This window comes from Cibotium barometz, chromosome 42 (genome assembly GCF_041138505.1).
Source record: "Cibotium barometz isolate CiBa-2024 chromosome 42, ASM4113850v1, whole genome shotgun sequence".
Lineage (NCBI taxonomy): Eukaryota > Viridiplantae > Streptophyta > Polypodiopsida > Cyatheales > Cibotiaceae > Cibotium > Cibotium barometz.
Genome location: NC_141087.1, coordinates 38,731,950 through 38,804,038, shown reverse-complemented (window position 1 = coordinate 38,804,038; position 72,089 = coordinate 38,731,950). Strand labels below are relative to the sequence as shown.

Genomic DNA, 72,089 nt, shown 5'->3' with positions numbered 1-72,089 from the left:
TAGTGTGATGGTTTTTTATGCCATAATGGTCATTACAATGCTTTTTAGTGCAATGGTTCTTTGAGAACAATAACCACCTTGAGAGCACCAAGCATGCATTACATCCACTCCTTATTCTTCCTCCTCCTATTCCCATTCTCTCATATAAAGTGCACAAGATGAGATAAAGTTGCATCAAAGGTATTAAACAAGCATAGCCTAAAGTCAAATAGTGTTAGTATACACTCAATGCCTGCCTCTCAACATGTATACACTCAATGCCTGCCACTCAACATGTATCTCACATCTATGTTTGGTGCACATTTGTAAAATCCCCCACTATAAGGAGAAGCCATTGGTGCACATTTGTAAAATCCCCCACTATGAGGAGAAGCCAGTGGTGCACACGTCTTTAGTGGGAAACCCGGCTTAGATACTGATGGGGTCGTTATTGTGACCATTGATGGTTAGAAGTTGGTTAATGGTGCAATCGTTAACTGGGACCTAGGGTTCCAAGCCCTTTAGGGGGATTCGGGGGCGTGAGCCCCTAGCCCAATAGTATGGAGAATATTCAAGGAATATTCCCTATGAGACCTCTAAGCTCATTATTAGTGGGCGGTGGATAGTTGGTCGCATTCTTATTACGCAAGTAGTGATCGCGTTCATACCATGTAATTGTCCGCATTCTATACGCATCTACCACACCACCTACAGCACTATATATGGACACAGTTATCACAAGGTAAGGTGTTCAATGCATACCCTCCACACTTAGTACTTCCTCTACCCAAAGTCTGTCTAGATTACCATCTAAGCTCTACTTGAGAGCGCACGGGTGGACAGCACCATCACATTGTACCTCTCTCATAATTTTTTTAATTTCTCGATCTTTTGCATTGTCTATTGCACTTTGTTTTGCTATCTATCTTTCTTTTGTGCTATATTCTTATAAATAGAACTTCCGCTTGTTGAACCTTTCAAGTCTTACCCAATGCTACTACATGCACACAAGCGCCATCCTTTCTTATAATAGGCTATTGTTGCCTTTTGTGGTTGGCCATGAAAGTTGACCTTTTTGTCGTGGCCTTGGGTAAGCTATAGAAGGTACATTGGCACATAAGCTAGGAGATGTTGGCTAAGGGCTCCATGTCTAATTCTCCTCTCAATTAGACCCTTTGGTTTCCATTTCTAAACTTTGGGTTTCCGTGTCCAATTCTCCTCTCAATTAGACCCTTTGGTTTCCATTTCTAAACTTTGGGTTTTCGTGTCCAATTCTCCTCTCAATTAGACCCTTGGGTTTCCATTTCTAAACTTTTTCCTCGTGTCTTTACCCCCATGACCACCAGAACATGGCCACCTCAACATCCACACCTCCCTTTGCCTTTATCCTATGAGCCTCCCATATGTGCCTTTAAAAAGCAAGCCAAGAACAATACGACACTTCCCATGGTATGCTTAGTGACACATCAATGCTAACACTCAAGTCCATTTTTTGTGTTATTGTAGCCATGTGCACAACTTTGAAGCTCTAAAGGAATCATTAACACTAAAGCCTAAGTCAATGATTTTTGTTTCCATGACCATGTACATAACTTTGAAGCCCTTAAGAACTCAGGTACTTTTTTAATGCTTAAAATAAGATTTAAGTGAGTGCTTGCTACTAGAAGGGTAAGAAATATGTGATGAATTGAGAGTTCCACTCCCATAAGTCCTAAGGACAACTCGAGTGTTCCTTTCAAAGGCCATTCCAAATAACTTGAGAGAAACTTGAGTTTTCCACTCCCAAAAGGGAACGTGCACATCCCATGCACTATTTTGCAAGCCCTAATAGCTACCAAAGCAAGAGCATTCATGCTGTAAGAGGTATAGTGACTCTTTCCACCTTCCTTTCCTCATAAGTCCAAATTCCTATTGGCTCCTTTTTACAAGGTAGCCCAAGCTTATGGAGGGAGTTGAAGGATTGGGAGACTAAGAGCATGCATGGAACAAATGGCACTAGACTCCTCAGATGAGTCCATAAGAGATGAACCTTCTTGCGAGGTCAACGAGCCAAATAACATCATGAAAGTGTCAGTGAGATGAACGAATTGGGTAACCACTTTGAAAGTGTCAGTGAGATGAACGAATTGGGTAACCACTTTGAAAGTGATGACACGAATGCAACACTTTTGGTGAGATACAATAAACGTCAAGGGACAATCATCTTAGATGGAGGTTCTGAAGTCATCATCCTCACCAAGGAATGTTGGGAAAGGTGGGGAGAGCCTACCCTAGATTGCATGAGTATAAAAGTATAGTTCACTGTGCTGATGGCGCCATTGCAAAGCCCATGGGATTTAAAAATCAAAACCTTTGGCACTGCAAAACCCATGGGACTTCTATGGGATTGGAAAATTGAAACTTTTGGCATGAGTTTATGTCACTCTTTTATGGTAATGAACTTTGCTCTCGGTAGCCTAACTCTTAAAACTTCATCCTAGGCAGACCCTATATGAGAAAAGTTAGATTGGACCATGTTTATGTCAAGAAAGGGGACCAAACCCTAAAGGTAAACCCACAAACATGGAGGACTCACTCCATGATCAGAGGTCCCCTTCATAGTTATAGCTACAAGTTATGATCATGGAAGACTCATCCCATGATTGGAGGTTCCTTTGCACTTACAACTACAAGATACACAATAGTCAATATGTGCTACATGTGTAATAAGAAGGGGAGAAAGCTCAAAATTTGTATCACTCTCAGAGCCAGAAGAGTTTGAGAACTGTATTATGGACATTCTTCCCAAAAATATTAGCACCAGATATGTCATAGTAGCGAATGGCAAAGAGATCACTTTAGTTTACACATGAGTGATGTAACAAAGTTGCATATGCTCAAGACCATTACAAATAAGGAACGCTCTAATTCTGGGGATTTTGAGGAACCCAAAACTAGAAAGAAATGAGAAGCTTTGATAGAACCGTATCTCCATGAATATGGCCCAAGTTGTAGACTTGGCAAAAGAAAACTAGCTAGTTAAGCAAGCCAAATTCAAGAAGAAGAGTGGGAAGTTAGACTTGCAGGAAGAAGATTGGCAAGTTATGCTTGACCACAAAGAGTGAAATTAGACCAAAACTAGCCCTAGTACCAAAGTTATCCAACTCTCTCATTCTCTCTCTTGCAGTATTTGCGAAACATTTTGTCAAAAAAAAATTGCTACTCTGATCATCTGGCTTTCTCACTCTCTCTCGGAGTACTCATGCAACATATTTAAAAAAACAATACATTAGATTTGAATAGGAGGAGGAGGAAGAATAAGGAGTAGATGTAATGCATGCTTGGTGCTCTCAAGGTAGGTTTATCCAATCATATGTATACATCAAAGTAAGGATGGTAAGCAACTCTCCCTTTAACTTTGATGTATATGCATGATTGGATTAAAAAAACCTTGAGAGCACCAAGCATGCATGACATCCACTTCTTATTCTCCCTCCTCCTCCGATTCATGTTCTCTAATATAAAGTGCACAAGATGAGATAAAGTTGCATTAAAGGTATTAAACAAGCATATCTTGAAGTCAAATAGTGTTACACTCAATGCCTGCCTCTCAACATGTATCTCACATCTATGTTTGGTGCACATTTGTAAAATTCCCCATTACGAGGAGAAGCCATTGGTGCACATATGTCTTTAGTGGGAAACCCGGCTTAGATGCTGATGGGGTCGTTCTTATGACCATTGATGGTTAGAAGCTGGTTAGTGGTGCAAGCGTTTGGTACCTAGAGTTTGGTACCTAGAGTTCCAGGGGGGCAGCAGTGGGAAAACCGGCTTAGATGCTGATGGGGTCGTTCTTATGACCATTGATGGTTAGAAGCTGGTTAGTGGTGCAAGCATTTGGTACCTAAAGTTCCAGGGGGGCAGCAGTGCGAGCCCCTGGCCCGCCCGACGGTATGGAGAATATTCAAGGAATATTCCCTAGGATACCTCTAAGCTCATTATTAGTGGGCTGTGGATAGTTGGCCGCATTCTTGATACGCATACAGTGACCACATAACGGTCCATTCTATACGCATCTACCACACCACCTACAAATCTATATATGGACACAATTATCACAAGTTAAGGTGTCCAATGCTTGTAAGTATCCATACTCTCCACACTTAGTACTTCCTCCATCCAAAGTCTATCTAGATCGCCATCTAAGCTCTACTTGAGAGCGCACGAGTGGACAATACCGTCACATTGTACCTCTCTCAGAATTTTTCTAAATTCTCTATCTTTTGCATTGTCTATTACACTTTGTTTTGCTATCTATCTTTCTATTGTGCTATATTCTTATAAATAGAACTTCCGCATGTTGAACCTTTCAAGCCTTACCCAATGCTGCTATGTACACACAAGCACCATCCTTTCTTAATAAACTATTGTTGCCTTTTGTGGCCATGAAAGTTGACCTTTTTTATCGTGGCCTTGGGTAAGCTACAGAAGGTACATTGGCACATAAGCTAGGAGATGTTGGCTAAGCAAGGCTCCATGTCTAATTCTCCTCTCAATTAGACCCTTTTGTTTCCATTTCTAAACTTTGGGTTTTCGTGTCTAATTCTCCTCTCAATTAGACCCTTGGGTTTCCATTTCTAAACTTTGTCCTCGTGTCTTCACCCATGACCACCTCAACATCCACACCTCCCTTTACCTTTATCCTATGAGCCTCCCATATGTGCCTTTATCTTGCAAGCCAAGAACAATATGACACTTCCCACATGCTTAGTGACATATCAATGCTAACACTCAAGTCCATTTTTTGTGTTATTGTAGCCATGTGCACAACTTTGAAGCTCTAAAGGAATTATTAACACTAAAGCCTAATTTAATGATTTTTGTTATCATGACCATGTACATAACTTTAAATCCTTGTTGCTAGTTTTTTAATGCTTAAAATTAGATTTTAGTGAGTGTTTGCTAGAAGCATAAGGAATAGGTGATGACTTAAGAGTTCCACTCCCATAATTGCCAAGGACAACTTGAGTGTTCCTCTCAAAGGCCATTCCAAATAACTTGAGAGAAACTTGAGTTTTCCACTCCCAAAAGGGAAGGTGCACATCCCATGCACTATTTTGCAAGCCCTCATAGCTACCAAAGCAAGAGCATTAACACTGTAAGAGATATAGCAGGATTCTCCACCTCCTTTCCTCATAAGTCCAAATTCCTATTGGCTCCTTTCTACAAGGTAGCCCAAGCCTATGGAGGGACTTGAAGGATTGGGAGACTAAGAGCATGAATGGAACAAATAGCACTAGACTCCTCAGATGAGTCCATGAGAGATGAACCTTCTCAGATGAGTCCATGAGAGATGAACCTTCTCGAGAGGTCAACTAGTCAAACACCATCATGAAAGTGTCAATGAAATGATTGATTCAAATGTTGTTGCATGCCTTAGGTTTTCAATAAGTTGTTTCACATTGGGAATAATCCTTTGGAAGGGAATTTTATGTGATGCACATACATACCATGAAAGAAGAGATCCTCTTCGAAAGAGGATGGATGAGAAATAATGGTTTGTGTTAGATCAATTAGGATAACATGTAGATTGTGACGCTTTACTAGGTAGGTGGATGGTCCTCATGACAAAGGAAGAAATCAAGCCCACTCCCAAGGGTGGTATGACATCCTTGCCTCAACTGCAAAAACCCTCTCCAGCACTAGGTGTCCAACCAATGATTAACCCTGTTAAGTTCTCATCCATTTACTCTATTGACCCTTCATAAGGAGCTCACCAATTGAACCCCTAAACATCACCAAGCAATTCAAAAGTGGGTACCTAAGTGCATAATTCAAGGAAAAGGGTACTAAGAGGATAATGGAACAACATCTAGATTCCAAAAATTTGTACCTAGCCTTAGTAAGGCCAAGAAGAAGAAGAGACCCACCAATAAGAACCCAAATCCACATAGAGAATTACTGCAAGCACAAGGGTATTATGAAGGAAACATGTAGCTATGGCTCCTTAAGGAAGTAGCCTAACATCACTAACCCAAAGCCACAGAGAAAATTACTGCACAAGTACAAGGGTATTATGAAGGAAACACATAGCTATAGCTCCTCAAGGAAGTAGCCTAACATCACTAACCCAAAGCCATAGAGAGAATTTCTACAAGCACAAGGGTATTATGAAGGAAACATGGAGCTATGGCTCCTCAAGGAAGTAGCCTAACATCGTTAACCTTCTCTTAATAATAACAAGGGTATTATGAGGCAATATGTAGCTATGGCTTCTCAAGGTAGTAGCCTAACATTGTTGACCTTCTCCTATCACTAAGAGAATGCAATCTCGAGTACAAGGGTATTATGAAGGAATTGCTGCAATCACAAGGGTATTATGAAGGCACGTTAATTCCATTTTGGATTAACAAGTATGCTCCTCCATTTGAGGACATTAATAAGTGTCATGCAAAGGCACTATAAAAGTTGTACATTATGAGATATTAGCCACCCAAGGCCTTAGTTAAGTAAGTTTTGGGCACCCCAATGTGAACAAGGGCCAATTGTATATAAGGCCCCAGTGCGAATAAGGACCAATTGTATATAAGGCGTTTTCTCATAATAATGAATGGACACAATCCCCCTTTGTGCTATTGAGAGCTCTTGTTTGTGTCTTGAGAGAGAGTATTCTAGCACTTGTGCCTCTTCTATGCTTGTATGTTGCATGCTTGTGTTGAAGAGTGAGAGAGAGCATTATAGCACTTGTGCCTCTTCTATGCTTGTATGTTGCATGCTTGTGTTGAAGAGTGAGAGAGAGTGATTGCCTTATGTGATGGTGTGAGTGACTCTATGGTGACAGCGTGGAGGTGAAGCTTGGAGGATTGGAGTTTCTCAAGTGAACTTGGAGGCCTCAAGGGACTCAAGTTTGAAGCATTGGTAAGTGTCTTACAATAGTTGTGTTCTATTGCTCTTCCCTTAGGTGAATGCATTGAGTTTCCTCTTGGAGGTGTGGTAGCCGATAACATTTTTGGCACCGCTTCTGCTGGGGAAACACCTTTGTTTCTTTCATCCTCTTTGAGTTTCAGCTTCCATTACATAAGATTCATGATTGTCTTTGCATTTTGGTACTGCATTGTATAGGAAATGAATGCATAAGATTTGAGTTAAAGTGAAAAATTGTGAGAAATTGGTTGTGTTTGTTGTGTATTTGTGTGGTGGAGTGGTCTTGGAAGAGAGATTCACTGTTTTTTCTAGTTAGTTTTGATGTTTGCATCACCAAAATCATTAACGTGAACGAGCAAGTTGGTATTCTATTTTTCTTTCTTTTCAAGAATTTACAAAAATTGAAAAAATACGGAGCCATTGATTGTACCTTGAGCTTGTATTACATTCATTAGGCATGGCACAATCATCTTGGAAGCAGTTGGATAAGGATTTTGCACCTTGAGCTTGTATTACATTCATTAGGCATGGTACAATCATCTTGGAAGCAGTTGGATAAGGATTTTCTACACCCAAAATCACCTTAGTTGATGCGAGAAGTTCCCACGTGAAACTGTAGGTCACAACATGAACCGTTTTTTGTAACTTCACGCCATGAAATGCTCCCGGCATCAACATCGCAACAATTAATGCCACAATTCATGGGATTACCTTGCCAAAAATAGGTAGCCTTATCCTGACACCTCTGACACACGGGGTCTGACAAAATTAAGAATCGTGAACATGCATAAAATCATTCATGATGTGAACTATTTCAGAGCTTTTCACGACGTGAAACATTTTCATTTCACCACGTGAACCATTTTAGAACCCTTCACGGTGTGCACCATTTTTAGTTCACGACGTGAACCAATTCCTTTTCACGACGTGAACCAATTTCTTTTCATAAGACATGAAACTGTTTCTCTTCATGGCGTGAACTTTTTATGCAATTTCATGCCTTAATCAAATCCAACTTACGAACCTAGTATTGTCGGATTAAGGCTAAGGAAGTCTTGAGAAAATTAAAAATCATAACAAGGTAACGTGGTATTTTGAGTCCAAAGCAAAAAATTTAAACACGTGAAAGTGCAAAAAATCATTCACGACGTGAACTGTTCTCAGACACTTCATGCCTTGAACTGTTCTCTACAACCTCATGGCCTCAGAAACAAGTCGACAAAATTTGACCAAAATTTAATTGGGGCAGCAAAATAGCTTATCAAATCATATTCACATGCACTTGAGGTATGGAAAGCTCATTGAAGACAACCTCACTCCTGATGACGATAGTGCATCGAATCACCGAGGATCTTCCTATCAAAAGAGTGTGGATTCAGGCCAATTGAGTGTCTTAAGGAATCTGACCAACTGTCTGAAACTAGTAGTGAAGAATCCATGGAAGAAGCGTTACGATACTTTGGGTTTGGGGAAGAGGAGAAACCACCCTCCCCTACCAGATCCAGTGGTATCATTGATATAGCCCAGGGATTTTTTGGTCTCCAAACCAGCAATGATGAAGAAGCGTAATTTGCAGGCATGGGTCCGTCAACCAGCGCGCTGGACTTGGTCCAAGGCAAGAAGTACCTATCCAAACTTCAAATTCGAGGCTCTCAAACACTGGCACCACCTGAATGAGAAGGGACAGGGAAAGTGCGGCAAGGACTGGTCAAATATTCTTCAGAGGAAGTAGAATTAGATCTGAAAAGGATCGAGGTAGAATGACAGCTATGAGAATTGAGCTTAAGGAAACAAGAGCTTGATACTCAAAGGGATAGAGCCGAACATAAGGAGATGGGAAGGCTAAACTTACTCCAATCACGAGGTAAAGAGTCGGAAATAGTCATGGGTAGAAGTGAGGGAGAAATTCCAAACTTAGAACCCATTAATGAGGAGCCTAGAGTGAAGGAAGGGTTTGTAACCCTAGATGAAGAGGATAGTCTACTAAGAGTAGCAGGTGAAGTGGAAGACCGTCTCTGTACACCAAAAAGGACATCAAGCAGATGATCAATCATCCCACGTTTTTACAAGACATGGAACTCTTAGTTCTGCAAAGGCATACAGAGACGGCTAATGATGAGCCATTCCAGAATGAAGTGGCCGGACCATCCCATAGATCGGAGATGCCTAGAAGAGCCAACATAGGAAGAGGATGAGGTCTAGGTAGGGGGGGAGAAATTCCTCAAAGACTAAGGGTGGATCCAACCATTAATCTTAATACAGCCACAAGGATGGATCTGTTGAATATGGCTGCAGAAATGGGCCGAGGAATGGTCAGGGAACTAGGAATGGTCAGGGAACTAGGCACTGCTCTCGAATCCCGACCCTCCCAAATGAAGCCTCACATCATTTCAAAGCTTGTTCAAAAATTCTCTGGGGATGGGGATCCTATTCAACATGTAGAGATTTTTGAGTCCACATGATGCGAAACCCCTGCAGGCTAGTCAGTGATGTAACAATGATTCATGCTTTCTCACGGGCCATAGAAGGAAAAGCCCATCAATGGTTCCGAACCCTCAAACCCGAGGATAAGGTTAACTTCACACGACTCAAGAATGTGTTTGTGCCCAGCTTTGCCAGAAGTGGCGATAGATGGAGTCCTGTGGCACAACTGCACAACATGAAATAAAAGGAAATGGAGTCGAGCAAGACTATGTGTCTTGGCTAAAGCAGTTAAATTCAAGGTGCAAACTACGGGAAAGGCTAACTGATGATGATTAATTATTGCCTTGCTTCCAGAGAGGAGTTAGAGACCACAAGATACATGATTATTTGGTACTACCGGCTATTTTGGATGCATGTTGTAAACTGGCAATTGAATATGAAGATAATATGCTAGAATTGCGACAATCGAAAGATGTTAGAATATCTTCGGTAGAAACAACTTCGCGTGTTTCGAGTCACCAAGAGATTGGAACTAGGAGCAAGCAAGTTAGAAACATGATGGTGAACGAACTCAATAATGCGATACTGGAAAAGTTGAAGGTAAAGGAGGGAAGAGAAACATCAAGGCATGGGCATACCCATCTTTACCCCCGTAGGGAATTGGTGTGGTGCTCTATGTGTAGATTGAATCACATTACCACCGAATGTCCACAGTTAAGAGCAAGGCCACTACTCTATTGTGCACACTATGTAAAATTAGGGAATCATGACACCTCCATGTGTAGATATCCAAGGTTCCAAACACTTGCACAGCTGTCGACACAACTAGAGCTCCATTAGCCTTACCAGCACCACCTGTGCAAATTACTGTAGCTGCACAACAACCAAACTCTTCCTATTTACCTAGGGGGATGTTTTGGGTACAGGTTACATCACCTCTACCGCCACCTGTTCTACCACCACAACCACCATAGGCTAAATTCAACCAAGTATTGATTGAAGAGCCATCAAAAGATATGGATATGGTGCGTGAAGTAGAACTCAGTGGAGAGTACTATGAGGAAGTTGCAGAGATCGCACCAGAATTCTATGTCCTATAGAATAACATGCTAGTACTTGTGTTTCAAACCACAGTACAATGGAAGGGTAAGGACATAAACTCAAACATGAGGAGAGGACCGCTACAATGTTTTGGTTGCGGTGGACCACATCAAATCGCTAAGTGTCCAAACAAGAATGTGGTTCATATGTACCAACCCCAACAATTGACTACTCCACCCAATGACATGCCAATACTTACTTATACTAAATGTGGCATTGATCATTTGATCAAGGAATGTCCATACCGTGCAAGTGGTTCAACTTCTACTTCTAACCAGGCCACTGTCGAGACCATTAGTGTGTAGCTTGGAAATATCATGCCATTTAATATCCTGAATGAGTCCAGGCCCAATTGGGGGACAAGGGGAAGAACCGAGTAGATGCAACCACTTCCAGAACTAGCTGGAGAAGGAGAGTGAAAAAAGTGGGTAAGGGTGACACTAGGGTCACAATCTAAGATGGATCCGAAGAAGATACAATTGATACCAGATTCACCCAATCAAGAGAAGAAGGGGATCAAGCAGTCAACCAAAAAGAGCTTGACCTAGAGATGCAAGGGGAAAGACCATCAATCCCTAAAGGAGTCGGTGAATACCCAAATGCCGAAGAGGAAATAAGGAATCTTGAATATTGCCAAGGCCTTAGTAGAAGAGTATCTATGACTGCATGAAGCCAAGGTAAGGGCTAACAGGGTGAGGGATACAATGTATCCAAGAAATGAACCAACAAGGGAAAGAGAATTGGATGTACCTCTACTCCAATTCCAGAAGAGACAGAAGAGGGATCTCAAGGAAACACAATGTTAAGAATGTTTGAGGAAGATGCATAGGATGAGTCCATCCATTCCTTCCCTAGGGATGGATATAAGACACACACACATGGAAGGAACCTGCAATTTCCAGAGAACCCAGAGACACAAGCAGCCTCGCGGCCGTAATGTCCACTTCTGTGCAAATGCCATTGGGGCAACTGCTACGCAGTTCACCAACATTATGGGCATACATAAAGGAATGGGTAGAAGGTGGACTAAGGCCAGCCGACACTACAAAGGATGTTCTGTCACCTCTGGCAGAAAGAACCTTAAAACACACAAGGGAAAGAACAACTAGAGTCATCAAGATACCGGTTAATCAATTGGGGCGTTATTATGAAAGTGACAACACTAATGCTACAATCCCAATTCATCATATAACAGGCACCAAGCACTGGCTATCCTGGATGGTGGGGCAGGGGTTAGCATCATCACAAAACAGTGTTGGGAAAACTGGGGAAACCCCGATCTAAAAAGAGCAGATCTTATCGTTAAAATGGCAGATGAAACATCTTCAAGGCCCATTGGGCTTTTAGATAATGTGAGACTCAAACTTTTTACATTTTGCTACCATCATACATTTGTAGTTATGGACTTTCTGCGCCAACCAGACTCATATGACATAATATTGGGGAGATCCTTCATGAAGGAATCCAAATTGGTGCGCATGATTGGGAATTAGATCATGTGTATGTGCGTAGGGATTCATAAATTTTAAAGATAGATTTGAGAACGCGGAGAGCACACCCCATGGAAAGGCAACTGTTTGGTAATGATTTGGTCACAACTGAGGGGACCACATCCGTATAAATATGCCAGCCGACGATGGAAATTTCCAAAGAGGAAATGGAAATGTATGCATCACTTCCTCCTCCGGATTTTAGTGAAAACTAGATGCATGTGCTAGCTACCATAAATGTGATGCAACCCCAAGGAACCCAATATGTGGAATCTGGAACTGTTTTGACCACCTTTGTTTGTATGGTCAATTTGTAAACCATTTATGAGGAATCAGAAGAAGAGGAGGTCTCTAGCATAGAAGGGACTGGATCACAAGGCCATACCAGTGCCTAACGCCTTAAAATATGGCGAAAGCAGAAATGATATATTGCTCGACGAAATGCCCTACTACGAAGAAAACCCACGGATGCCCAGTGTCTGAGATATCTCGAAACCACTAAGGTATACGATGAGTTTTCGAAGGATTCAGGTGAGGAATTGAGTAAGATATCACTTGAAGGGAAACATAAGTAGAGGAAGTCATCCTTCAAGAACCAAAAACGCCTGAGCTTACGAAAGTTGGGTGTCGAAAACAAAACCAAGCTTTGGCAGATGCTGAGCGAGAGGCCAGGAAAGTTATGGCTAAAACAAAAGTGAGAACGAGGATAAACCAAACTTGCTTTCAGTACTAGACCATTTCAAAACCTACACAGTTGACAAACGGAAAGTGGTTCGACTGATAGCAAAAAGAGTTAAGAAAGATGGGCTGTCCACATCATATGATGGCCTAGCTAAAGTCAATGAAGTTGATATTGTGGGACCAGGGGAGGAAGCCAAACCTGTTTATATCGCAAGGACTTGACTTCGGTTGAAGAAAATGAGCTCGTTACTCTCTTTAAGGAGTTTAAGGATTGTTTCGCCTGGAACTACAAGGAGATGAAGGGTGGTGCAACATACGATCCCAATCATGGAAGGATCAAGGCCAACCAAGCAGAAACCATACCGGATGAATCCTAAATATGTGGCAATTATAAAGGAGGAAATCGATAAACTCATTGCTGCGGATTTCATCTATGAGATAGAACATACAGATTAGTTGTCACCAATCGTAAAATAGTGACAAAAAAGAATGGGAAACTTAGGGTATGTGTCGATCTTAAAAAGGTCAATGAAGCTACTAGGAAAGACCATTATCCATTGCCTTATACGGAACATGTTTTGGAGAGAGTGGCTGGTGAAGAAGCTTACAGCTTCTTGGATGGATTTTTAGGCTAAAATCAAGTGTTTATAGCATCAGAAGACTAGCATAAGACAACCTTCAATACAATGTAGGGGACGCTTGCTTACAAAGTCGTGCCTTTCGGTCTCACCAATGCCCTAGCAACATTCCAACGATTAATATGCATAGCCTTTAAAGACTACTTGCACAAGTGGTTGGAGGTATTCATTGATGGTCTGTGTGCACACTCTCGATGGGCAGACCATCAAGCTTACTTAAGGAAGGTGTTTGAGCGATGTCGATTATATCGTATATCCCTAAACCCTTTAAAGTGCTAATTTTGGATTAAACACGGTGTGATATTAGGACACATTGTATCTAAGAATGGTATATCTATGGACGGCAGCAAGGTCAAGTTAATCTTGGAACTGCCACCACACCCACTAATTACAGAGGTGTGCAAAGATTTATTATTACTACCACTTCATAATCGTTTATGCTGAAATCGCTAGGCCATTGTACAAGCTACTAATTGTCTTTGAATGGACTGAGGAATGCCAGGAAGCATATGATCGATTGAAGCAGGCATTGGCTAGCGTGCCAATTCTGAGACCACCTAATTGGGACCTTATATTTCATGTGCATCGATGCTTTGAAATTTGCTATTGGATGTGTACTAGCATAGCTTGGTGAGTTCAAATTGGAGTACCCAGTCTGCTTCGCTACTCATCAATTGAATGATGCAAAGGTGAATTACATTACCACAGAGCGAGAAGGGTTGGCCATGGCTTATGCAGTCAAGAAGTATTTACATTACCTATTGGCCAACAAATTCGTGTTCGTCATTGGATCATCAGGCCTTATTATATTTGGTGAACAAGCCTTGCACCATAGAAAGAATCACACGTTGGTTGCTATCACTATTAGAATTTAACTTTACAGTTACAGTGAGAAAGGGGACACAGCATGTGCTGGCCGATTATATGTCAAGAATTCCAAATGGGAAATCGGCAACTGGTGTTGATGGATGACCTCCCTGATGCTTGTTTGTTCAAATTGGACATGGTGTCCGAATGGAGTGAGGAGATATTCGATTATCTAGCTTATGGTTTTCCGCAAGAAAGACCCTTGAACAAAGATAAAATGTGGCGGCTTATCAAGCTTGCTACATCTTATCAATTAATTGCGGGAGAACTATATAAGCTAGGTAAGGACAATGTCATAAGAAGATGTGTGAGAGAAGATGAGTTCGTCTCACGATACTAGATGAAGCACATTCAAGGATAGTCAGAGGACATTTTACAGGAGAGATCACGGTCGCAAGGTGCTTCAAGCAAGAAATGGTGGCCTACATTGTTCGAGGATGCTATAGAGTTTGTCAAAAGATGTAAGGAATGTCAACGATTTGCTATTTCGCAACAAAGGGACATGATGCCACTCACCCCTGTTATTGTAAGACAACCTTTCAAGAAATGAGGGATTGATTTTTTTGGACCTGTTAATCTAGCGGCGCATCCCATCATAAGCTTGATATGTAATCGTGGCCACCACGGACTATTTCACAAAATGGATAGAGGCCATAGCCTCGAAGCGAGCTGATGTGTGACCAACATAAAAATTCTTATTTGAGCAAATTATCTTGAGATTCGATTACCCATTAGAGTTAGTCAGTGTTCGCGGTTCACATTTCATTAATTAATGAGGTGATTGATCACTTACTTGCTAGATTCCTAGTAGTCCCTGGAAGTCATCACCTTATTATCCATAGGCTAATGGTCAAGCAGAGAGTACAAACAAGATTGTGTACTATCTTGACGAAAACATTGGAAGCAAGTCAAACGGACTGGGAGCATAAGCTAACAGCAACCTTATGGGCATACCGAACATCATATAAGGTAGCAACAATGAGATACACTCCCTTCCATATAGCTTATGGTGTTGAGACAGTAATGCCTATGGAATACCTAGTTCCAAGCTTAAGGATTGCAGTGCAAGAACGTCTGATGGAAAATGCATAAGAGCTGAAAGGCTAATCGATTTAGAGAAGCTTGATGAGACTAGATTGATTGCATCATATAGACTTATGGTCAAAAAACTACGAAGAAAACACTGGTTTAACTTAAAACAAAAAGAACTGTAAACGAGGGAACCTTGTCCTCATGTATGGTATAGGGAGCACCAGAAAAAAGAAACTCAAGTACATATGCCTAGGACCCTTCCGAGTGTCCAAGATCACACCTAAGGGGTCCGTTAGAATTGAGACAATTGAGGGTGTACAAATGGAGGGTTACGTCAATTGGAGCAAACTTTAAAAATATTTTGGACCATTGACCCAAGAGATGCTCTGGCAAGAACATCTTTTAAAACAACGAAAGGAGCTTGCAAAAGAAAAAATCTAGCAAGCTCAAGAAGAGGCTAAGGCAAGGGAGGCCAAAGCCAAACAGATACTCTAGAAGAGAATGTTACACGTGAACATGGCTTCACTAACTCTCCTAGACGAAGAGAAACTCTCTTAGACTAAGAGAAACAGATACTCTAGAAGAGAATGTTACACGTGAACATGGCTTCACTAACTCTCCTAGACGAAGAGAAACTAAACATTGAGCTAGCACGACTCAGGATGGGACTCTCTAACTACGGCTAAATGTCATGCAACGAGCATTGCATTGATAAATACGGGATCAAGTCATAACCTGATCTCATATGAGACATGGGTAGCCTTAGATAAACCGCACTTTGAGACCACCAATGCACAAGTACACAGTGTGCACTTGACAACTATGAAAGCTGAGGGATTTTTAAGTGTTAATGTTTCCATCAGAAATAATTCCTTGGTTGGGAAGGTGTATGTCATGCTTGATCTTAGGACGATTTTGGATTTGCGCTAGCAACTATATATCCAATGGGGAAGAGGATAGCACTGCTGAACGAGGGCAACAATGTCATTTTTGTACTCTTATGGAGCTCGATAAACATAGGGAAGCATGCCACAATTGAGGAGATAGAAACACCAAGCACGGTGATATCAACTCATGAAGCAAAAAAGGTAGCAATTCCGCAATCCCTATGCAAAAAGCTAACGAAGTCGTAGGGTACAACTTAGAAACTAGCTCTACAAGTAGGAGAAGGGGGCAATAGGAATCAACAAGAAGGGTTCAAAAGGGAGACAAGGGATAGAAATGGTCTTCACAGGTAAGTTGGTGATACTCTAAACAAAACAAAACTCCACAAAGCATTCATAAGCAATGGGTTTAAAAGGACTTGCTAATGGCACAAGGTTACTTCCAAGGCAATACGACAGTATGGGTGCCCAAACCCCACCAAGTGACCACCATTGCAAACACCTCTGAATGCAAAGGCATTCAGAGGGTAGTAAAGGCATTCAAAACCAACTCCCAACTAAAACCAATGCTAAGAGTGCACAAACATTAGTGTGAAGGAAGAAGCCAACCCAACAAGAGGGGTTAAATATAACCAAAACAACACCTATAACCACCTCAATCAAGGAGCTAGACAAGGACATAGAAAGGAGGAAAAAGAAGGTGCAACAAATGGACACTGATACAAGCCCCAATCCGCAGGACTCAGTAGAAACACTATTCAGTTGGGTGGAGGAAAGAATCAAGCACTCCCACATGAAGTTAAAACTCATGTAACAACACCTACAAAGAAGTGCCAAAGTACCACCTTGGTTTCCATGGCAATAAAAAGATGAAGGTATCGATTAGTCACAAAATGGATACAAGGTAAAACTGGGTATCATTCACTTCTTTAAATACATGTTTGAGTGTCTGAGCATGAAGAGAAATATAAGGTTTCAATCTTGTACACACATGATCCAAAAAGGTTCATGCCGTGAACCTTTTTGGTAGAAAAAGGTTCACGCCGTGAACTGGTACAAAAAGGTTCACGCCGTGAAATGGTCCAAAATGCTTCATGCCATGAAACGGTTACTTTTTATAGATTAATCATAGGAAGACACGTGGCATTCTTCATTAAGGCAGCCTCCCAATCTGATGGCTGCGTAATAAAATAAAAATTCTTTCATTTTTTCCTCATTTTGCAATCATCGATCATCGTGTGCACAAACGCAATTGAGCCTTCCTTGCGTCACCCTCCTCCTCACTTCTTCGAGTTCAATCGACACCTACGTGTTAAGGTGGGAGCTTGGGCCTTTCCTTGTTTTTTCTTTTCTTTCATATTTTTAAAATATTGATCGTAATCAATTAAATGCCTTGGACAAACAATGCCTTTGCATGTTGAGCAAAGTTCTTGCATTTCAACAATGTCTTAAATTATCGAAACACTATCATCATCATTAATTGCCTCGTGATAATCCTTATAGAAAACTCTGCTCTACGATCTGATCCAATAATGCATTCATCAAATTCATAAAAACGAAACCTAAATACTTCATGGACCAAAACCTGCAAACTCATGGGCCACGACCAAAACCTACAAACTCACAGCTATGGCCAAAACCTACAACCTCATGAAAATATATCTCATGGATTTCCATCTCATGCAAAAATCCGTCTCATGGATTTCCATCTCATGCAAAAATCCGTCTTACGGATTTCCATCTCACAAAACTAACTCTCACGGATTTCCATCTCACAAAACTAACTCTGACGGATTTTTGTCTCATGAAAATCCATCTCAAGGATTTCCATCTCATGGAAATCCATCTCACGGATTTCCAACTCACGGAAATCCATCTCACGGATTTCCAACTCACGGGCGGAAATACAACTCACTGAACTAACTCTCACGGGTTTACCCCAGTTCACGGGATTACCCCTCACGACCTGCACTTTCACGGCTTTAACACCTGCACTTTCACGGTACTTTATTTGACCTTGTTATATCACAGCTAACATACCTTGTTTATTGCTCACACCACTAACACCCTTCCCATATTAATTAACCTTCTTACCATTTAAACAAAGAAAGAAAAAAAGAGAGAGAGAAAAGACAACAACAAGGAGTGGCACATGCCCCACCAGTCTATGGACTAATCTTTTTTCCATGTACAAATGTCGACCTCAAACCCAGAAGCCACAGAGAGCCCCGGTAACATAGGCCAGTGCGGCATGATCCTCGATGAGCCATAAGAAAAGACCCACACACGGGGCTCAAAGATGAACTACTTGGGTCCATATGCCTAGGCTTTCGATGGTGCCATCATCAGCACAAGGAGATCCACACGGCACATGGAAAGGTGGCCTTGCAGTATCACAGCTCAGAGTGCCTCCAGATTCTGGAAGAGGCAGAAGTTAAAGACAAGCTAGAGAAGGTGGGTCTCGGGAGGATGACACAGGTTCTCCCCGAGAAACATAAACACAGAACTTTGTATAAAATATATAAAGACGTACGAGAAAGCCACTAAGAGGGGGATAGTAACAAAAGCATATGGCACCACGGAGAAAGTTCTGATCACAAAAGGGTTAATACGTGATGCTTTGTAGCTCCCACCACCAATCAAGATACATAGCCATGCCTTTAACAAGATGCCCCTAGATGCCATGTTGAAGAAGAGCTCCTATAACTCTAATGGAGTTGAATACGAGAACATCAGGGATGAAGTCACAAAAAAGGCATGCAGGGCTATGTCACTGATCATGCAAGAGATTCCAGTGGATAGGTATAACAGGATGCCGCTGAACAGAATTGCAAAGGTGCATGAAGAAAAGGAGGAGGATCGGGCATATTATGTCCAGAGGGAGATGGAGAACTACCTTAAGGCACATCAGTCAAAGATTTGCAACCCGTACACCTGATGACATAGGTACTGAACCATGTGGCTCGGAGGCCTCTTCCAAAACCAAAACTCGAAGAGAGAATGCAATTGGCATTCCTAACAGAGCAACTAGCGCTGATTGCTACAGAAATGCAAGAAGGACAAGCTGTCCTCATGGAAACTAAGGCAATAATGAAGGAGATCAAGAGAGGAAGGAAAAAGAAGACTGAAAGAAAGATGAGAGGTGTCATACCAGATGTGGCTAAATAAACACAAAGAATTGAAGCTGAGCTCGTACAGGAAATCAAGTCGTACCAGGACATACTAGGGCAGCAAGAAGCCACTGTCAGTGAGGCCACACAAGAAGAGAGGGCAGAAGCACAGCAAATGACTTCTCCTCAAAGCCTAGCTCAGTTAATCTTCAAAAACCTATCTCCCCTAAAGAATTCTACTATGTCAGACACACCTGCGAGGATGCAGCCAGAGCCTGAAGTAGAAGCAGTGCCAGCGGAAGAACCCCAAGAACTTGAAGAAGCAACATTGCTCCCATTGCCAGTCATCACAGGCACAACGCCATTGGATATAGGTAAAAGGCCAAGGACTAAAGATACACCCAGTCCAAGAAAAAGGAGGCCTCGTCTGGAGGACAAAGTGGTGATACCAGAGATGTCATTCCTACATAATCTGGACTATGAAAAATTCTTTCAAGAAACTACGGAAGGATTGGACGAGCTACTGAATCTATCGCATATGCAACACTGGAGGGGGCAGCGGCCACAAGTGCTTGATTATGGGAGTAGAAACCAACGAGTATGGCGGTGCCATCTCCTCATGACACATATGCTTCATGATCACAATGCCACACTCTGGAAGCAAGTTCAAGAGGCAAACGACCAAGTGTAGACCTTGCAAGAACATGTAAGAGCGGGGCGGAGGCCACCCATAAGGATTTGATCCTGAAGAGTTTAAAGCTAACTAAGGAGCAAGAGGCCAGGCACCAAGTGCTGGAAAATAATAATTTGGTTCTCAGCCAAACTATTATCAAAATAATTAAAGAGAATACGGATTTGAAAGCGCAGCTAGAGTAGGCTAAAGAACAACTTAAGAAGGAAGTCACCCATAACCAAGAGCCAGGAGCCACCCATGCCCAGCAAGTACAGGAGCTCAAGCACTTTGCCCTAGCCAAGGAAGAAGAGCTACAAGGCCAGATCCAAGCACTATCCTTTACTCTGAAAGAAGCAGAAAACAAAGTGACCCACTTGGAACAAGAAAGATAATAGAACAACAAGGCAAATGTGGAGAAGATTAGAGCACTTATTGACACCATTAGCACCAATCAAGCCAAGAATTAGCACCAATCAAGCTGAGATACAGAGAATGATGATTACATACCAAGAGGCAATGGCGCAAGTCACCCAACAGCTACAAGAAGACAGTTAAAGATTGGCTGTCGAAAGACTTCAGAGAATCACTGAGGCACAGGGAAGGGAGGCTACCGCCATACGAGCGCAAGAAGATACAACAAGGCACTTCAAGGAGCTGGATGCTACTAGGATGGTCAGAGGAAACATATATATCAAACCTCCTCATCACCAAAGACTCCCGTATCCAAGAATTGGAACGTCAACTGGCCATACAAGATCGAAGTCAATGATAAGAATCTATAGATGAAATGCGCCTACTCCTTGAGCGAGCCTTGGAGATAGGTTAGTTTTTGCTAGTAACTTCTCGGGCCCCTCCTCAAACTCTTACTCTTTTTTTGTCTACACTAACCCTCTCATTGCTTCAATATGATATAAATATGTCTGTGGACCTAAGCCTAGGAGAACTAACACTCATTAAGCACAGTACTGAACGTGATGTCAATCCCACTATCATTAAGGGATTTTTTCGAGAGATGCAGTATTAACTAATCCTCATGATATTTACTTTTATCCCTTGCACCCAATTGTGCTAAAGTCGGGTGCTCCAGAACTCTGAAATCCTAGATAATAGCGTCGAAAAATTAGACCTATTTATTCTAGATGATATTCTCGACACACCGGCCAACTACAAGGTTGTAGCCTAGAGTTATCAATGGATTATAAGCAATGGGTGGCTAGAAGTATACAATACTCACCAGCACTTAAACTTATGTGAATCTTCCTTATATCACCCTTTTGGCATTCTAAAACTATATCATAATATCTACAAACATTTAGAATCCATGTTAACCAACATCCTCTACACTTTTGATAAAACACATATTGAATATCCTAACATAAGTCCTGAGGATATAACTGAGCTTCAAGACTTTATAAAACTCCACAAACCTAGCCTTCCACCCCCAAGCTCAGGCCATGGTCAGGAAGAGTCATTAAGTTCATCATCTAACCCTACTTACCTCGTGTATTCTAATACGGCCAGTAAATTACTTAATCCATATCCTAAGGCTCCACCTACTGACAAGTCTCAAGCAAACTGTATTTTTTCTACTCTCCCTTCTTAACCTTTAGAATTTCCCACTAACACTCTCGCCCCCGAGGAGGTATCGGCACTTGATCCGTCTCCCCCACAACAAACTCAGGAGGTACGTCATACTCTCCCACAAGAAACTCAGGAGGTACGTCATACTCTCCCACAAGACACCATTGAATCTTTTACTGATGATACTATTCTAGAGTCCTTCTCTGGTGTAGAGTATGATGGATTCATAAGAGCTGGCAATCCACTGCTAAAGCCAAAACTGATGTTCAAGGTGTTAATGCAAATAAAACCATTTGAACCAACTCGGAGGATTTTACTAGAATGTTCCTCGGATGTCACACCAACAAAGCAACATTATGTACTGTACCCTCTCCGAGCACCATGCTCGAAATTAGAAGAACTGCTACCTTTGGTTGGAGAGGGCACCTTATGGTCTAACATGGCACGGCACACTAAGTTAGCAAATCCACAATTGGCTAACTTGTTGGAAATCAGAATGGTAACATTTATGATCAGTTTTTGCTTCTGTAGGTGGAGGAAGGCTCACCTAGTCCATACAAGAGGCAGGATGATGCACACTCACACATGCATGAGCATATGCATTTTGACTTGCATGTGCATTCACCCATTTGTAGTACACATGCACATCGTGCACATAAGCACAGTGCATGTACACTACTGCATGTACACACACATCGTACACACCTGCACATACGTGCACACACTCTTATCCATTTACACTACACATATTCGCCCTCAGTGCCTTGTATATACACATGCACTTGCACTTACATTCACACACTTACATGTGTACGTTATGCCCCCACTCACACATTAGCATGCGTACGTGCATACATAACCCTATGTGTGCACATTTATTCTTGCACGCATATATATATATATATATATATATATATATATATATATATATATATATATATGTATATTCACACATACACGTGCACACACTCTTACACACTTGCATGTGCATGCACGTGCATATGCACATACCTCGTATGTGTACCCACATTTACACCTGGATGTGTACATTCACTTGTACTCACACATGTACGCCCACCTTCATGTACATGCACCCCCATTTGCACCATGCATGTATACCCCACCTTTGCATGTGCACACACCTTTGCACATGTGCACATGCCCTTACACCCACATGTACATTCATACACTTACACCCTCGTGTGCACACATATATTCACTTGTAATGGCACATGTGCACCTCACACATTTGCACGCACATGTACTCGCACATGCACACAGTCTTACACAAGTACACATGCATTCACTCATGCATGTGCATGCACATTTTCACCTCTCACACACACACCCACACCCCACGTGCACGTATTGCATGTGCATGTACATTTGCACCCATGCATGTGTACACCTATTTCTATGTGCATGCACCACACCCCTTTACGCATGTACCCCCTGTGTGCGTAGGCACAATGCTGCCTGGCCTCCCATCCCCTTTACGCATGTACCCCCTGTGTGCGTAGGCACAATGCTACCTCGCCCCCCATCCCCTCGCCTGCCCTCTTTCAATTTTCTTCCCCTCCCCTCCCTAGCTTTTATTTTTTCCATTTATTTATAAGTAAATAAATCTAAGAAAAAAGAAAAAGCCACCCTCCCTTGCTTTTATTTTTTTCATTTAATTTATAAATAAATATAAAAAAACAAAGAAGCCTCCCTTGCTTTTATTTTTTCCCTATTTATTAAAACAAGTGTACCCCCTATTTTAAAAATTTCCCCCTTTGTTTTTTTTGAATTCTATCCCTTGCTTTTTAAAAATAAAAATTTCTATTACCAAACCACTCCCCTCTTCCTTGTTATTTTTCCTATATATATATATATATATATATAAGCAACTGCATGGCTTGCCCCCCCGCACCTGGTTGGCTCTTACCCACTTGCCAACACTTGCGCCTGTGGTACTGTCCTCCTTGACGAGACCTATGCCCATTGTTTACACATGCCACCTCCAATGGCTGTTTAAGGTCTATAGACCTTTGTGAACACCCTAATTGGTAATGCCCTCACACTTGAGGTCAAGAATATCAATACTGGTGGGGTGGCAGTGGTTGCCCATCCGCCAACCTCTCGCCTCACCAACTCACCTTTCTCTCAATACTAACTTAGACATCACTCATAGATGATCTTCTCTACAATCTTAATCAAAGCATGATAACCATGACAATCTAAACACCATAAAACACAACCACCTACTTACAATAGGATTAAACCCAAGTAATCTGTATTCTTGATATGTGAAATATCAGAACCAGCATCAACAACCTAAGACCTTGAGCTCAAACAAGAGGGAAAAACATACAAACAAAGGGATGCTATGCAGGCAGTTCCTTGCACAGTAACTCTTTAGATCTTCATCTTTAAACATAAACAACAATTGAGCATGTATTGACTAACACCAAGTTTCAATAGAGGTTCAGACATAAATCCTGAGCTTGCGTCCTGCAACCCTCAACTGTTTCCTCTGACTCACTCACTCCCTCTGCTTTGGCCTTATCCACACTTGCTCACACTATTGTGACGGACTTCACTCCGAGTTCTTCTCCTCTCTGGGTCTCGTGGGTGGCTATTGGCGATATTGTGTTCTCCCTTCAAGGTTCCCACTATCTCCAGCCAAAAAAACTCTCTTAATAAAACCCAAAAAAACCCTTATCTACCTTCCTTCCTCAAAAAAACCCTTATCTACCTTCCTTCCTCAAAAAAGGGTTGTCGCATGATTCCTTGGATCTCCCCATTCTCTTTCTCTTTTTTTTTTTTTTTGTGCATCCTTTGGATATTCTCATCATCGGTTGCCCTAGCCTTCACATGCCCACACTATGCTTCCTTGATCATCCCTCAATAGGTGATTGGCTACTACCATGATGTACCTGTGTGATTTTATTATTTAATACCTTCTTGCTGCTTTCCAATAGTCTTGACCTCTTTGAGGTGACTACATCCAATTGCTCACATTAGCCCAGCCTTTCACGCCATGCCATTCTAATCTTCCATGTCGGCCATCGGATCTTTATCTAAGGCTTTAAATGTTTAAATGATATTAGCCCCTACATACCACTCATGCAAGTAGACAATGCTATAAAGATACAAAATGTAATGATCCAAAGCCAAGATACACCCAACATATTGACAAAGGAAACATGCCATAACACATACTCTAGATACAAGGCAACTATCATTGGTTGGTGTGATACTACACATATACACATATTTTTTTGGTTTGATTTCTCAGCCTCACAGTGTGACAATGTATAATATACCCTATTTATAAGGCTGCAGTAGGGGATCACCATTCTCCAAGTGAAAACCCCCGAGCTATGAGTCGAGCTTCCCTATTCAACCCCCAATTTATAACAAACTACTCTAATAGTTGATGTTGTTGCAAGGGTATTCCCTTGGAAAAAACACCTTGAAATATATGTAGCACAGAAACTCCAGCAGATTGAATGACAATTAGGAGACGAAATGCATGTTTCACATGAAACACCACATGTAACCACTCTCAACTTTGATAGAATTCCCATTGACCACACATAAAGTAATGCCCAAACAAGGGCTAGCAACCATAATCAGATGGCCTTATTATTACTACCACAATTAAACTTTTACCATATTTCATAGAAGCAATCATATAAGGAGAGCGTGTGGTGTGTGAGGAGGAATCAATCATTAACATGCATCAGAAGCACAAGTTTGCAAACAAATTTTGCCAAGGTAGTTCTATTTTTTTAACTTACCATTAAAATAATGGTACAAAATGTTTGATTATTCACCTACAAACCATACACTACTACACCAAATAAGTATTAGAACAGAAGTCTTAATGCAATTTTGTACTCTTGTGTTTTTTGTTATTTTCCAAATGTTAAAAAACTACAATCAAACCCTTGCCATATTTCACAAAAGTGAGCAAGATAAGAGTACATTGAAATTTCATAAATGCTGAGGATAACATGTAAAAAAGTTCAAGAAGAACAAGAGTCCAAATAGTATTCAAAGGAGCAAGCATAATGTGCAAGAACTGAAAAAAGACAGTGTCAGCCAAAGCATATTGCAACAAGTAAGTAGGTACACAACCAAAATACAATATACCCCATAGATTGAAACGGGACATTCCTCCCTTGCCACATACACAAAATCCCCAAAATGAAGATTCTAAACTCTCACAATGACACAACAAACCCCTTATAGCAATCCCAAGAATGCCTTGCAGAGTTCATTCCTACATGGTGGATGAAGCCACTCCCAAGAACTACTTGAAAATGTTGTATATGTGTTTACAAGGCACATACTTCTCCAAACGCTAATCTTCTAACAAAATCATCACATGTACATGCAGGAAACACAGAGATAGTGACTGTGTACTACAAACCCTTTCGATGCGACACTACCATGGCCACTAGTATATGTGTACAAGGCATGTACTTCTCCAAATGAGCTAATCTTCTAACAAAATCCTCACATGTACATGTAGGGAACACAGAGATAGTGACTGTGTACTACAAACCCTTTCGATGTGACACTGCCATGGCCACTAGAAACTCCACATGCTCCTTCTCTCAAATGACATTAACTCTTAGCACCTCACATTCCATTGTACCCACTATGTTGACACGTTTCTGCATTTCGTTTGTCACTACCCTTCTAAAATAACCACCCTCTCACACTTGGGCCATTCATATGTATATTTGGGTCTGAATCAAGCCCAACAATTGGTCTTGGTAGTGGCATGTTGCATTGATTTGTCTCAAAAACAAAGCCAGTAACCCATAAGTTTGTGAGCTCCTCAATATTTGTCCCTTTTGCTACCACCCACTTGTTTTTGTAATTCCACAATAGAATCTTTTGATGGGCACCAATTATGGTGCACAGTGGTTGGGAAAAACCAAACCATCTATCGGAACACTCTTGCTTGTGTGCTCATGCATCCATAAAACGATGGTGTAGGAACTCACTTTTTACATCTTCGGCCTTTGGATCAATTGACATACTGCACTTGCCCAACTTTAGTGGGTTGTAGCCTTGGCACTTAACAGTGCTCCTTGGATTTGTCCTTCGAATGGCCCACATAGTTTGGTGGATGTCGACCTAATTAATGCATTGCACCCCTTGCAACACTTCCATTGCATCACCCATGGCTGTCACATCGAGCATCATCTTCAAATTGGCTGGCTCACATTTTGAAACTCTGGCCTATGAGAATCATCTTGATACATAGGTTTGGAGAGCGATTTACGTCGTTTCCTTTTGGTAGCCCTCATCTGGTTAGTAGTAATTGGCTAGTCCTTAGACATATTCATTTCTCTTGCCACACCTCATTGGTAAGGTCAATGAAAGGCTGCTGGTGGCTAATGTTATCCTTTTTAGTGTATATCTATCGGCACTCATACCTTCATAGTCTATTCACCCCAATGAAAGTCACGAGCATGCCACCACACAATCCATCTTTGTAACTCACCCATCTTCCCCTCTATAGCATGCCCATTCTCTAGCCATTCATTTGTAGACTGGAGCTCCTGGTTTGTTGTAGTCCTGGTTGGAGAATCTTTCCAAAGTCTACACCTTGCCTTGAACTCTGCCTGTCGCGCAAGGGGGGATGCATGTCCATGCATGCTTATCTAAGTTATCTTCCCAATGCCACAAGCAAGTTCTTTCCCTACAAACCGTAATATTTTTCGGCCCTCTATTGAAGGTTGCTTTAACGGCAAGCCAATTAGCTTGTGCCTCATCACCAATGAATCCTACAAACTCAACTGGTTTAAACCCTTCATACTCCATTACATTATTGAGCATAGTACGAAACAACACCTATGCTTGAACTTTCTAAACACATAACTCCCCAATAGCTATAGTCTAAAGCTCTTGGAAAAAGGTGATTATACACATGACAAACCATTGTGTGCCACTCGCAGATTCTTCGCACATGATCGAAGAAGACCTAACACCCCTCCAAATCTCCTTCGGGGTACATCTTATTGACTAGATCCACACCTGACCCTGCACCTAGGGTGGACGTCTTAAATACACGAGCTCTCTCAGATGTGCGAAACATTAACTGGCCGTCAGAGCTTTATATGTAATCATAGACACTTTTGTTTTTTATCTCTAAAATCTTGTCCAATCCTTTTGGACCACCATTACTATCATCAGAAGCCTCCTTCTTCGACACCTGGAAACCCCTAATATCAACCACACTATAAGAAGCAATAGATGCACATTCATCCCCCCTTATGTCCTAAGCTAGCTCTCACAAAGTTGGTGAGGAACTTTGTGTGGGTTGGTTCAAATGGAGCACAAGACAGTAGGGTGAGAGTTGCTTGGGCTACTACATTGATCTTTGATGTTGGGATGCCAACAAGGGGAGATATAGAGATGGAGGAGGTTATGACAAAGTCAATAGAAGGGACAAAGGGGTTAGAAACTCTTAACTCATTTGTCTCTTTTAAAGCGAGCCTTAGAAAAGGAGGGGTACAATACAATGGTTCTTTTATCTTGTTTGTTTCAAAGCCAGATGGGATCTCTAGTGAGGTGACATATGAAATTAAGGGTGGTTGGGATAGGCATTGCAGTTTGGCATTCACATCCCTAGGCATCCCATTCCACCTAGTTGCTCCCAAGTACCTTGAGTAACCGGTCTTTAACACTAAACCTTGCCTTTTAAAAGTTGGACTTTGTTAAATTTGGATTTAGGTAATAACTTCTTTTTTGTTACACTTCAATAAGTGAAACAATGTCCACATAGACATTTCTTTTTATTGGTAGATCTTTTTCAAGCAACTTATTTGCTTGATCACTTTTATGCATATAAAGAAACAATTATGAGGTTCCTTGTACCATGTCTACCATTATGGAATCCACGAGCATAACCACTCATAATTGTGCCTCTCTTTAATATGGTCAACTTTTCTTTTCACAAATGAGTATGTCTTATTACTTTCTTTTGCAAGCATATACTCATACCTTTACGATGTGGCCAAAGGAGATATCACTTTATTATGTCACCACCATAAGAATTTATGGTCTTTCCTCTTTTCCAAGGAATTAGACTCTTATTTATAGATAGGCAGGCCACTTTTACCAAGCATTAACTATCTTTACTGTCCCAAATTAACATGGGTAACATGTTTTTGTTCATGACCCAAAGTGGTACTTTTCGATGAGTCATACTTTTAAACAAATCTAAAAAGATTACGTTTGAGGCACCGTGACCAATCATTACGGTTAAACTTCATAAATGAAGTTACCTAATAATAAATGTGAATTGTACTTTATTATGAGCTAACTCACCTAAATTAAGATCAAATGCTTCAGTTATTTCCAACCTTTAAGCGCTTGTACATACACAACATAAACACTAAATAATTTAACCTTAAATTGCTTATATGTGCAATACTTAAACATCAACATTTATCTTTAGATAACCTTTTGAACTCAATGAAAAATCAATGATCAAAGGAATATCCCCTTAAGTAACAAACTTCTTCAGAAAGGTAAGACCTCATTGGAATATATTTGTACTGAGCACATGATGCATAACTTTTGATATTGAAGTTTGTTACTAACTAAAAACAAACACAAACTGTGTTTGCTCAATAGGTTAGCCACATAACATTGTGAAAGATCCTTGACCATAAATTTCCAAAGGAATATGATCGACACAATAGGATCTTATGATACAAATTCATAGACCAACTTATTTGATGTGAACTCAACACAACATAACACAAACATACACGTGACATACATAAAACTAGTTAAACTTTAGGGCCAACAACTCTATGTCCCTTTGTATCTATGTGGAATAAGAACTTGGGAGAAAAACCCAATTGCATTGGTTTCTCAACTGTGAACAAGCTCGTTTACTGTGCAAGAAAGAGTACTACACTAAGACATGTAAACTATGACTTAAATGGGTCGCTTGGACATAAATCAAAGACTTGAAAAAGAAGTCCCCAACTAAACTCTTTGATATTTTGAACTTTGTCGACATAATACATAAAGAGAGTAAAGGAAAATTTCTTGTCCATAACTTTCTAGTCCTATGTCAGTACTGCACCCTTAACTCCATAAAAAACATTAACTATTGATTATCACTAGCACTTCACTAGTAATTAACAAACTTAACTAGTGTTCTTACACCCATTAGTCAACTGTATTGAAACTCATCCTTCATACACTTGATGCAAGCATGTAAAAATTAAACATATATATGATTCTAATTGCATGCTAAAAGCACATAATATTAAACTTCAATCTCATGCATGACCCATACATAAATGCTCACTTGCAACAAAACTCAAATGTCCACACGGCCAATACCAGAGTAATGAGAGCAAGAAGCTCAAATAATCGAGTGTGAAACATACTAGACCCATACATCCCAAGCCCATCATACTCAAACACATACGTCACGAGTGTAAAATACACACAAGCGGTTATTTTTCAAAATTTGCCATTCACCTGACACTAAACCTCAGTTTTTCGTGAACACTGCTCTTGACTAGTGGAGTCCATGGGTAATAACGTGTAAGTTTAATTACAAGCTAATCATGTGTATTTATTTATGGTATACAGTGCAAGGAATGGGATAAGAGTAGGGTACTATGGGTAGGAGCCCTTCTTGGAAAGGTACCCTTACGCATCATAACCCAATCGCATCAAGGTGCACATTCCGAAGTTGACCACTTGTAGTTGCAAGCAGTTTCTTGGCTCTTGTAATTTTTGGATAAAAGTATGCTAACTCTCGACCCACATCATACATTCTACCACGCTATAAAGGAAGACTTTGATGTAAAAAGATTCTTCTCATGCCCATCAAGCATATAGCATAAAGTGCACTACGTGTGACTACGCACACCAATCATCCTCACTCTCTCAACTTGGTAGTTGTGAGCTATGCCTTAATAACCTTAGAATAGGAAATTGGGACAAGAAACCAACGCCTGGGTGTACCTGAAAGAAACTAGATACAGGCCCTATGGTAGCTTGCACAAAACTTTGTACTCTCACTGACTTCTGCAAATAGACATGGGATAAGCATAATAAATCATTCAACTATAAGAAGCCAAAGAAATCCAGAATCCTTCGGCTATGAGATCAATGGTAAGGTGCCCCCATCACAATAACGCTTGTGGAAGAAAGTGGTGCCATGAGGGGCAGCTGTGCGGCCCGAAAACTGCCTACGAGCCCACTCTTTTTTGCGCTTCATCATGCTGCTTCTTTGAAAGGTGACAGTCGCATACAGACCACTGCAAGGCAGCGCAAGCAGGGGGATGGATATTGCATTGTGCTTCTCTTTGTCTCCTATGTGTGTATACCAAAACACATCCTATATTCTTAATTTGCAACCAATAAAAAGACTCTACATAGACTTCTTTTAAAAATAAAAAATAAAACAATTCCTTGCTCTTGAAAAGTAGAATTTCTGCCATCTTTTTCCCAAGAGACTACACACAAATTTCAAAGTTTGATAATTTCTCATCAAAACTTCAAACTTTCCTTTGTTTTTTCCAAAGAGAGAAACTATACCATAATTGCCAAAAATATGGCTATGGCTATTTAAGCTTTCAATCAAAATAACATAGCAAAAAGATGAAGGAGAGCACCTTATCCTCTTACTAAAAAGAGAAAAAGATAACTTATCCATTCATTGTGTTCATCGCGCGCGAGAAGCATGAAGAGTCGCTCGAGATTGAACGCTAGATCTGATACCAATGTAATGCTCCTTGCATTATAAGCTTGAGGACTTGTAAGACTAGAACCCTGATTCTCCACCCAACCATATCCCAAATAGTCCCTTACCTCATGGTTATATAGGCCTAAGTGGTGCATGACCTTCCAACTTCAGCCCCCCTGACCTTGCATTGGCTAGACATTGCCTTTTTCTTGTCCAATGCCTCTTCAACTACCCCTGTGTCCCTTGGGCTTCCATTGTGCACCATCTACTTCCCTTTTTACTTTAACATTAATGACTATTAGCCATTGCTTTTAGGTATTTCCTATTTGAAATCCCCTGAAACTTATTTATATGCAACCTTTTACATATAAATAATCGTTCCTAGTCTTACCTTTTAGTGTTTCCTGTTAGTCTCATAACAATTTTCCCTTACGCAAACCCCACCCAAGAATCAAAACCGCTTAGCAAGTCTCAACTTGCTAAGTGTGAGAGATGGGTATGTTAAGGACAATCCCTTCAACATAGTTATACAAATGCAAACCCGAAGAAGAGGAGTTGCTCATACAATGTGGCACTTCTCATAACCAGGAAGGGATTAAGGATCAAAACATTGGTAAGTCTCAACTTTCTACGTATGCTAGCCCTTAAGCCATAGACTCGAAGAGCAAGCTAGAAGTAGCTTAAGACTTATAGTTAAAGTGTGCCAAAAGCAATAGAGGACAAACTTCTAGTAGCAATTGCTTCTGCTATGTAGAAATTGACCTTGTTGGTTGCTTGTTGCCGGGGCCCTACTCTGGACACCAACTTTACATTACTTAAGATAAGGCCAAGGAAGGAACCTATCCTTTTCACAATCAAAGAAAATTTGGAACTAGGCTCGGATCCATTTGGGATATGAGCTTTGACACCATTGTCTCCAAGGTTCTGGGAGATGATTTGAGAGTTTCACTCTTAGAAAGGCCAATGCACAAATTCTATACACCATTACACACCTAGATAGCCAGAAGTTATACATCTGTTACCAAGCCACAACCATAGGCACATGGTTTCTATGAAGGCAATTCAAATTCTATACACCATTACACACCTAGATAGCCAGAAGTTATACATATGTTACCAAGCCACAACCATAGGCACATGGTTTCTATGAAGGCAATTCAAAGATATGGGGGGTCCCAAAAGACAACATAACCTTCTCGTACTACGAAGAAAACAAGAACATCATAGGTAAACTATGCACCAAAGTTTGGAGGGTTCTAGAGGCCCAAGGATGCTTTGAAGGCAACAGCCAAGTATGGCTACCCAAGTCAACCTCTACAAAGCCTCAACCCTCTCTGCCTCTTAGAATCCAAGCTTCTTGGAGGCCAAAAACCCCCAAGGAAGTAAAAACCTCACCATAGATCTTGGCCAAAGGCAAAGAGAAGGTATATGAAGATTTCATATGAAACTTGCTGAATGGTAGGATATTTCCCTCACATCCACCATATAAGAGGAGGCACCAAACGAGTTATGAAATTTATGGAACCCTAATCAATGGCTATGGAAACTAACCCTAATCACACTAATTAAGTTAATCTAATCCTATGGAGATTGAAGCCTAATTATAAACATAATGATGAGCTAATTAAACTAATCAAGCTTGACTCAAGTTTAGTTAGGTTACAAGATGGAAACTCGTACTCATATAAAGATTTGAGATCACCTGATGTTCATTGCTTGAAAATGACCCTTTTATATGGGGGAGGTATACCTCTTACAAATGTGCTCATGTGGGATAATGTCCAAGTGTGATGTGGCTGCATGCTCATGATCCTAGTCCTCTACTCATGATCCTAGTCCTCTACTCATGCCTTACTCTCAATGGCACCACAAATCTCAACACCCCCCCTTGGTGTCAAGATGTATAGGCTATTGCCAAGGTGGTTGGATGTGAGTTAGAAAAGATCCATCACTCTATTGAGATATTGAGCTCAACTAGTGCTACATCAGACTTTGATGACCCGCTTGGGTAATAACTTCCGCATCTACACCACTTGCATGGTTGGTGAAATTATGGGTGATATGCGGCCAATGGGATGACAGGCTGTGTGACAGCCATTTTGGATTACTAGAGACTGGCATAGTTATAGCACTAGCTCATTTAGTCAGGTTCACATTATGGACCGACCCTTGTATGTTGTAGTAGTTGAGTACTAACCCATATAGTGTATACTCTTATCTTTATGTTATGTCGGTTGAGCAGAGAAGAAGAAGATAGAAGAAAATTCAGCTATCCATCTCTCTCTTGTGTCTTGCTCTCTTTTGTGTGTGTGTGTTTGCTTGCTAGGGTTTAAAGCTCTCCCTCTCCCCCAGATTCTTTTTATGGTATCAGAGCTTGGTTTGTGTGAGAGCTAAGGAGGCAAGCAAGAGGCAAAAACAAGCAAGAAAGGAAGCGGTACTACACAGGTAAGAGCACCATCATCTCTTTCCCCTTCTTAGTTTAGGTACAACACCTCCTCAGTAGCTCTTGGAGCTACACATCTCCGATTGAGGAGCTACCTTCACGGGAGTGGAGCTATAGGGCAGGTATTCTATTCTATTGGACAAAGTTTTTTCAGCCAAATTCGCGTTTTGGGCGCGTTACTGGCCCCGTTTCGTCGTTGTAGGGTATTTTCGATAGTTTTCTGGAAGTTCTGGTAGAGAACTATTTCTGCTCAAAATAGTTCTGGTAGAGAACAAAATTTGGTTATTGTAGTGCAGCAGTGCATTTTGGAAGTGCAGACATGGTTTGCACATGTATTGTTGATACTGGGTGTATGTACATGTACTCTAGTCACATTTGGTGCACATAGGCTGTGCTGAAGTACTGCTCTGCTGCAACAATTACAAGAGATATTGTTGTATTACAGGTTGCATACAGAAGTTGTCTGTTTGCAGGTTATTTGATTGTTACAGGAAAACATGTCTAACAGAATTAATCAGATTGTTAGTGAGAAGCTAGATAAGAATAACTTCCATGCTTGGAAGTTCAGAATGATCAATTTCCTAATGGGTAAAGGATTTTGGGATTATGTAGAAGGAGACAATGAGGAGCCTCCAGAGTTATCTGAGGAGAATGTCACTCCTCAGATATAAAGGCATTCAAGGATTGGAATCAGGGTGCAAGAAAAGTCATGTACTAGCTTTCAATTAGTGTCATAGACACCATGATAGGACACATACAGGATGCAAATACTCCAGCAGTTGCATGGCAGAATGTTCCAGACTAACACAAAGGCAAGGAAGTGTGTGCAAAAGAAAAGCATGTCCATCAATGAATATGCTTTAAAGATCAAGGGCATTGTTGAATCCCTTGGGTCTATCAATGTATCAGTGGAGGATGATGATTTGGTGAGTGTCTTTCTGAATGGGCTTGGCAAAGAATATAAGCCATTCAAGACCTCCATTGCAGTTAGGGAGAATATTCCCGACTTTTGGGACTTGATATCTATGTTGACCATAGAAGAAAAGGCTTTAGGTGAGGATTCTTCCTCACAAAGCAAGAACACATCGGAACATGCCTTCTACTCTAATTTAGGTAGAGTTAGAGGTAGAGGTCGTGGTCGAGGCCAAGGTGGTGGCCGACAAGGAAATCATAATTTTGGACAACAACAGTCCAATGATTCACAGTAGTAATCATACATAGGTGGAAGAGGCCAGTCTAGAGGTAGGGGGAGCTAAAGAGCTGAGGTGGTTGGCAAAGATATCAAAATGCAAATAGCATAGAGTGCTATTACTGTGGCAAACCAGGACACATGGCAAAGGCCTGCTACAAAAAGCAGAATGACATTAAAAGTGGGAAGTTGCAGCAAGGCAACTATGCATCATCTAGTAAACATGGAGGTGATGACAGAAGTGAGCAGCTGTTTGTGATGCAACACATGCTTAGTTCCATAACATGGGATGTGTCAGGATCTCAAGATATATGGTATGTGGATTCTGGCGCCTCTAACCACATGACCAGTCGTGCTGAGTGGTTTAGAGATATGTAGAAAATGGAAATACCAGGTTATGTAGAAACATGTGATGATACTGCGCATCCCATTGTGCATGTTGGTAAAGTGCCATTGTCTATACAGGATGGAAAAATGAAGTACTTGGCTGATGTACTTTATGTTCCGAATATTACAAAAGAACCTGGTTTCTTTTAGACAGATGGTTGAGTAGGGTCTGCAAGTGAGGTTTAATCCTCAAGGATGTTTTGTGGAAGACTTCAAAAATAAGTGTCTCTTGGTTGCAAAGGGTAATAGTAATGGTAGGATGTTTACTTTGGACGTGAACATGCGTGAGATAAAGGTAGCCATGTTTGCGCATATGTTTGCGCATGGAGCATGTGTCATTGCAGATATTGACATATGGCACAAGCGCATTGGTCATGTGAATGTACAACGACTAAAGTCTATGCAGGTCCAAAATATTGTTGCAGGTTTACCAAAGTTTAAGATTGACGGTATGCATAAGGTATGTGAAGCATGCCATCTTGGTAAGCAGGCCAAACATGCTTTCCCACATGAAAAACATGTCAATGCAAGGCCATTGGATGTCATACATTTAGATGTATGGGGACCGACCAAGACTGCAACAATTGCAGGTTGCAGGTACTATGTTACATTCATTAATGACCATATTAGGAAAGTGTGGGTTTATTTCATGAAGGAGAAAAGTGAGGTGTTTGCTCCCTTTCAGAGATTTAAAGCCTTGGTCGAGAAGGCAAAAGGCATGCAAATAAAATGCCTAAGATCAGATGGTGGGGGATAATATTTCTCCAAAGAGTTCAATGATTTCTTGAGAAAGCAGGGAATCAAGAGGCAATTTACGTGGAGGTACACTCCGTAACAGAAAGGTGTTGCAGAAATGAAAAACATGCACATTGCAGAAGTGGCACATGCCTTGATGGGTTGAAAAGAATATGCCACATTACTTTTGGGCAAGAAGCGGTAGCAACTGCTGTGTACATTACTTTTGGGCAGAAGCAGTAGCAACTGCTGTGTACATTATGAATAGGACACTCATTGCAGTTGTTCATGGTATGACTCCTGAACAGAAGTTTACAGGCATAAGACCGGATGTGTCCACTTGAAAGCGTTTGGGTGTATTGCATATGTACATGTTCTTGAATGAAGTGAGACCAAAGTTGGAGATCCAAAGGCAGAGAAATGCATCTTCATTGGTTATGCTATGGAGTAAAAAGGTTATAGATGCTATAACCCTACCACTCGTGAGATGCGAGTAAAAAGATTATAGATGCTATAACCCTACCACTTGTGAGATGCGAGTAAGCAGAGATGTTGTCTTCGATGAGATGAGTAGCTGGTATGCACCAGTTTAGTGAAGGCAACAGAAGATGCATATGTAAGAAGTGTTGATATTGCACCACATGTAGAGCAACAATCACAAGTGCTGAGTGGACCTGGGCAATCCTTGAGCAGTGGATCCAATGTTAGCCCATGGTCAGGCATGTTGAGAAATGATGCAGGTACACATGTATCACGAAAAGGGAAGGAAAATGTAGATCAACCTTTTGTGCCTGATCTGTCAGCAAATCACTCATATGTGGATGGTGACTTTAGTGGCTCTGAGCAGAGCCTTGATGATAAGCTTGGCATTCCGCTTGTTGTTACTCCTGGTGCAAGGAGAACCAGGACTATTTTGAGAACACCTAGCAGTGATCCAGGTGTACGCAGGTCTACGAGGGCTAGATACCCTATTGACAGGTTGAGATTTGATGGATATACAACCCATCATTATGCTTATATGGCAAAAGCAATATAGGAGGTTGAGCCCACTTGCTTTGAGCAGGTAATTGAAAATAAGAAATGGGAAGATGCCATGGATGAGGAGATGGCAGCATTGGATGCAAATTCAACATGGGAGTTAGTGCCTTTGCCTAAGGAAAAGAAGGCAATCGGATGTAAGTGGGTGTATAAAGTCAAGCACAATGCTGATGGTTCAGTGAATAGGTACAAGGCAAGATTGGTTGCCAAGGGCTATGTGCAGACTTATGGCATAGACTATGAGGAGACATTCAGCCCGGTTGCCAGAATGGCAACCATGAGAGCTGTCATTGTTGCTATGGCTGAAGTGAAGGGTTGGTCTTCACATCAAATGGATGTAAAGAATGCTTTCTTGCATGGTGATTTGCAAGAAGAAGTGTACATGATGTAGCCACCAGGTTATGAGAGTGATGCACATCTAGATTTTGTGTGCAGGTTACGCAAAGCCTTGTATGGCTTGAAGTAGGCACCTAGAGCATGGTCAACAAGATCGGGGAGTATCTTGTTACCATTGGATTTCAGATATCCAATGTAGATTTTTCACTATATGTGAAAAAGACAGATAGAGGGATCATGCTATTAGTCATCTATGTGGATGACTTGATTGTCACTGGTGATAGTTATGCAAACATACATGATGTCAGGATGCTTTTGAAGCAAAAGTTTGAGATGAAGGATTTGGGTGAGCTGTGGTATTTCTTGGGCATAGAGGTGGTGAGATCACCTTATGGAATTTTGCTATTGTAGAGGTAGTATGGCTTGGACATATTGTCCAAGTATGGTATAACATGCTGTAAACCTATTTCAATGCTATTGGAGCAGAACACAAAGCTTTCCATAGATACAGGTGAGCTTTTGGAGGGCCCCACTACATATACAGGTACATAGTGGGTAGTTTGATCTACATGACCATTACAAGGCCAGACTTGAGCTATGCTATTAGACTTGTGAGTAAATTTATGTAGGCCCCTAGGAAGCCACACTTGGATGCAGCTAGATGGATCCTCAGGTACATAAAGTCCATAGTTGATTATGGACTTTTCTATGAGGCTGGTACATAGATACAATTGCATGGGTACACAGATGCTGATTGGGCTGGTAGTATTGTAGACATGAGATCTACCAATGGTTTTATGTTCTCATTTGGGAGTGCTGTTGTGAGTTGGAGCAGTAAGAAGCAGCCAACAGTTGTCTTGTCAGAGTACAGAGGCAGAGTACAGGGGTGCTGCTATGGCAGCTTGTGAGGTAGCTTAGTTTTAGAAGCTACTTGGTGACATGGGAGAGCCCGTGGATAGGGCAATTGTCATATATTGTGACAACATGAGTAGCATACAGTTAGCCAGTAACCCAGTATATCATGCTAGAACGAAGCACATTAAGGTTCTTTAATATAAATCTTGGTCTTAGGCCTTGTTCCTAAACATTCACAAACACGTAGGGGGTGTGTATAGGGTGCTTTCCTTGCCGGCCTTGTTCATAAACATTCACAAACATGCAGGGGTGTCTATAGGGTGCTTTCCGTGCTCCTAGTCCCATTTCGTTGTTCGCTACCTATTCGGAAGATTATAATAAATACAGACTTTAAAATTGAAAGAAGGGTAGCTATCATGTGGGAAGTGGTTAGGTTAACTATGACATGAGGCAGGGGTGTGAAACGTTGCAAGATCAAACTCGTCGGAACCACAAGGCTCGGGCAGCAAGCGAGGTAGCCATGTTTGGATAATTCTTGCCAAACTTCTTTGTGACTTGGTGATTTATATGGGGCCATGCCGCAAACAATGTCGGGGGACATGAAATTTTGGACCCATTGGGGCAATATTTTGGACCCCATAGCTTGCTCCCGTAAGCTTCAATAATGCACAAGTGATTGTCCTTGTTAGGACAACCCTAAACTTCAATAATGCACAAGTGATTGTCCTTGTTAGGGCAAATGACTTCTTAAGTGCAGATGAATAAGACAAAAGGTTCTTTTGGCACGTGCGAGTACTTTTCCAGCACGTGCGAGGAAGAGCTGAAGCCTGACATGGCAATCGCAGTCTTTCCCTTGCACTCGCTGCAGAATGCGAATTCGAGTTCAGAAGCTCTCTGAGCTCTCCCAAACTTTCCCGTTCAGGTAAACCTTAACTTACCTTAATCGAAATTACAGCGGCTGCTGCCACTAGTATAAATTTAAATTTCGTTTTCGATTCAAATCACGCTGATTAAATCAAATTATCCAATTCTAAAACCCTAGTTTGGGTTTGTTTGGGTTTTACACATGGTTTCCCATCATTTTCCTCTATTTTTCTCTATTTTTCTCTATTTTTCTCTAAATGTCGACCTGTTGGAGCTTTCATGAAACTTTCTGGGACAATTTTAACCTTATCAATTTTGGGTTTTCATGCTATTGCTCCCCTATGATGGTTTTTACCATCACCGTAAGATTTTACCATCATATCATGACATCATATTGATGGCTTACCATCAGTCCATAAGATCATGATATGTTCTTTCATATACATCACATCATCATATCAACATCATTTGCTCCTTCATACTCATCACATCATCATATGTTCCTTCATGCTTATCACGTCATCATATCATTATGCTATGTTCCTTCAGTCTGATGATCAGGTCATTATGACATGTTCTTCTGCATTTTTATCAGGTCATTATGACATGTTCTTTTGCATTTGTATCTTTGTCGCTGCTTCTTGTTGATCCCTTGATTGTTCTCTGATGTTTGAAGAGGACTTGTTGAAATAGTTTGAATGGGGCACATTGAAATAATGAACTGGCAGTGGGGTGTTTGATGATTTCATAACTCAAGGTGTGAATTGTGTGATGTATATAAATCAGGCTTTCAAGTGCACATGGATTCTTGTCATGATAGACCGTCAAACATGACATACTCATTTATACATCGTCTTTGCCTTTGTTTTTTGTTATCAGACTATGCCTGGTGACTTGCTAAAACCAGAATCACGAGGAGTTTAGAGCCACATGTGTGACTGTGTCAAGACTGTTGGTTTTAGCTCAATCCAAAAGGATGACACAAATATAACTTGCATTTTAATACTCAAACTCATTCAAAATTTGAGTCCATAATGGATGGCCTGGGTGGTATGAGAGGAGGAGGCAGCATGCACGGCAGTTCAGATTCGTGTTTACACGGCTACAAATTAGGAAAGACTCTTGGGATCGGTTCTTTTGGAAAAGTTAAGCTGGCAGAGCATGTGATAACTGGTTGCAAAGTCGCAATCAAAATTTTAAACAAGCGAAAGATCAGCAAGAATGTGGACATGGAGGAAAAAGGTACAATTATAGTCTTTGCTCAGCTGTGTACTCTCCACTCTACCATAAAACTTGCATATTTAATGTATTCTGTGTACTACGTAGAGTTTGTAACCCACACCAGGATCAGTGTTTGCAAAAGAATGGCACCTAGGCCTTCTATATATCTGAATTGGGTGGGTTGCAAAGGGCTGGGAGCCACTTGGCTTCGCATTCTGGCCCTTTGGGGAAGCTTAATGTACCATGCAGCACCATCGTTATGATGCGATACATGCATGGTCACCATGAAACTCGTTTCGGTGGCCTTGAAACTCGTTTCACGTTTCGGTGTTGAAACGTTTCGTGCGCATCACTGAAACCATTTTGTTTCATGTGGAACAAAAAGTTGTGATTTTTTCTATGGTTTAGCCTCTCTCTATATTTTTAAGCCTTTCACTTCCCTTCTTTTATGTCTCTTTTGCTCTCCTTTCTTCAATGGTGACATTATAGCAATATATTTTCGTCCTGTCATGCATATATCGTTTCGATCTACCGTTTCAGCAATGAACCGTTTCATGGTGACCTTGGATACATGCTGTGCTCTTAAGGGGTTTGGTCTGTAAAGAACATCTTTGTCAGGCCCAGCATTGTGAGCCCTATTATAGAAGAAAGATAGGATGGCGAACCCCAACCTGGGCCATGCAGCAAGGTACCATAAAGCAGGGTAAAGGAACCAAAGAGGCCAAAAGAGGAGCAGCGTATGCAGGGCACTGGATGGTTGCATGACCAGGGGAAGGGCTGGCAGAGAATGGCAGCCAAGGTGGCAAGTTTTGACCGGATTATGCTTTTAGGATGGAGGCTGGCCGACCAGGCTTCTGAATTCTGACCACTTGCCCCTAGAAGCTCTTATCAGCATTATATCATGGTCCTTTGCCCACACCTTCATCCAGAGACTTTCGAAGTTCTTATTTTTATAATTACCTCTTGGAGGTTCACTTTTACAGTCCCATCCCTTAGCCCAACCTTGTACTCATGTAAAGGCCCATTTTGAACACGTTTCTAGCCTTGTTTCCCCCAGGCTTCATTACTTCAACCAATGCTGGTTTCTCTCGTCGATTTTCCACTCTCTTAGGCCAAACTCCATTGCTTCAACTTGAATCGCTTACCCTTTATAGACTTTGCATTTTAATACCTTTGTCTGTCCTTCATGGGCAGTTTAGTGGTACATGTAACTTGGTCAAGAGTAAACAGTATTCAAGAGTAGCCTAAGGGCCGAGGCTGTTTAATTATATGGATTAAATATAAGTAGCCGAAGGGCCAAGGTTGTATAAACATGCGGAATTAGTTGGACCATGCATCTGAAGAGGCATGTGAATTTAAGCTTAACCCACATGACTTGAATGTTGGATATTTGAGATTGTCTTGGTCGATTAACTGTAGTACAGTTCCACAATTGTAAATGCTTTGTTACCATTCTTAATGCTTGTTATTTAGGCCCTTAAGGATGTACTTACTCACATAAGCTTTTAATTAATTCAAGAGAAAAGAGGAGTCTTTTGATCAAACATTTATTGAAGCTTGTAAAAATGACTTTTGGTTCTTGTGTTTTTATGCCCTAGTGAGACGAGAGATCAAAATTCTGAGGCTATTCATGCACCCTCACATAATACGGCTCTATGAAGTCATAGAAACTGACACAGATATCTTCTTCCTTATGGAGTATGTGAACTCTGGAGAGTTGTTTGATTACATAGTCGAAAAGGGTCGTTTGAATGAGGAGGATGCCCAACGTTTTTTTCAGCAGGTATCAACCAGTACTTAATACCTCTCCTTGTCATTTTTATTCAAAAGACAGCATCAGTCATTAGCTTAGAATTTTTCTTGACATCTAGCCTTTGTGCAGCATCATAGTTACCTTTCTTTAGCCCTAGGAGGATAATTACGCAAATAATCCACAAGCAAGATGTGCCTGTGTGTGTGGGTCAAATGCTGATGTAACTCTCTTCCAAAGTTGGTCACCCAAGTCAAAGTCTGGTCAACATGGATCAAATGCTGGTGGTCAAAGCTGAGCAGACTAGCCAACACTAGTCAAAGCTGCTCAAAAGTGGCCGAAATCGATCTCAAAACCATAAGGAATGGTAAAAACAACCTGCTCTCAGTGAAGAGCAGTGATAACTGCTTTACAATGGGGCTGGTGTCATGTGCATGCACATGTACATGCTGATCCAGTGCGGGGCAACACATAAACAACAGATTAGGAGCTCTGCAGCTTCATGGGCAAGGAAGATGTGGTGGAATGGACCAGGAGGGGTGTTGGCCAGCAATGATGGAGAGGAACTGGTGGCTGCAGCAAACATAATTTATGGGTCCAGGGATCTGGCCGACAGAAGGTCAGCCAGTCCACCCAATCTTCCAAGGCCTATTTAAGGCATTTGCATAGCTCATTGTTGAGCATCTCATTCCTTGGGGAATGTGGTCATAGAATAGGTTAGGTAGGAGCTTTTCCACCTTTTGAGGGGCTGCCATGGGCTAGCCATGATGTACTTCCTTTTTGTACTATAGAATATATTGAAACTCAGCTATCTCTCTCTCCTTTTGCTTGCGTTTTGCATTAGGTTGTTCCAGGATGGTGTTTAGGGCTGAAAGAAGACTCCTAGAGCTTCCGCATGTGACAGTTGGCTTCTTCATATGGTGAATGGGATAAATGGGATAGGAGTGTCTTATAAATCTTATTGCTGGGTGTTTTTCATGTCAAAAAGATGGGTGCTCATTTAATAAGTTGTCCACCTGTCTTAAAACTGAGCCTGGTTCATGCCATGTGAATAGCTTATAAGTTGCTTGGCTTTAAATTATTAAGTGTGAACCTGCAACCACAAACTTTAGTAATAAAATACTAAAATCTGTAAATTGTGTACACACTTACCATGTGCAAAACCCATAAGATCACTGCTTTAGGCCCAAACAGGTGTGCACACATGTCCATAGGGTGATCAGGCGTCCTCGGCCTCATGGACAATCATCAACATGTAGTGAAACATGTCACATAAATAAAAATAAAAGTCAAACACACAGGTGTGCATGATGCACTTGGAGAATCACCCATCTGCTTTCTTGTACTATTAGGTACCGTCCAAAGATCTCCACCGGGCCCTACCTGAGATTCAGAACGTATCTCCCCAGGATCTCCCCTGGGCGCTCTGCCCAAGATCCAAAACAACCTGTGGGCCGTGCCTGAGGATCAAAACATCGTTTGGGCCATCCGATGTTCTAAACATCTTGCCATGCCCTTGGATTCCATATGGGCACGACCCATATGCTCCATATGCATGCTTAGGGTTAACACGCTCTGCCTGTCCACTGGAGATTAACATGCCTTGCATGCCCCAAAAAATTAAGGGCTTGTGATGTCCCCGGCAGCTTCTAAACAATTGTCTGCAACTGAAGGAGATCGAGGCCTTGAACACACCGTGTATCCACGCCTAGTTCTCTCTGTGCGCTTCCAATGTCTTCACAACCTCTCTATGTTGCATGGAGGAAGCCTTGCTGTACTTTATCCAGTTCTAAGTCTACTGATTAGGAACACTACAGCAAAAGCAATGATTAGAAAACAGAGGGAAGAGAGAAATGAACTGCATTTTTAGTATATTGAAATGGTACAAAAAGATGCCCTTGACTGTACAACTTCCATGGCCTTTGGCCTTACAAAGTGGACTGAATTCTTGACCAAAAGAGTGCCTAAGGATTGATTATGACCTGCCCCTAGCTGGGGATCAGATGATGTAATGACTGACTAGCCCTTGCTATTTATAGGCTCATGGGAATATCCTTTCGTCAGCCCGGCCAGCAGAGGATGACACAAAAATCATTTAAATATTACTTAATGCTGCTGACTCCCTTGTATGGTGCTTATGACTTGGGGCCAACACCTGGTTGACTACTTTGCGTGTCAGAACCTGTCAGATACCTTAATCCTAACCTAACCTTGCTGCCAATACAGGGATTAGCAGAAGATTAGCCATGTCCATGTGTGTGCACATGACATTCCCTCCAGCTAAACTTGATGATGGGTTGGAAACCTGTCATCCTTCCTCCCTGGACTACTGACTGTGTATTTTGATTGCTTGACTTCTGATACTTTGACTGAAAACCCTGTCACTCCTTTGATTCCACTCCAAGTCTGGTTTGAGAACTGTGCCTCTGTTCCACTTTGTCCCCATGCGTGCAATCCCTTTTCCTTAACACCGCTATGGTGATGTGTGTGGTCCAATGAGGAGGACTTCTTTGGGAGGAAACCCTAGGATTCATTAGGGTTAGGGTTAGCACAACTATGGAGGCTCAGAGATGGGAGTCATGGTTACTGCATTGGAGCAGCCAATGAGATAGACAGAAGAGAGAGAAACACAAGGATAGAGAGAGAAAGAGTACCTGACAAATTGATGTGATAGATGATTGTAGGAGTTAATCTTTCAATGAAGTGCATGTACCTTTTATAATTACAAAGGTTCTCTTCTTGACATCATTGCTTATGTCATCACACACAAATATCTAGATATTATTGTGATCCCTCTAAGAAGTGGTTCACACACACGTACGCATAAGTGAATACACATAGGACAAGGCGGGATATACAAACATGGGTACACACGTATGGCGGGACATGTACAAACACGAGGTGGAAATGCACACGAGGCTCCGAAATACCCAACAAACCCTCCTTTAGAGCGCATGTGGAAATGTGATGAGGAACTTTCACTAGGCAGGAATACACATGTTCCAACTTTGGTCCGAACTTGGCATGTTCTAGTTGCAGGCTCAGAGGCTCATGTAACTTGGCTCAGAGGCTCATAAGCTTGGTTCAGAGGCTGGTGAGCTTGGCCTCAACAGGTTCCGAGGCTCAACACTAGCATGGCTGAGAAGCTTATCATGCATGGCTCAAAGGTTCATGTAGCTTATCCGCAACTCCGACTTATGAGGCCAAGGTAACACTCGGAGTTAGTTGTCCATGTCCTATATTGGTTTCACAATCACAATATCACCGCCTTGCTTTGATAAGGGATTTTTAGCAGAATGTTATTGAAGATAACTGACTCAAAGCACACAAAGAGAAAAATACACACAATATTTATGACAAATCTTTTTCGGGACGACCTGGGCAGAGGACCCAAGACCCACACACACATACATAAAACTAAAAAGGATTTTGAGGAAGAATCCCCCCTCAATCGCGATGGGCAAAGTGCCTTTTTGCGGCTGTGTTTCCAAGGTACCGGCTTGCAGGAGATCATGAATCTGGCCCCAGGTCCGGCAAATCTGTAAATGAGGGTGGGGGCCTCCAAAGAGGTTACTGAAGAAGATGAGAGCTGGAGGTCTGAATCTGAGAATGGGTAGTTGAGGGCAACCTCGGCTAAGGAAGGTGGAGTGGCTGCCATGGAGTCCTTCGACTGGGAAAGACCATGGGACACTCTTATAGCCAGTAAAAAACACAACACTGAGGAGACGGTGTGGATGGGATGAGGGGAAAGGAAGATGAGAACACAAGTGCCATGCTAATGGTCCTCTGAGCATACAGGACAACGGTCCCAAGCAGCCTGCTTAATGTTAGTAGCCTCTCTTAGCATCTGCCTGTTCTTGCAGGCACAAAGGGATACATCAAGCTCTTCCTTGCAGCTTATTGAGCCCCTGAAAAGAATGGAGTATTTGTTTGGGCAATGGGGCCCTTCAAAAGGTCTAGCAAAAAGAGGCAACCTCCTCCCTCTTCTCTTTTCCCCTCCTTCCCAACATTGGATTGAAACTTCGCAGGTGGGAGTGGAGGAGGTTCTTCCAACAGTGAGCACTGGACCACTAGCCTGCTCTCTGTGATTGCGTGGGGAAGAATGACGCATAGACTTCTTTGAGGGGAAGGATGATGAATCGTTAGTTGAGGACCCCCTTTTGCTTCTTTGTAGGTAATGTTGCTCAATTATTGGTTGTCATGGTAATAAAAAAGGCAACAGGTAATTGTGCCAAGGGGAAGCCTTTGAAAGTCTTGTTTGTAGTTTGGGAGGTGGCCTGCAAAGGACACCCAGACCCAGGTTGGTGCATCTGATGAGACCTCTTGTGTCCACCTTGCCAGTGCTGGCAAGATGACAACCAAGGTGGTCAGAATCGCTAGGTACAATATGTAAAATACATGTTCAATACGAGTACAGAAAGTACTGATAAGGTACGTTAATTATGCCCCTCTTTTTCTAGTTTGAATACTATTAAGTATAAAATATGGTACATTGAAAACAACTGTGTGCACATAATGTGTGCAGGCGGTATGGGAAAGCATATGGGATGCATGGATGAGGAATAGAGGCCTGCTAATAATCTATAGGACAAACAAGAACTTCAAAATTTATATAGAAGCTCGTGCATTTTGTATGGTGTACGGAAGGCCCATATGGTATGTGACACAGAGTACCGTATGGATTACGAGGTCGAGTACGAGTAGGGAATGCAACTATGATGACAACACCCCTTTTGTCAAAGTAAACCTCATATGTTTTTCAGTGAAAGCTGCAGCCAGTGAGAGGTACTTCCAAAGATCAGAGACATATATGACACCTGCAAACTGTTTCGTTGTACCTTCACTCGAAATTAGAGTCTATACTTTTCTCTCGTACTGGGCAGTTGGCTTTAAGTGTTGACCACTGCCTCTTTGATGTCATCTCTCGTTGGCTCCAGGGGGGAACTGTAGCCCTTACAACTGGTCATTTGTACACTTAAGGGCCCCATTACACCTTCGATAGGGGCCCTTAATGCAGCTTATTCTTTGGAATAGTAGCTCTCGCTGAGGAGCGAACCCTTCAATCTTTACTCTGGATGCATGGTTGTTCCAATTGATTCTAACATTAAAAAATTGTGTTTATGCTGGAAGGTTTTACAAGTGGATTCAAGTTCTAATGAAAATTGCTGCTTTGTGAAAACACGAAAAAGGTTAAAAAAAAGAAAAAAAAAAAAGGTGTTGGGGTTTGAACTTACGACCTGTTGGGTGGGTGGTGAGCTAACCACTTGGGCAAACATCTTAACATCGTGATGGTCTTCATGTAGATCATTTCTGGAGTTGAGTACTGCCATAGAAACATGGTGGTTCATCGTGATCTAAAGCCAGAGAATCTCTTGTTGGACTCCAAGTTCAATGTGAAGATTGCGGATTTTGGTCTCAGTAACGTTATGCGTGATGGTCATTTCTTGAAAACTAGTTGTGGAAGCCCCAACTATGCTGCTCCGGAGGTGAGATTTGTTTTCTGACAGTTTTAATCATCATACGATTATTGATGCTTACGCTTTGAACTAAGCTAGATTAATAACACCTGATGCTGTGGTTTAATTTGTTAACAACCTACCTTCAGGTAATCTCCGGAAAGTTGTATGCGGGCCCAGAAGTTGACGTTTGGAGCTGTGGTGTTATCTTATATGCTCTTCTTTGTGGAAGCTTGCCCTTTGACGATGAAAATATTTCCAATCTTTTCAATAAGATCAAGGTAAAGACAGTCATATCCAGTCACAGCATCCTTTTTTTCTCTACGAATGAAGTAGGTTTTGGGGTTCAAACTCATGCCCCCTCCTAGGCAGCATGTGATATGATGGCCACTTAAGCAAGAGCCTATTGACAATCATAGGATCTTTGTATACACTTGGGAATATGACATGGAATGAAGGAACATTTTGCAAATCAGTTCAAATACTGACCTTTTTTTGTCATGGTCATCTTGTTTTTAGGGTGGCATATACACCCTTCCAAGCCATTTGTCTGCAGGTGCAAGGGATTTGATCCCTCAAATGCTTCTTGTAGATCCTCTGAAACGAGTCACAATTCCTGAAATAAAGCAGCATCCTTGGTTCCAGTTTCGTCTTCCCCGTTACCTTTCAGTTCCCCCTCTAGATACAACTCAACAGGCAAAGAGGGTTTGTTCTTGTCATCTACCCTTGTCTTGGTTTGGCATGTCTTGTCAAGAGTTCTTTGCCTTGGGAGTTTGAGGTCTTAGCTTCTCTCTCTTGAACATTCTTGCAGGTAGATGAAGACATTCTACATGAAGTTGTAAGGCTTGGGTTTGACAGAAACCAGCTTGTGAACTCCTTGCAAAATAGAGTGCAAAATAAGGTGAATTGCTATAAGTGATTGCAGTGGAGTCAAACCATATCTTTGGCAGCTTGATTGCCCTTAACTACACTTTTACTATGCACAGGCGACAGTCACGTACTATCTGATACTGGACAATCGGTGCCGCACTTCCAATGGCTATTTGGCAGGTGATTTGATAGAATCAGGGGTAAGTATTTTTTGCTCTATCAGAAAAAGATAATTTTATTTGAATCCCTTGTCTGCAATTCTCTCTCTCTCTCTCTCTCTCTCTCTCTCTCTCTCTCTCTTAATTTTATGCCTAGGGACACGCTAGCCCCTTTACTGGTTCACATGTTTAACAGGGCTTTATGTGAGGGCTTCCCCGTCAGCTGGTCATCGAATACTATTGTACCTATCTTGAAAGCAGGTGACCCCGTGGACCCCAACAACTATAGGACTATCATGATTGGTCACACCTTGGCCAAGATTTATGGTTTGATTTTGGAGCATGAGCTTAGTAGATGGTCCGAGGAGCAGAGACTTAGAGCACTGGGCAGGCAGGCTTCAGGAGAGGGCACTCCACACTAGATCATATCTTTACACTACGGGGGATCATTGAGGAGGGGAGAGCTCACGGGCAATGGATATACTACTGCTTTGTGGATTTCCGCAAAGCTTTTGATACTGTCCCACGGGCCAGACTGATCAAGAGACTGCAGGATATGGGAGTGCCAGCAGAGATGCTATGGGGGATCATTACACTCTATGAGTCAGTCTCACAGGCAGAGTACGGGCTCCAGGAGGCGACTCAGAGATCATACACAGCACTATCGGGGTGAAGCAGGGCTGCCCCTTGTCTCCTACTCTATTTGGTCTATGCATTGACGAGATCTCGGATTACATAGACAGACAGGGAGGACCAGGAGCACATTTGGCAGGAGTCTTGATACCGATCCTCTTGTATGCAGATGATATTGTTCTTATTTCTGATTCACCAGAGGGGTTGTAGAGGCATTTGGATGCATTACGGGCCTTTTGCGAGGACCGGGACCTTACTGTGAACCTTGGAAAGACCAAGGTCATGATCTTTAACACCTCCTCACAGTGGATAACTAGATCTGCAGTACAGTTTACATACAATGGAGAGCTTGTGGAGTATGTTACCTCATATGTACAGTTTACATACAATGGAGAGCTTGTGGAGTATGTTACCTCATATGTATACCTTGGGATGACTTTTGCTGGACCTTAGTTCTCGATGCGGAAGGCGGCCGATGCTAGATTGACGAGGGGATATGCAGCCCTTGGCTCGCTAGAGAGGCAATGCTCACAGATACAGTTTCAGGAGCCGAGGACGAAGCTTTGGCTATTTGATACTCTAGTTACACCTGCACTACTGTATGGTATCCCCATCTGGGGTCCTAGCTTATACCATAGGAGGAGACAGAGGAGAGAGCCGGCCAAGACAGATACAGAGGAGGTATATGATGGGTGGAAGCCGATGGGGAGGCCCCTAGTGGCGATGATCTCACGCATGATTAGGAGTAAACCATCAATGCCACATGAGATTGTGCGGGCAGAGATTGGCGCTGCACCGATAGTGACAGAGGCTCTATTCCAGACAGTGACATACTGGCATAGGCTATGGGAGCTTCCACTTGATAGATACCCCCGGCTAGCCCTGGAGTCCTTGAGACAGTTGACACTTGAGGGAGATACAGAGTGCTGGTATGCACAGGTAGGCACTTGGTTTGGCATGCACGGTATGCAGATGGAGGCACTCCCCCCCTTCCAGTACAGCATAGAGGCCCCGTCATTTGCTCTTAGCCGCATAGAGCGGAACAGGGTCATCAGGAAGGACATTGTCTGACTGGATACTCAGAGGACATGGAGTTCACCTAGTTGTCCACTGGGGACGAAGATGGCCTTCTATAGAGATCACCTCCTATGCCTGACAGAGGATGGGTTTAGCATCCGTCCATGCTACATGGACATACACCTATCCTTTGGGGTGAGATGTGCGATCGGCCAAATCCGCACCTCGTCCCACCAGCTGAGAGTGGAGACTGCTAGATATGGGCCTAGGGCGGCCACACCAGAGGACAGGATATGCCAGCTCTGTCACACAGAGCCCGAGACAGAGGACCATTACATATGCCGATGCCCTGGGGGAGGTTCCACTGCCTCTTCCAAGCTGGGTTCGGACCACTTTCCAGGATCATGGACTGATGCCTGGGACTTTTTCTTCTAGAGCTCCGTAGACACAGGGAGTCCTTAGTGAGATCCAGATCAGCTGTACTTGCTCGAGGACCAGCACAAAGAGCTCTCACCGACTTCTTCCATACCAGCACTCCGAGGGCCGATCCACCCATCATACCCAGACCACAGGCTAGTGTAGGAGCTCGGCCAAGAGGTGTGACACTCGATAGAGCCACTGAGCTATGCAGAGCTCGACGCCCTAGACCCCATGGCCCTCGCCCACGGCCACGCCACCACAGGAAGATCTGGGCCATCATCTCCCATCATCGCAGGACCTTCTCGCGCCAGCTCAGTTTTACCACCTTGAGCACCATGTCACAGCGGCCCATGAGGGATGTATTAGGGTGATATGAGAGCTCTCTGCTCATGTACCTAGATCAGATTTTAAAGTTCTAGATTTTTTGTTATCTTTCTTTATTACTATTTTGTACCCAAGATGATGTACCTCATGGATATGATGTAACCTTTTGGTCTCATAGGTCATTTTGGCCTTTTGAAGACGTTAATACAACTTTCTTACTCTCTCTCTCTCTCTCTCTCTCAGCCTTTAAGAGATGTTAATATATCTTTCTTTCTTTCTTTCTAACTCCTCCCCCAACCCCTCCCCCCCGCCCTGGTGCGTGGTTCACGCTAGTGGCTGCCCTGCTGCGTACGCTGTTCGCTGTGCCCTGCCGTGCACTGGGCCCTGTTTGCGCTGCCATGTGCCTGTTCGCTGCGCTGACGTGCATTGTGCTGCGCTGCCTGCTGTGCCTTGTTCACACTGTCTGCGCTGTTCCCACTCTCTCTGCCTCCCTTATCGCACCCACCCCCAAGGCAGCAACAAGACTGTGGAGGACAACACCAAGAAGGCGATGGGAGAGCAGAAGAAGGTGCTGGACACGGTCTTGAACCAAGATGAAAAATAGTTGGAAGGCCTGTGCAAGGAGTTACAAGGCAAGAATAACAAGATTGAAGACCTAGAGGCAAATATGAGCCACCAAGAGGAGATTCAGATGGTGAAAGAGACCCAAACGTAACAACAGGCAATGCCAGAGGCCGCCCCAGTGATAGGGGAACTCCGGGCAGAAATGGAAGCCCTAAAGGCTATTGTCAAGGATCATTCAGTGGAGGAAGGGAAAGTGACTACAACACTCAATGGACAAGACTCAATGAATAGGACTAGATGTAAAAGAATGCCCCAAGAATGAGCCGAGGAACCATTTTTAATGATTCTTGTGAGGCGGTGGAGTCGGTGGCATCTCCTTCCTTTGGTAGGTTCTCATCGGGTGACAGTACGGTGCTTTCAATGCTGGTGCATGCACCTCTCATGTATTTGTTGCTGGTGCACTTTAGTTTTTGGATGGTCTGCCGAATGCCCTGGAATTGTCTAGTCCAGGATGATCCAACAGAATGGTCTAGCAGGGACATCCAGGCCCGGGATGATCCAGTATGGCAGCTTGGGATGGTCTCGCCGGAACAGTCCTGTGTGGGCACCCTTAGTGGCTGCAGGTTGCCCACCACTAGAGTGCTCACTGTCCTTGGTGAGGAAGATAATAAAAAAACATAGTGAATTGATAAATTGTTACTGAATGTAAATTTGCACTATATTGTCAATACATCATGAAGGATGGTAGGTACAATGATAGAAAACATTGACATAATGAAAGATGGTATGTACAATGAAAAAAAAAAACTAAGTGCCCTCTGCATGCTGGAGGAAAACTCTGAGTGCTAGCTGATTGGGTACCCTAGTTGATGAAGAGGTTTGAAAACCAGTGAGAAGTGAATGGAGAGGGCAGAGAGATTCGTGAAGGGAATCTAAGTCCGCTGCTTGGGCTCGTAAGGAGATGAGCTCCCTGTTGTGCTGTACCACTTGGTCACACAACTCTAGTGGAGACCGCTGGAGGCGAGGATGGTAGGCAGCCGGATGGTGTCGCGCCAACAGAGACCCTTGGGGTGGAAATGGAAGTGGAGTGGAATGGAGAGGGAGCGGAGGGGGTGGTGCGGTGGCAGGATGAGGCTGGTAGATCCTGTTGAACCCGAAGTTGGATGCGGGACGCCGCGGGAGAAGAACGGTGAGGCTAGTGGGGTGGTGGCAATAAGGAAAGCGTAGTGGGGGGCAGTTGCAGGAAGTAGGTGAGGAAATGGGTAGAAGGCCAAGTGAATGATACAATTTGAGGCTTGTTGAGCTGAGCCTGAAATTGGTGGCAACAGAGGCAGATGGATTCATAGAGGAGATGGTGGAAGGGAAACGGTCGACCGGTGCAAAAGCAGTGAAAAGCCTCGGTGTAGTGGGTGGAAACAAATTGTAGCGGTGATGTGGGGATTTCTCGGAGCAAGAAAAGGTCGATTGGTGCAAAAGGAAAGGGACCCTATCCTCTTCTTCGTCTCCCTGGCTAGGTGCTGTCAGCTTTCGGGTAGTTCTCTTTTAGGCAAGATTCGGCAACTTCTGGTCTTCGAACCTCCAGGAGGACTCCATGGTAGCCACTCCGTCATCCACGACCGAGGCCACCGTCCCCTGCCTTTCTTTCTCAGAAGCAGACTTTAAGCTCCTCGCTTCGACAGTGGCATCTATGGAGCCCTCCACCTTGGTGTGCAAGATTGTGGGTAGCCGCCCGGCGCGTGGATAGCTTAGGGATCTGTTATAGGCAAGCTTTCTTGGCGAGCTTGGAAAGATCACCGATATTCATCCCTTGGGGCGTGGTTACTACTAGGTTGAGTTTGATTCACTTGCAACATCGGACAGAGTCATGCAGTTGAGCCCTGTTGCACTGCTTACGGCCTAGGCCTTCGTTGCGAGGTGGCAGCATGGCCTCAACCCAATGTTTGACCCTCTGGCTGGCGTCTCAGGCTTTCCCATGATAGTTTGTTTTCTTGGTCTCAGGGGGGAATACCTTCCGGTGATAGGTGTTGTTATTGGGAGAGTGATGGAACCCCCCCCCATTGCCGCTTTGGTTCTAGCTCGGAGTGCCGGGATTCCATCCCTTCGTATCTGCATAGCCTCTCTGAAGTCAGTCCCTCATGCCATATCGTTTCCTTGCCTCAAGGGAGATCCTATTCTGCGCAGAGAGTTGAGTACTCCGGCCTTCCAAGCCAATGCTTCATTTGCCGGCAGATGGGACAGCTAGAGCTTGTCCTCACCGTTAGGCTGAATGTATGTGCATGGCTAAGGCGCTCGGTCAGCCCCAAAGGGGTTGACCTCTGGCTCCTTACATGATGGATAATGTTACATGCGGAAGCTCTAAGAGTCTTCTTTCAGCCCTAAACACCATCTAGAACATGCTGATGCAAAAACGCAGACAGAAGGGAGAGTAGAGAGAGAGAGAGAGAGCTGGAAATTCAGTATTTCATATGGTACAAAAAGGTACATAAATCCTTTGCAGCCATGGGCTGCCTTCTGGAAAAGGTAGAACACCCTAACCCTAGTCCTATGTCTAGACCCACACCCAAGAGGGAGTGAATGAATGAAACAATGAGCACATAAGCCTTATATAGGCTTGAGAACAACTCATGGACTGGCCGACTGCTTGTCGACTGTTACTATCTGAAGGGATATCATCAACTTCATTAGCAACAAGCTCCACACCCTGCCTCAACAACCCTTAACCCTGCCCATTATGCCGCTGCTTCTCTTACAGTTCCACCAACCTTCCACATTGCCACACCTCCCCTTTGCCAACGTACTCCTGAGGTGACCTACCTTTCACTACTCATTCTCAAACCCCCCTACACCAGCCACTATGGGGCAACCCCCATGAACCGTCCAACTCACCCTCTCCCACCCCGTAATCGCGCCGTCCTCTCCTGCAGATGTGGGGAGTATGGCCACTACCAAAGCTGGTGCCCCCTTCCACCCTGTAGGCACTGTCCAGAATCCAAGGATCATTACACCCGGGATTGCTTCAAACAACAGGCGTCCACTTCAACCAACTTTACATTCCAAACAGTTCTAGCCACCCACATGGTTTCAATAGGAACCCCACCGTCCACTTTCTCTGCTGCACACAACCCTTCCCTCCCCACCCGTAGTGTGTCCGTTACACCCACACCAACCATTCAGGTGGATCCACCATCAGCCATTGTGGCCACCCGTGCATAAAAGAGGGCCATGCCAGAAGAACCAACCAATCCACAGGATGAGCCCAATAATACCAATCTTTCACTTCCTAACACAATCATAGACCATTCCTTCTTGCAAGCCTTCAAGGATTTGTACAACCATCCCTCTGTATCGTGGACAAACCACCTACCTCTCTCCCTCTTTGCAATCCAAACCACATCTTCCACCCTTCTCTGTGGAAGACTCAAAGGGAATAAGATGGCGGTGAATCTCTTTGATCTCCAGATTAGCCCGAGTGTCCGACAACACCTTAGTGCACTCCTCGAGCAGCTTGACGGTAAGCCTCCCAATTATAGTGGTGCAGTTCCACAATGGTGGGTTCCCACTTCCTATAGGCGCACACATTGCCGGTTGCATGGGTATCAAGGGCACCAACCCTTCCCTTACTGATTACTGAAGCCCCCACCTCTCTGTTGAGATTGATGGCACCTCACTTTTCGGTGTGATTGTTGATGGCGGCCCTGGGGTAAACCTAATGCTAGAATTCACTCTGTGCAGTGGGGTTCCAAGTAACAAGACCAGCAAACTTCTGTGTGCAGATGGCCGATCAATGGGAGGTGACGCCTATAGGCCCAGTGAAAGGCGTCACTAGTAATCCAAGGAACCCCATTCTTGCTTGATTTTGTGGGTGTTCAGCTCCTTGAAGTCAAGGGGTCTTACTCACTACTCATTGGTCGGCCATGGGTATATGAGCATAGCACAATGGCGAGAATACTGTAAACATTACTCGTATTACTCCCAAGGTGTTACATGCCCTTTACTGTACCGCGCATGTCCATTAGTGGTCATAGTGAGTAGGACAACACACAGGATGGAATAACAAGTGACTACAACACTCAATGGAAAAGACTTAATGAACAGGACTAGATGGAAAGGAATGCCCCAAGAATGAGCTGAGGAACCATTTTAATGATTCTTGCGAGGCGGGTCAGTGGCATCTCCTATCTTTGGTAGATGCCCATCAAGTGATAGTGCAATGCCTTCGATGCTGGTGCATGCACCTCTTATGTATCCCTTGGTGGTGCGCTTTAGTTTCCCACCAGATCTAGGCGGCCTTCCATGAAGCAGCTCCACATCCAAGAGATCCTTCAGCGACACAGACATGCCCCACCCCGGGCGGTGATTCAGAGCCCAGACGATGTCACTGACACAACTCCAACATAGTGATTCCCTCTCTTCATTAATAGGGGCCATGTCTTTCATCTCTGTATAGCACTTGTACCACATCACAGGGTTTTAGCCACATGGTTACGTTGTATTACATTCTCATATTCACAGCATAGGTAGCCAGCTTTTATTTTAGAGTTTCTTTTTGGGGAAAATTTATTTTTATTTATTAATGCAAAGCTTCTTTCTACATAACCTAATATCCGGCCGTGGTGACCATGACTTCGTATTATCATGGATTCATCGTACTACTTTTTTGTCTTAGACCCTTCGGGTCTATTGAGCAGCAGTATGGGCGCCAGGCCTTGCTACCCATTGGTGGACACAGATAGAGAGACCACAGGCCCTCATGATGGCACGCATGATACGCAGCAAACCGTCAGTACCTCATGACATTATCCGAGCAGAGTTTGCTGCGCCTCCTATGATGGTAGAGGCCATATTTCAGACTATATGCCTGCTAGACCGATTCAGAGAGATGCCACAGGACAGATTATCATACAGAGCTTTTCAGGCATCTAGACAGTTGGCTGAGGCAGGAGACAGAGGATCATGGTATGCACAGGTCACACATTGGTTCTCACAGCATGGCCTAGACATGGATCATCTACCACCATTCCAGTATGACAGGGATGCACGACATATCCGTCTCTCTCATAGTGAGAGGAACAGAGTATTGAGACAGGATCTATGGCAGCTCTATACACGAGAGACATGGATATCACCTGCACAGCCTCTTCCACCGAAGATGCTATACTACAGAGATCACTTCATGAGTATCACTGATGATGGATTTATAGAGAGGCCTAGATACATGGAGGGCTTTTTACCACACGGCTCCCGAGTGGCTATTGGTCAGCTCAGAGTTTCATCACACCGATTGGAGATTGAGACTGGCAGAGCAGCACGGATCCCCCGAGAGGAGAGGGTATGCAGATTGTGCAGAGAGGAGGTGGAGAGTGAGGAGCATTATGTATGCAGATGTAGAGCATATACAGCCATCAGAGAGAGATATCCCATTTTATTCAGAGAGCCACATTCCCTATGCCAGATCTTTGAGACAGCAGACCAGCGCATACTGGGGAGATACATTCTAGACATACAGCGCCACAGAGAGACATTATTACAGGCTCAGACAGCTCCAGAGGGGGGGCGACAGACACAGATTACTACATTTTTTCAGAGATCCATACCCCTCCCAGTCCCTACACGGCAGGGAATTACTCTCCAGAGAGCAGAGACACTTAGAGCCCGCAGGAGACAGAGGACACCTGGCTTTCGGACACCACGCCTATACCAGGGAGAGATGACAGAGATCAGAGCTCAGTTTCACAGAGAGGGTGCGGAGCGACTAGCTCGCTTCAGAGCACACCCAGGCATGTTCTTCAGGGAGCTGTGGACACCCCCTTCACTGATGTATACCATTTTATACCCCCAGTATGGTACAGGATGGAGCTAGCTAGGTTGCATATCATGATTGTATACTCCATGCATATAGCTTTGCATTCTCCTAGTAATAGAGCTCCATCCCCTGCACACCCAGATTCAGCTTTTTTTATTCAGTACTTTTCCATTTTGTTGGGATGACAGAGGATACCCCATACAGGTACTCCGATTTGTCTCATAGGCCGAGTTTGGTCTTTTGGAAGACGTTAATAAAATCTTTCTTTCTTTCTTTCTTTCTTTCTCTCTCTCTCTGATTCCATGATGAGATATGCCATGGACATTATTGTACCACTTTGGTCTTATAGGCCCATTGGGTCTTTAGTAGACGCTTAATATATCTTTCTTTCTTTCTCTCTCTCTCTCTCTCTCTCTCTCTCTCTCTCTCTCTCTCTCTCACACACACACACACACACACACACACACACACACACACACACACACACACACCTGTGCGCTCGCCTGTTGAGATGACCTGTGCGCTCGCTGAGAAGTGCGCCTATTGAGATGACCTGTGCGCCTCTGCTCTATGCGCACCCACCTGCACGCCTCTGCCCGCCTCCGTGCGCACCTCTGTAGGCTGCCTTGCTGCTCAGCTCTGCCCGCCTCTGCCCGCCTCTGTGCGCACCTCTGTAGGCTGCCTCGCTGCCCTTTTCCCACCCACCCTTGCTCAGACCCCCAAGGCAGCAACTAGTAGGGGAAAACATGTCTCAACCCCTAGAGGGGGGACAGGATGGTGAGACAACCTTTCACACCCCCACGAAGGCACCAAATGCCTACCGCAGAAGACTGAGGGAAGGAATCATGTCCCCTGGCTGACGAAGGATTACGAAGATGGCCCGATGAGATGAGGCCCTTTATGAGGAGATACAGCTTCACATAAGGGCAGAGATGAACACCATGCGACAAGATCGTGAAAAGGAATGGACCGAGCAGATGCATGCCCAAAGGAAAGTGATATACGAAACGCTGAAGGAAGAGATATATGTCCAATTGAAGGGAGAAATGCAAGCCCAAGTACGGGTTGAGATGGAATTAGCCCAAGCCTTGATGCACACGGAAATGAAAAAAGAGATGCAGAAATGGAAGGATGACGTGCTCTGAGAGATTGGCACAAAAGCTGCATCATACGAAGGCACTTTGAAGACATGTATGGCTGACCGCGAAAAAGACATCACAGAAATGCAAAACACTTTGGAATCATGTAAGGCAAAAGTGGCTGCAGGTGAGAAGGAAATGCATTCATGGGCTGAAATTGCGAGTGCCACAAAGAAACAAATTGAGGAAGTCAACCCATGGATTGAAGTAGTAAAAAAACAGAAGGATACACCAGTCAATAAAGTAGAGGTGATGAATGCTGCATTGGAAGAGGAAGCCAAGAGATGGGCATGTGCCTTACATGTACGTGTAGTTGGGTGGGAAGATAAGGGAAATCCCCAAGAGGATGCAAAAGCTCTTGCAACAAAAATTGGAGCCACTGATGTACCCATTACCAGAGCATGGCGAGTAGGCAGAGATGAAACCAGGGCGAAGATATTGATATCAGGTTTGGTGACTTGGAGAGAAGAAGAAGGCCTTCCTCTCCAAAAGGATGGCCCTTAAGGGGGAAAAGATTTATTTGGATGAGGACCTTACACCGGCACAGATAGCACACCGGAAGGAACACATGCCGCGTGTTGAGGCAAGGAAAGAAGGGAAATGGGTGGTATATAGAGATGGCCAAGTCATCATTACGGAGAGGAGGCCCGCTTGACGGTGCGCGGCCTATGAGACCTTGCGATTCACGGTGTGGAATTGCAACGGAGCCCTTAGAACACATGGAGGATACTTTGAGGATACTTTCAGACACAGTGATATTGCTATGTATACGGAGACCCATCAGTGCACAAACAAGAGGCTTTCTGATGTACGGGGTTATAGATGGGAATTAGTTTTCCGCCCTCAGCCATGCACAGTGGGAGGTACCAGAGGATCTGGAGGAATGGCAATACTTTACAGGGAGGAGCTTCGTGACAAAATACATGTGGTACATAGAGATGCAGATGCGAGGTACAATGTGGGTCCGAATATGCAGAGAGGGGCTCCGCGAGCTATATGTGGCGGTATGCTAATTTCCCCGAGCCCACTCCAGGTTTGCACCATCAGGAGAGTCGCCCTATATACCACTATATGATGATATCATGAGGTTTGCCAGCATGGGAGACATTACTATTGGGAGACTAATGCATGTATAGGCACAGAGCAGACAGAGCTGTATGATACTCAAGAGGCTATGTACTGGGAGATCACGGCAGAGGATGTAGGGTTGCAGAGATCAGCACAGGATGAGGGGGAGATTACAGATTATGGTAGGCATTTTCTCACACTCGGGAGTGCACATGGGTTGGTCATATACAATGGCTTATTGAGATGGCAAGGATCAAATGCTGTTACACACTGGAACTCTAAAGGGGCAGTGAGCACAGTGGACTACTTGATGGGATCTCCTTCATTGATACCTGATGTGCGGGGTTTCACGATTTCGAGTATGCCCATTGGCATAGCAGCCGATCATGCATACCTGAGTTTCACACTAGTAGAGGGAGAGATGGGCCAGCCACTCATCTACCTAGGTACCCGAGATATCAGTTTACACGTGAGACAGTTGGAGTTTACCGAGATGCAATATCTAATGGCTTGTTCGCTTTAGACCCGCATATCCCTCTGGACGAGATCACGAGAGGATTGGCAGGTGTACTACATGCATCCGCCTCATATGCGTTTCCCTGCACTATGATCCCTTCCACCCACCCCTGCAGCACTGCCCCACAGAACAATTGGTATGATGATGAGTGTCGTGAGACACGAGCACAGCTACAGCGTGAGATTGCCATTGGGTCTCACACGCATAGACAGACCAGGATGATCTTTCGGCGCCTTGTGCAGAGGAAGAAACAAGCCTATCTGGCTAAGCTAGAGGAGGAGATCTACCAACTCTTCCTGGGGAAGGACAGCAAGAGGGCATGGAAGATGTTTCAGGAGAGACAGCCTGGTACTTCGATTACTGCACCTGAGGCATGGCATACTTATGCTAGAGAGCTATATGATGCACCAGGACAGCCCCCCATCCCCCCTCCATTGGGAGCTAGACCGGCTAGCAGCACCTTTTTTACTATGCGGATGGTGCTAGATGCGATAGATAGGTTACAGAATGGAAAGGCACAGGATCATGATGGGCTAGTTGGAGAGCACTTCTCATATGCACGTTCTCATATGCACGAGACACTTTGGCTCCGCTCATCGTACATGTGTTTAATCGTGCCATTTGTGAGGGTTTCCCGACAAGCTGGATAGAGCATATCATTGTATCACTCTTTAAGAGTGGGGACCCCATGGTACCAGGCAACTACAAGACGATCATGATTGGTCATTACTTGGCCAAACTATATGGCTCTATATTGGAGTCGGAGCTGAGCCGATGGGCAGAGAGGCATGGCCATCAAGCACATGGACAGGCTGGCTTCAGGAGAGGATTCACTACCTTGGATCACATATTGACACTTCGGGCACTTATTGAAGAGGGCAGGGCACAGAAGAGAAGGATATACTGCTGCTTTGTGAACTTCCGCAAAGCCTTCGATACCATACCACGTGCGAGGCTTATGCACAGATTGCATGACATTGAGGTACCCGAGGATATGCAGTGGGGGATATATGCTGTGTCTGAGTCTGTGACAAGTAGAGTCCGAGCTCTAGGCGGACTATTTGATAGGGTGACCAGCACGATAGGGGTGAAGCAGGGATGCCCACTATCGTCCACCCTCCCTCTTTGGACTGTACATTGATGCGGTCTCTGATTATGTAGACAGATTGGGAGGCCGAGGGGCATGCCTGGCAGGGGTGTTGATACCCATCTTGTTATATGCTGATGATATTGTTCTAATCTCAGACTCTCCGGAGGGATTACAGAGACACCTGGATGCATTACAGGCTTTTTGTGCGGATAGAGATCTAACAGTGAACCTTGGGAAAACCAAGGTTATGGTGTTTAACACCACACAGGCATGGGTGACGAGATCAGAGCCTCAGTTAATTTTTCGAGGGGAGCCGGTAGAGTACGTTAGGTCATATGTCTACTTGGGAGTTACTTTCATAGGACCGCGTTTCTCCCTGAAGGAGGCAGCAGCAGCTAGATTAGCTCGAGGGCATGCAGCCTTGGGGGCACTTGAGAGGCAGTGTGCACACATAGAGTTTCAGGAGCCACGCACCAAATTGTGGCTATTTGATACGCTTGTCACACCGACCCTCCTGTACGGAGCTCCAATTTGGGGGCCTAGTATACATCACAGATCTCAGAGAGGGACAGATGAGGGATGGAGGCAAATGGAGAGACCACTGATTATGATGATTGCCCGCATGATTCGGACCAAATCAGCAGTACCACATGAGATTGTTCGGTTTGAGTTGGGTGCCCCACCAGTAGTAACCGAGGCCCTATTCCAGGCAGTTACCTTTTTATAGCGACTATGGGAGCTCCCTTAGCAAAGGTACTCCCGATTGGCATTGACCTCATCCATACAGTTGGTAGAGGATTGAGATACTCATTGCTGGTACGCTCAGATGAGATCATGGTTTGACCTACATGGTTTGCGGATAGAGGCACTACCACCCTTTCAGTACAGTCTGGATTGTCCATTTTTGGATCTCACCCGCTCAAAAACCGCGTGATCATTATGGATATCATCAGAGTGGACACAGAGAGGACATGGACTAGCCCCCTTGAGCCCTTAGGCACGAAAATGGCTCATTACAAGAGCCATTTTCTACACCTCTCACTAGATGATTTTATCACCCGCCTGGCGTACATGGATGTACACCTATCACATGGGATACGTTGTGCCATTGGACAGATCCAGACCTCATCACACCAGTTGCGGATTGAGATAGGGCGATATGTGCATCAGATCTTGGATGACCGCATTTGTCAGCAGACAGAGGAACACTACATTTGCCGATGTACAGTCGATTATGAGATCCGAGGGAGATATCACTGCCTCTTCCGAGGGTTTTGGGCCGTTACGCAGGGTCATGGAGTTTGAGGATTAGAGATGCCTAGGATTGTTTCTACTTGAGCTCAGGAGACACAGAGAGACCCTCTTGGCAGACAGACAGGAGGCCGAGCCATGATGCACCTAGACAGAGGACCCTGACAAATTTCTTCGGCACCAGCACCAGCACTAGCAACCCAGCCCGCACACCTCCTGATACCTCCTCCATTGGGCCATCAGGGCACCGACCATGCTCCCAGGGAGTCACCACAGATAGAGCAGCTATCTTATGTCGTGCTCGTCAGCCACGCCCACCAGGACCCCGACCACGGCATCCTCACCATCGCCAGATCAGAGCCATTATTGCTCGGCATCGGAGGCGCCTACCTCGCTTCTACGACCTCTCCATTCTAGACAGCCCCATGGCGGAGACACTTGATCTAAGGAGAGGGCAACACTTCAACTGATCAGCATACATGGATCTACCTGATATACAGTTTCCAGTATTTTCCAGTATTTTCTACTTAGTATCATCTCGGAGTCTTACAGTTCTGTTCTTATAACTGTAGGACAATCAGTTTATTGTACTTTTTAGTCTCATTTAGTTGTTCTCTTTGATGAGACACCAACTTCAGATGTACTCTCAGTTTTGGTCTCATAGGCCATTATGGCCTCTTAGAGACGTTAATATATCATTTCATTTCATTTCATTTCTCTCTCTCTCTCTCTCTCTCTCTCTCTCTCTCTCTCTCTCTCTGTGTGGTTGAGCTGGGGGGGGTAGCCCTACAATGGCCAATGAGGTATGGCGTGTGACTTTTTCCTTCACGATTTCTCTCTCTTTCTCTCTCTCTGTCTCTCTCTCTGTGTGGTTGAGCTGGGGGGGGTAGCCCTACAATGGCCAATGAGGTATGGCGTGTGACTTTTTCCTTCACGATTTCTTTCGACCAGAGATTGAGCAGTCAGGTCAGCAGGCATTGCAGCTAGCCCCAGAGTACAGCCGCACCAGAGGTACACTGATTGATCGGGCTATAGAGCTGGGGCGGTCCAGGCGCCCCAAGATGAGAGGCCCATCTCGACACCGGCGGAGACTACAACAGAGGATCAGGATCATACTAGCACGGCATGGGAGACGTCCAGTCAGAGTACTCACCATGGAGGACATTGAGGATATCCGCCATCGACCGATGAGAGACATCTTTGGATAGTGATGTGTATGATGCTTACCTTTGTTGCTGGAGTTTTCCTCCTAGATGTTATCCATTAGGCGTTCCTGGTACCGTACTTTTCCTCATAGTTGTTTCAGTTTCAGTTAGTTGTTTAGTTGTTTTTAGCTTTCCTTACACAGACATTGTATCAGATCCACCAATTGTTGTAACCTTTTTGGTCTCATAGGTCATTTTGGCCTTTTGAAGACGTTAATATATCATTTCATTTCATTTCATTTCATTTCTCTCTCTCTCTCTCTCTCTCTCCAACAAAGGCAGGCCCTTAAAGAGAATATCTTTTGTATAGTCATATAATGAAAATCACACTTCTTTGCAGGCGGACTGGTCAAAATTCAGGGCTGTAGATCAGGTGGGCTCTTCTACCATGAGAATGCATGACAGTGGTAGGGTCGGCAACAGGCTACCTCGATTCCAGGCTGAGAGAAAATGGGCCTTGGGTCTTCAGGTAAGCTATAAGCATAACCCATCACCTCTTGCTGCTGATGGCTCTGAAATCTGTGCACATTACGGTTTTTATTAGTAAGAAATAAGCAGCCACTGTCTATACCACTCATAGGGAGGAGACTTTAACATCAGGATCCATTTTACTTTTTTTCTCTCACCAGTCACATGCACATCCAAGGGAGATCATGGCAGAGGTCTTGAAGGCCTTGCAGGAGCTGAATGTTTGCTGGAAAAAGATTGGACATTACAATATGAAATGCCGTTGGTGTCCCCCTCTTCCTAAGGACAAGCGAGACCAGTTTTCTCTTCAAGACATTCCCGACACTCGTATGGGTTCAAGAACATTGCAGGAGAACCACTTTGTGGGTGCAGAAATGGATCATGTCAAAACAAGAGATGATTATGAGGCAGTCAAGTTTGAGGTACAGGTGTGTGAGAATCCTGACAAAGCCTCATTTTTGAGCTTTGAAATCATCTTATTGAAAGGCATGACTGGCTGAGTGTTTGTGATTCTGCAGTTGTACAAAACCAAGGAGGGCAAGTACTTGCTGGACCTGCAAAGGACTCAAGGGTCACACTTGCTTTTTTTGGACCTTTGTGCATCTTTTCTTGCGGAGCTTCGTGTACTCTAATGACTACAGCTTGGTGGGATGATGATTCAAGTATAGCTGATCTAGTGCTAATGATATCACCAGGCAGCAATATTGCTTGCTTTTTGAATGTTCATATGCGCAGTAAATCTTTTGCCCTCATTTGAAAGATACCACCACAAAGAATGCACTATTGTTTAGTGCTGAACAATTGTGCTGAATGTTCTATTGTGTTGAACAATGGGATGTAAGGTAAGTGCTTTGATGTGGCTATGTAAGCAAGAGTGAGCTGCTTTATATAGGCTCTGTGTGGGCATACACCATATGCAGATGACTTTATATATCATGTTGTTCTATCACAACCACTCAAATAGCATAGATGCGTTGATATTTAAAGGCATTCAAATGATTAATATTCTTCAGTGTAAGTCGCCAAGGGTATGAAGCCATACTCCATGTTGCAGAAAACACTCTTAGGAGTATATGGATTCTTTGATTGTTCGAAGAACATGACAATCGAGGCTTGCTAGGAGTGGTGGGAAAGTATGTTTGTATTGAAGAGAGAACAATTATGTACACTAAAACGAAGGATTCCATTGCATGAGTATATCACTTACAAATTTCTAAGGTTGGAGGGAGACTAGTCTTTGTCCCCAAGTTAGATGATTGTGAGATTATGAAGGGCTAGAAGCTAGAATGTGTGAAGTGTTACACTCATGAATGGTGCTATGACTCATGTCATGATGCAAGGGTGAAAAAAAGTTTGTGTACAGTCACAGAGAGAAATTTGGTGCCTTGGTGCATTTGAACTTTCTAAAGAATGCCACAAAACTCTTAAATGGGTGTTTGAGAGAACAAACTTTAACATGCAATATACATTCAAAACAATGAAATATTGCTAGATGTTCCCTAGTTTGTAAAGTTTGTGGTGGGATTGGCACTTGGGAGGAGATTGAAGTCTATCGTGTTTGGTTGTGGTATGGATTCAAACACAACCGATCCTTGTATAAAGTGCTTGAGCATGCAAGATAACATTTGATATTTCCATGGATAAGAAGAATCCAGTTGTTGTAGAACATTACACTTGCTATGATGGGGGGGGGGATCCACAAAAAGATGAAATGATCAAGAAGGCCACAAAGATTGTTGCGATGCAAAAAAATGGAATGTTGGAATGTGATCAAGATGCACCACCAATGATGTCCAAGCCTTACACTAACATTTTGGGCCATGGTTCATTATAACTCAAGTTTTGGACATGTAGGAGGCCTAGAAGATCCATTTTTTACACCATAGCTAACAAGACATGAATGTGATCTAGATGGGCTTAATAAGGGTCAAAGCATTAGAACATAAGGGTCATTGGATCAACCTTTGGGGTGTACTCAACAAGGTCTTGGCCTTGCACGGAAGTGCCGTGCATGTGTATTTGTGTCTTTTTCCTAGAAATTAACACGCAATATGTAAATAATATTTGGATGGAAATAACACAAAAATATACACACCAAAAATCAAGGAAGATCCTTAATATCTCAATTGAGGGATACATCATAATTTTGGCTTGGTACAAAGAGTTTCATTTTTTAATTCCCAAGAAGGGAGTGTGTCCTAAGTATTTTTTGTTGTATGGCTTGGCCGTAGCAAGGTGTGGGTCACCTACTTGTATACCTCATAAGTCACTTCTTACTTTGCTGCCCAAGAGTAAGTAAGATGAGGACGCCCATTCCTAATCCTAAGGATTTTAAACTTGTTTACAAGCAAGCCTCCTCATGATACAACAAGGTTGATATACAATATGCAAGAACATGTCAAAGAGTATATACAACACGTTGTGATGAGTTGATTGAAACTTGAGAAACAATCACATAATTATTTCATATGGCTTATGCATGGACAACTGTATTTATTAGAATAGTACCCAGAAGTAGGACAAATCTATGCACGAGTCCCCTTGCTATATTTGTCTTCACCTCAATCTTCTTCGTAAAATATTGCCCGAGTGGCTTAGCTCATCTAGACCCACTCTAACTAAGAGGTAGTGGGTTTGAGCCCTGACATCGTAGTGTTGTGTGTGAGTAGTGTAGCTTCTACCTCGGCTACATCCCCTCTTAGGGGGGCTTTCGAAAAAAAAAGAGTGTCCTAATATAAGCCACTAAATACCAACTTCTCTCAACATAGTTCCTTCAAGTACTCAAAATCAAAATAGTCTCCAAAATCCATCCATAAACACCAACAGTTCACAAGCCCACGGTTTCACGAGCCTGTTCACAAGCCCACGGTTTCACGAGCCTGAGATGTGCTACAAAGTTAAAAAACAAAGCACTGCGAGCCACTGAAGCTTTTATGCTAACTTTATCCCCTACGCATTACTTCAATAGTGATGGGTCGACTGAAACTTGTTGATGAGAAACAGTAACATATGATAATCCATGCATGAGCAAGGTGGTTGCTCAGAACAAGTGATGAACTCCAGGATTATAGTTACTTATTAAGGATTCAGAGACAAGAGACTAAGTAAAATGAATCAACTGGATCACACACCAATCAAGATCAGTAAAATGAATCAACTGGATCACACACCAATCAAGATCACATTACCTTAATCAAAATCTATGCTCGCCCTTCTTTGCCTCATCCCTCCACTGTTGTTTGCACCTGCCTCTGCCGCCCTTCTTTGCCCTCCTGTTTGCGCTGATTTGCCTCCCCTCCTCTCCCCGCCTCCCCCCTTCCTCTGCCTCATCCCTCTGCGTAGCCCATGTTGTGCTGCCCCTCCCCCGCCCATCTTCTCTCCTCCGCCTCCTTGCCTGCCTCTTCCCCTTGGTTCGGATTGCTTCTCATCCACGTTCAAGTCGGCCTTTTTCTTCGATTAGCATCATGGCTAATCATTCTCCCTCGGCCGAGCGAACCATTGTTTTTTTCGAAGCCGAGCCCGCGGTCCTCTTTGTCGAAATCGAGAAGGACTCCAAAACACCCTCATTGCCAGAATCTTTGGATCTCACCCTTCCCGTCTCTCCAGGCTCGGGATTGGGTTGTGGCGGCTCTGCCTTCCAACCTCGCTCCACACTTTTGAGATGTCAGGTTGCTTGGAAGAGGTTTCTTTCAAGTGGATTTTGATTATGAGGACGCAGCCTCAGAGGTTTTGAAGGGTAGTCCTTTGCCATTGGGCCCGAGGAAGGTTTTTTTTCTTCCTTACTCCAGCTATTTTGACCCTGTTGAGGAAGACCGGAACCGTTTCCCGATTACTCTCAGATTCCCAGGTCTTCCTCGCGCATATTGGCCTATGCTAGAGGCCATCGGGTCCGCCTTTGGGTTGGTTCTTCAAGTGCCCCCCCTCCACGCTTTGCCGACATCTTCTGCCCAGGTGGTGACTGCCTGGTAGATGTTGTCCCCAGGGTCATGGTTCTTTCCCGTGACAGTGAGCTCTTTGAGGACTATGTTTTGCTTCTGGGCCCTAGTAGTCCTTTGAAGCAACGTATGGAGATTGCAGGTAAACCCGATCAGTGCCGGGTTTGTCACTAACAGGGTCACTTTGCTCGAGATTGCCCTCGGGCTCGGGGTCGCAGGAGGCCTCGCAAGCGTGCTTCTCAAGCGCCACCTCCCTTGGATCCTTCTCATCCTACAGTCCGCTAGGTGTGGCGAGCTGTCTCTCACGCCCGCCCCCTTGGTGCGATTAATGGGAAGACCTCCTCGTATCTTGTATCAGATAGATGATGTTTTTGGGCAGAGGGATGTATCAGCTCATGCATCTTTGCAAGGAGATGATATATCAGATCAGGATGATTTTGTTGAGTCCTCTCTACTTGGAGGGGGCGATATGCACGATGTTCAGCGCAGTGGGGATCATGTATTGTAGGATTTTCAGCATGATGCCCCGCAGGGTGCACATGTTTCTCGTACATATGCAGGTACTGTGCAGGGCCTCGGACAAGGGCATGTCAGTGCTCCGTGGATTATCTCGTCCTCCAGCATTATGAGAGGCGTCCTTAGGCTACCCATCGTCTTCTTAGATCGGGGGTTAAACCCTCTTCTCTTTTATGAGAATCGTCTCATGGAATGTTCAGGGCCTTTGAGGGCTTCCCACCCGTGTGGTAGGAAGCGCCTTCTGAAGGACCAGCTTCACCTTGCTGTTACAGGAGGGTCTATGGATATACTTTTGTTGCAGGAACACAAATTGGATAGATCTCAGTGTGGAAAAACTGGTAAGATGCTTTCTGGCCACACCTTCTGGTCTTCGGTTGTCTGCTGCTAGGACTAGAGGGGGTGTTTGCACTTCAGTGGCAGCATCGGTTATGCCTCATGTTATTGGGCACGGTGTTATCATCCCTGCTAGAGCGCAATGGATCTTGATCATGCATGAGGGTCATAAATTGGGAATCTTGAATATCTATGCACCTAACGTGAGAGGTGAAATGGTGGCCTTTTAGGACACCATTACAAATGTCATTCCCCAGGTTGATCATTGGATAGTGGGAGGAGACTTCAATATGGTTGAGCAACCTTCTGACAAGAAGGGTGGACGCGAAGGGGGTTTACACCCTTTGGAGGAGCAAACCTCATGGGAGAGGTTCACGCTTTCTTTTTTTGGCAGGGATTGCTGGACCGAGGATGACTTCCAGAGAAGGCCAAACTCCTTATCTTTCTCTCGGCATAACCGCAGGAGCGGGGATGAGAGCATCTTTGCACATCTGGACAGATTTTATGTGGATGATTGGTCCCTGGACAGAAGAGGCATCATTGCTATTATGCCTGGCACCACCAAATCCAATCATTGCCCCATCGTTTTGTGTCTCAGGGAGCCTGGGGCTCGCTCGGCCTCTCCCCGTGTCCGTATCCCTGACTTTCTTTATCTAGATGCTGACATCTCCCTTGAGATCAGAGAGATATGGAGATCTTGTGATGATCTTGATCCTCGTCATAATATTGCGTTGGCTCTTGAGAGGACCAGCCATCATTATCATAGCGCTACCTTGTCCAAGAAGAAAGAGGCTTTGGACAAGGAGAGAGCTATTAGGCGTAGGATTGCTGCTCTTCAGAGGGAACATGAAAAGCATCCACATGCATCTTGGATTATAGACCTCTTGACCACAGTTAGAGCAGAGTTGCAGTTGGCCATGGACAGGAGGGCTGAGTTCGCGTTTCATGTGAACGAGGCTTTTTGGACTCAGATGGGTGGCAGGTGCAACAAAGAGTTTTTTTCAGCACACATGCCTTCCCATAGCAAGGATTCTGTGAGGTACTTGCAGGATTCACAGGGTGAGGTTCAGATCGAGCTTGATAAGGTAAGGGATATTGCTTCAGATTTTTATCGGTCTTTGTTGACTGCAGAGTTGCCCTCTCCTCTGAGAGATGTGGCACGACAGAAAGTTTGGGAGTGCATGCCCAGGCTCATTACAGATGCTGTGTGTTCTTCCCTGGATGCCCCTTTCTCGAAGGATGAATTCCTTCACGCACTGCATGCTCTTTCCAGTGGTTCATGCCCAGGGGATGATGGTCTTTCTCCCGCCTTCTTTATTCTTTTTTGGGATCATATTGGAGATGCTATCACTGTTGCCCTTCAGGAAATGTGGCTGTCGGGTATGATGTTGCCATACCTCACGGAGGGGCTGATTCACCTTATCCCCAAAAGTGGGGACAAGACTGACATCAAGCAATGGAGGCCCATCACTCTCCTTGGATCTGCATATAAGATCTTAGCTAAAGCCTTGAGTATAAGGTTGTAGCCGATTCTCCAAAGGACTATCCATGATACACACAGAATGGGTTCCTCTAAGGAAGGAGTATATTTGATAACATCTTTTCTTTCTAGGAAGCTGTCGAGTGGGCAAAGTTTAGTCAGCAGCCTCTTGCCATGCTTTTGCTTGATTTTGAAAAAGCTTATGATAGAGTGGATTGGGATTTTTTGGAGGGCACTATGGGACACATGGGGTTTTCCCAAAACTGGATCAGAGGGGTGTCCTGCTGCCTATACAGGGAGGCTCATAGCACTGTTTTAGCTTGTGGTGGGGGGCACGACGAGCGTTTTCAGATTTCCCATTTGGAAGGGCAGGGCTGTCCCCTCGCCCCTTTACTGTACCTCATTGTAGCTGAGGCTATGAGCAGGTTTCTTCGGGCTGCCCCTTGTGGGTCTCAGGCTGCCTTTATGCACAGAGGAAGAGTTTTTGGACTCTGAGTTAGCAGATGATACGACGTTGTTACTTGAGGCTTTACATGCTTGTTTATGTGCTTTTCGGACAGCCTTGGAGGCCTTCTGTTTGGCAGCAGGAGCTACTATCAATTGGTTTTTGGATCAATGATTCTCCTCTTACAGATTCGGGTATAGATGTTGGTTTTACTTGGATTGAGAGAGGATGCTCTGCCAGATACCTTGGTTGTCAGGTGGGCGTTGACATCTCCCCCTGCACAACAGTTTGTTGCTCCAGTGCTCTTCAGCATTAAAAGCAAACTTCATCACTGGAGTAGGAGGAAGCTCGACTTGGCCTCTAGAGCTTTGGTGGTTAACCAAGTTTTGCTAGCCACGGCTTGGTTTATTGTTTCGTGCTAGATTTTTCATAAGGGCTGCATTGGCCAGCTTCGTCGCCTTATTCGAAACTTTCTTTGGTTAGGGCTTGATGGAAATGCACACACCAGGGCCAGAGTTGCTTGGGAAACCATTACCAGGCCTAAGTAGGAAGGGGGATTGAATATCATTGACCCTAAGGTGCAATGTAAGGCTTTGCTCTGTAAGCTTGTTGTTAGGGGCTTTCTTCTAGGCACTGAGCCGTGGAAGGACTTTTCTCATGTAGCAGATCACGAAGTGTGTCCTTGTTCGCGGAGGTGTGACTGGACTCTCAGCTCATGCTTTATTTTTTCTGATGCAGTTCACTGCTCCCCTTCATCCCCCTTGGTTAGGTCCCTCCTACGGGCCTGCCTGAGGATTTTTTGGTACACATTCCTCCGCGTTCAGCGGAGGAAGCTAATCGGCAGCCAATTCTATGGAATGATTTGATATTAGATGTGCATGGTAGGCCTCTTGGGGCAGCTATGCATATTCTTTGGGCTGGCTGGGAGACCCTATGCCCCACAGTGCTGGCTTGGAAGAGACTTCAGAGCCTCACCGAGGACTGTAATTTGGCTTATGAATTCTTATGAAATTGAAAAGCCTAGAGGTAACCAATGTGATCCCAAAAATCTCAATTTCCCTTCACTATGTACCTGATGATATGAAAAAGGGAAACCTTTGATTTTCACTATCGATGTGTTGTAATACTTCCATAAAGTTAGTTAGTAAAGAGGACATAAATATATCCTTAGACACTTTTCTGTCCTATTACCAAACTAGTGTTAATTGTGTTAGGGTATTATTCCACCTTTTTAGGAAGATTATTGGGGTCTATGACCAATTTTTCTTGGTCCATGGCGACAGTTTGGGATTCAATTCCTCCTCGAAAGAAGATGAAGAGCTGTTGGAAGTTATATCCTTGTCCTAAACCCTCTTAAACTATCACGCGGTCTTCCCCTTGTTCTATCTATTTAGACCTTCATCTTATGGTTCTAGGGGTGACTCTAGCATGTTTAAAGACTTTATCGATGGTGGGTAGGCCCTGGGCTGGTCTCCTTTAAGCATAGGAAGCT

General features: G+C 43.7%; 1 protein-coding gene across 3 annotated transcripts; it reads left to right on the top strand.

Annotated features, from left to right (window-relative positions):
* Window positions 1-38,754: 38,754 nt before the first annotated feature.
* LOC147614458 (SNF1-related protein kinase catalytic subunit alpha KIN10-like) lies at window positions 38,755-64,840 on the top strand. Of its 3 annotated transcripts, XM_086780988.1 has the most exons (12): window positions 38,867-38,992; window positions 39,613-39,691; window positions 39,814-40,176; window positions 41,754-41,938; window positions 47,209-47,391; window positions 47,511-47,642; window positions 47,881-48,066; window positions 48,173-48,262; window positions 48,348-48,431; window positions 63,761-63,889; window positions 64,050-64,316; window positions 64,407-64,840. In XM_086780988.1, exons 3-12 carry the CDS (start codon window positions 39,969-39,971, stop codon window positions 64,518-64,520), a joined length of 1,578 nt encoding a protein of 525 aa, XP_086637114.1. In that variant the 5' UTR covers window positions 38,867-38,992; window positions 39,613-39,691; window positions 39,814-39,968; the 3' UTR covers window positions 64,521-64,840. The 3 variants fall into 3 exon arrangements, with proteins under 3 accessions (XP_086637113.1, XP_086637115.1, XP_086637114.1); XM_086780987.1 differs by lacking the exon at window positions 39,613-39,691 and having other exon boundaries at window positions 38,755-38,992; XM_086780989.1 differs by lacking the exons at window positions 39,613-39,691; window positions 39,814-40,176 and having other exon boundaries at window positions 38,846-38,992.
* Window positions 64,841-72,089: the final 7,249 nt, after the last annotated feature.

Coding starts and splice junctions, on each gene's coding strand:
- LOC147614458 (XM_086780987.1), top strand. CDS start 39,969: ATGGATGGCCTGGGTGGTATGAGAGGAGGAGGCAGCATGCACGGCAGT. Junction 41,939..47,208: donor CCCAACGTTTTTTTCAGCAG/GTATCAACCAGT, acceptor GTCTTCATGTAG/ATCATTTCTGGAGTTGAGTA. Junction 63,890..64,049: donor AATGGGCCTTGGGTCTTCAG/GTAAGCTATAAG, acceptor TTCTCTCACCAG/TCACATGCACATCCAAGGGA.